This window comes from Paramormyrops kingsleyae, chromosome 16 (assembly GCF_048594095.1).
Source record: "Paramormyrops kingsleyae isolate MSU_618 chromosome 16, PKINGS_0.4, whole genome shotgun sequence".
NCBI lineage: Eukaryota > Metazoa > Chordata > Actinopteri > Osteoglossiformes > Mormyridae > Paramormyrops > Paramormyrops kingsleyae.
Window position 1 is genome coordinate 3,992,028 of NC_132812.1, and position 72,089 is coordinate 4,064,116.

Here is a 72,089-nt window from a genome sequence, read left to right on the forward strand (position 1 = left end):
GCAAGTGTGGACCTTAAGTATCGACTGTTTCTGATGCTTTTATGTCAAGTGCGTATCAACAACAGAGTCAATCAAAGCTGACACGCCTTGGAATGAACTGAAGTCCTGCGGAAATCTGATCATGCAATTTAACGAACACCTTCCCCAGTGGATCTGTGCACCCTGGGTCTCTCTCTCTTCTGCTCTATGAGCTTTATGACCTGTCGTGTCATAGCCTCTTTCCCAGCGACAGACCAACAAACACTTCCAATGTTTCCGTAAGGCTGCCCCCAGCCGGCCATAGCATGACACTTTTTAATATTTAGTGATGTCCACATATCATTGATATGTCAGCTACAACAATAATCACAATACAGTGTCGGGTGATCTTCTGCTTACAGTGACTGTCATAATCTATTCAATCTATGTAACACCTTTTGAAATACTAATGTAGGACAATTCTTATGACTTTTTTAGCTTTGAAACTAACCTGGAAGGAGGTTATGGCTCTTACTTTTGTAATCAGATGGAACAGAAATCAGATACAGCCAACAAGTACATATCAACATACCATTTCTAATTTTATATATATATATATATAATATTAATATAATTTAATGACAGTTCAAGGAAAATATATCAGATATTATTCATTTGATAGGTAAAATGTCCTCTGATAATGGTACACTGAATATTTAATTTAATTATTGAAAGTAAAGTGAAATTCATAGGAGCAAGATCACACTGGTGCCCTGGTTAAAAATCACACATGAAACATGTCATGGGCATATTAAAGATTTAAAGTTGAGTAAATGGCCATAAGACAACGACTGTATACTCACTGAGGCTGATCCTGTGAGGTGTAAAGGTGGAGAGAGAGTGAAAGATGGAGAAGGAGAGAGAGAATGTGAGAGGTGAGCGTGTGTGAGAAAGACTTAACAGACGAGGAGCGATAATTAGAGTTTGTCTGTGTTTGTGTGTCAGAGAGAAATTAAATGGATGAAAGGAGATTTGTGGGGGGGGGGTCTAGATGGAACAGGCTTAGTGACTTCTGACAGGCTGAATCATTTAAATAACACAACAAAGCCACACAGGATGCCAACAACAGCTATGCGGCCTCACAGCCGGCGCCATTCTCTGAGAGAGAGAGAGATTCACGTGGTGCAGTGATGCTGCCATCTCCACACGTTCATGCTCTGCAAACGTCTGAGCAAGGACTCCAGAGTGGCTGGACTGGTCACTAACCACAATGCATCTGTATCAATCATCTCCAGGTCCTGATAACGCAACAAGGCCTGCCCACACCTCATCAAGCTGATTCCATCCCTAGAACTGACTGAAAAAAGAAATGGGACAGGATTGGGATGGGACACACATGAGCTGTTTGGCATCAAAACGCTGCATGGTGCAGGATCGACTGCTTGTCTCCTACAAGAATATGTGGTATGGGTTCAGAGGTCACAGTTTCTCTGAGGCAGACCGGCTTTCGTTTATTTTATATGCTTTCAGCAAAGTACAAAACACTGTCCATAAAGCAGCGGATACTTCTTGTCGTGCCTCTATCTGATTCGTCCTTTTGTCATCAATTGCTCCATCGTTAATTGCTCCCTTATCAATCGCTCTTTAACCCAGAGCCTTTATCTTGCAGATAACAGCTATTTGCAGGACTTCCTGCATGGTTGCCATGGTTCTTATAGTGAGGAAATATACAAGCCCCCTCCCCAGTCTCCGGTTACACGCAGCTGACCTTCTCCTCACCAGTGCTCATCCCCCCGAGCTCAGACAAACCAAGTTTGTCCTCCCTCGAGGCCACGGGGGCGTAACCATGACGACCAGCTCCACAGTTCCCGTTCCTCAGAGGGGCGATGTCACCCAGAGGCAGCTGGCTGTGGCTGAAGGCAACTGGTGGGATGGTGTTGACCAGGATGAGCTGCAGTGGCTTCCTCTCCTCTCGGTACCGGCAGCGGGCGTAGCGCCAGAAGGCAGAGCGGTACGTCTTGTTGAACAGCGTGTAGACGAGCGGGTTGACAGCGGAAGAAAGGTAGCCCACCCACACGAAGACGTTGAGGAGGCCGTCCATGATGCCGGCGCTGCAGGCCCCACCGCATACCACGGCCAGCACGTTAGTGATGAAAAACGGGCACCACATGAACACAAAGAGAAAGAAGACGATACCCAGAACTTTAGAGGCCTTCTGCTCATTGCTGATCGACTGCATGGTCCGTCTCCCAGCCTGAGGCCCCGCCTCTCGGCTTAGCGACCGCCGGAAGAAGAGCTTCTCTGAGGACAGGGAGCCCTGTGGCAGGAAGTTGAGGGGAATGGCCCACTTGGGTTTGGGTACCAGCTGGTCCAAGCAGAGGGTGGCCTCGTTCTGCAGGGCACCGATGGTCAGGAAGTAGGTGACCACCATGATGATCAGGGGGACGAAAAAGGCCACGAAGGAGCCCACCAGAACAAAGTTGTTGTCCGTGAGCTGGCAGGTGTGGTTCTTGAAAACTTTCGAGTGATCTCGGAGGCCCAGGACAGGGATGGGCATGGAGATCCCTGCGGATATGAAGATGGGGGTATCGTGTTATTAATGTAAGGAGAGATCGCAAGTAGCTACATGTCTGTGTGTATCTAAGTGCATATCAAAAACTGATACAACCGGTTTATATACACTCACACAATCCTTAATTATATCATGTATAAATATGAAACCCAGTTTATTCAATGAGCAAAGACATTTCCACAAACATTATGCTAAACAAAATGCATTTTTATACTAAATATTTTTCCTGCATGGAGATAATTCAGACTAAATCCCTTGTGCATGGAAACAACATTAACCAGAGCCTACATTAAATTCCAAATACATTTTCCGGTAATAGCAGCCTTCACAGTGCAGATTCCTCTGCCTGTTGTACTTATCTAGACCCAAAAATCTCTCAGCAAATCTAAAACCGAATGATGAGGTTATCAAGGCAGACCATAGTCTGGCCATTGGGAAATCCAAACTGATCGCAAGTCAAACATGGCACCAGGCAAGCGAAGCTAGAAGCCTAAAATATACCTGTGTGACTGACAGGAAAGTGTGAGCAAACATAAGTGGCACCGACCAGGAACTGTAGACATAGGTGGTTAAAAACAGTAAAACAGCCCTGAGTGACAAGCGACAGGAAATGAGTCAACTTGCTTGATGGCAAACTTTGAAACATTTGTAAATGTTGCCATTTGAGGCTGTAAAGCTGTATATATGAGAATTCCCAGCAGTGTGTCAGTGTTCCTCCGACTGCGTGCAGAACAGGAAATATGCCCCTTTTCTGACTACGTACTGTAGCCTCTGTGGTTAAAGTAAAAAAGACTCATAACCTTCTTCTTTAAGTATTCAAAAATTGCACTTTTACCCATAATCAGAGCCCCCTAGCTTGTCTGTTGCTGCTCAAATAGGTTTACTGTATATTCTCATAACACAACTATACAATGATGCATGACTAATATGACCACACTAGTATTAATTCTGGGCTGGGGTTCATTTTTATCTTTCACAATACACACTTGTATTACTTATATATATATATTGCCCTTACATGGTAAACTGCTGTGAATGAATAAACATGCACGGAAAATGAATGCATGAAGCATGTACTGACCAAATTAAACTGAACCACTTTCACTTGACACATTTCTGTTGGTTCAGGCTGCAGTCACGGACAGCAATCACAATCATGACTGTGAAATAAAACCGTCCACATTTCACCATCCAATTAGGACTTTGTTATTTAAAATTATGACACCGTTGTGCCCACTGTTTTTACAGCGAATTGTCAAGCTCATAAAAATAATGGTGTCGCTGTCATTGCTGCTTTTCATTAAGTGACATAAATATTTCAGGACTGGCTTTATTGCTGAAGGATGAACTTGGGTGCTGTTTGAACTTCAGGGGTGGACGATTGCATGCAAGCAGCAGGCGAGTTTGTGTGATGCCCATTAACTGTGTCCACATCCCGGTTACAAGTGGCAAACACATTATTGTGGAGTCACTTGGTTACCCTCTGATAAATGAGCATCTCAGTCAATTTGCAAAGTGTGCATATGCAAAAAATTTTTTGGAAAGAATAAAATAAAATTGTTCCTTACATAAGAAAAATAGCAAGATACATGTGTGGGGTTATTTAACTTCAGAGGTTATGCTAATTACAAGGTTTCCAAGTCTCACGCATCTGGCGTGACAGTCGCACTTTCAAACACTCATGCTCATGCAAGAAATCCTACGCAAATCTATATTATTCCATTATAAACCTACAATTAGCTGCATCAAACACATTGGGGTAGTTTGAAACCCTACAGACTATTTGCAATGCAATAAAACTGTTACATATGTAAAAATGTGTGTGTCGACTTATCTTAAATTGAAAATCTCACTTCAGCCAGCCGACCAAAGTTGGCAAGCCTATAATTAGCTTTGACGAAGCATTAAACTGTACTAAAGTAGCAAGCCAGTCCTTCCGTCAAGCAGCATGACAATTTCAAGCACAGACTATTTAACCAGTCAACTTCCTCACTGGAAACACCAGAGGGAGCTTTTAAAGGCCCTCATATGTGCTGCGCCGCAATCATAGTAGCACAGAAGTAGCCTGTAGTGGCTCTCCCAAGGACAACAGTCATCAACAACTCAGCCCATAAACAGCGGCTGTCTGTGGGCACACATTAAGAGGGCACTTTCAAGCACTCATCATCCAACCTCCATTGGCTGCTCTGTAGCCAGTCATCGAGACAGTCTGCACACACTTAGGGCCTCTGATTGAAAAGGTCCAGTCTGGCAGCAGGCTGTGTTTGGCACTAAGACCCCAAATCAGGCAGCTGCTGAGAACTACCAATAGTTTTCCTGCATGCAGGTGTTCTTCGACACGCACTTTTGTTACTCTTATCTGTGCTCTGCCAACAGATTTCATGTGAGTTTTCATAATACCCAGACCCAGTTGGCCTGTATCTGGACATGCTGTACATGGTAGATCACTAATAAATCAGTTGCTTTTTCAGAAAATCAATGTGGACAATATCTACTGTAATTGATTTGACTAACATTATTTTAGCCATAGTTTCAGTCACCTTTTTCTCAATAGCTGATCTAAAGAGAACCAAGCAATGCCTGTCACGCTCCAGAAGCCATCAGCATAAGTTAATATGTAAAACCAACTGGACTAAGTATATCCAGGATCTGGCTGGGAGATTTTTAATTAAAGACTTTTCATATGAATATATGAACACTCTTTTTGAAAGCAGGGGTCTTCATTTCCACCAGGGAAATTAAGTATGTTTACAAGTGTTTGAGATATTTGAACATCCTTAGGTCCATTTCTGTTCCACAGTGTTTCCACAATTACAATATGAGAGCTGGTAACTGACTCACAACAGCAACAACCGCAGCACAAAGATCTCATGTGCTGCTGAAACCATATTAACGTACACCAATAGAGATGGCCCAGACCGCCATATTAACACATACTGTACCAATAGAGATGGCCCAGACCGCCATATTAGCACATACCAATAGAGATGGCCCAGACCGCCATATTAGCACATACCAAAAGAGATGGCCCAGACCGCCATATTAGCACATACCAATAGAGATGGCCCAGACCGCCATATTAGCACATAGCAATAGAGATGGCCCAGACCTCCCTGTTAGCACATACCAATAGAGATGGTCCAGACCTCCATATTAGCACATACCAATAGAGATGGTCCAGACCTCCGTATTAGCACATAGCAATAGAGATGGTCCAGACCACCATATTAGCACATACCAACAGAGATGGTCCAGACTGCCATGATCTTCATGAAGGCCTTCATCCGGGAGTTAAAGCGGCTGTGCTGGATGGGATTGCGTATGGCGATGTAACGATCCAGGGAAATGGCACACAGGTGCATGATGGATGCTGTGGAGAAGAGGACGTCCAGGTAGATCCAGATTGGGCACAGGGTTGGAGGCAGCGGCCAGCTGTACCCTGAAGAGAGACACAAAATGCTGATGGTGCAGGGGACAGACTCACAAAGGGGACAGACAGAGATCCACATACCTGTTCTCAACAGACACTGAGGGGCCTGGCAGATAATGGGGAAGCTGTTTGGCTGCTAATATCATTCACAATTACATAAATCCCCCGGCAGGGGGGACAAGATATCACAGATCCATGCACAGAGAAAAATAAACGCTGTGCTTAATGGACACTATTCACATGCTGTGCTGGACTGCACATACTGAAACAGTGAGGTGCTCAACGACGAAGCACGACACGGCAGCGAGTGGATACATACAGGCAATCATGGACACGTACTGACACACAGGCATACTCGCTCACACTCACTGAGTAACAGGACAAAACAATGGCCTCCATACATTTTGTTAGCTGTGGTATAAATAGCTGATACCAAAACTCGATGAATAATTGTAGTAACACTAGTGGACAAAGGCTAGCAAACAAAGGGTCCCTTTCAACCCCCAAAATCACGGTGACCATAATGCTTCCATTATCCCTTTCAATTTCTTGTGATTTGGGGAGGCGGTGCCAGGTAAGCAGTGTGGTTTTAAGTAAGCACTGTTTTTTTTACACTGCAAGTGCACTAGGTTGTCATGGCCACTGGATGCTGCCATAGGTGGAGCTGGGCTGGGCCTCCAGCAATCCCAGCATGCCGCTCTTCCGCGAGATACAGTGCTCCTGGGAGCCAGCAAAAGTAATGTGTTTGCATATTTACACTGAATATATACAAGTTTTCTCTTAAAAAGACAGACATTGAACTCTATGAAGACTTCCAGTTGATTTATATAAGTCCATCAGAGATCAACACTGCTGTCAGTATCTTTGTAATATCTATCTGTCTTACTCTTACACTGCTTTCCCTTGAAAAACCTAACATGGCTGGTCAATATCAAATGATATATAAAAGAATATATATCTACTGATTTTTGTTTTTAATATTTGAATGCCAATCATATTTCATAAAAGAATGTGTAAGAAGTGAAAATTCATGTATGAGGGACCCTCCACCATAGTCAGTCTTAGAGATCAGTTTCTGGAGAAACTTCCTCAGGTAGTTAATAAACATTGCCCTCATTTCCTTCCAGTAAGCCATGCTATGGGGTAAAATTAAATTAAAATATTAATTTAACATTAAAGGATGAAACTTTTATTCAATTTCACTTCAGTTATGGAAAAAGTGAGCCTGCTTTTTCTGATTTTTCATTGCCCCTTCATCCTTTCTCCCAGGAACAAAAGGCAGATCACGACATCAAGCTACACAACTCATATCTCGGGGACACACGGCTCAGTCTGAATGAGCCCGAAAGCACTGAAAAGAGCCAGATGACGTATTCCTGTAACAAATAAAGAAATGTAGCTTTGAAAGACCATCGCAGGTTTACAAACAGAGAAACCTTCCTGCTGTTCCTGCCTCTGCAGCTATAAAAATAAAGAGGAACATGTTCATAAGTTAGGAACATGATGGTGCAAACTGGTCACTCTCAAAAACACTTGAATTGTCTTGCAAATTTCTCATCTGAGGCTGTATCCCAGCCCCCTGATGAGACAGGTTCAAAGCCTAAATCCAAGTAAAGCACCGTGAATATTGCAGCCATCGGCTCAGCACCGAAAAATGACATGCAGAAGGCATGAGAGGAGTGAGATCTCAGAAGTGCCGAAATCAGCCGCGGGGCTGCTCTCCCCGCTTCTTCAGAGGGACGCTTAAATGGAGGCAGACAAAGCAGGTATATTAAAAGCGTGACTGAGAATTTTCTGGGAGTAAAATCTCACTTTGACAAAACACTTCAATCTGAAGGGGAACGGGCCGCTCCTCAGGCAGAAGCTCCTGCAGCTTCCAGCCCCGTCCTCCTCCGAGTCGGGAAAAAAGATTCCGCGGTTACTTATCGGTAGACAGAAACAAGCCCTGTAGCAAATGCTCTCTTTCATCAACGCTTCTGTGTCATGCAGAGGAAAAAAAGGCGTTCTTGAGTTTCAGCAAAGACAAACAACAATGAGCGTGTCTCCCCATTCTTTCATGTATAGTGTCGTTCCCGGTGTCCTGAACACAAGCTGTCAGGGGTTATACAAAGACCATACACCACTCGATGACTGCTAACAGACATCGGGCAGTGCGCTGTCTCATAACAGCTCCCACTTCGATGACGATAAAACAATAAGAACAATTAATCTTGCCTGCAGCAAAATGAAAAAGGGACAAATAAACTGAAGCTTATATAGAACAACAGGGTTCTTATTATTATGGCAGACCAGAGCAGTGCTTGGAAGCTGGGAAGGCGACGATGGAAAAGTCGTGGCTTCATATCCATCTCTTGACATGTTCTCACAGAAGCTGCACAGCATGGAAGGGGCTTCTAGATGATCACAAACAAGGCACATGGAACAAAACTGCCACTAACCTGTCCACTTACCACTTATCTTGGCCAGGGTCTCGGGGGGGGGGGGTATGGGGGCTAGAGGAGTGTTTCTCAAGCTGGGAGGGAACAAAAATGTGGACCGACTGGGGGTCCCCAAGTACTGGGTTGAGAAACACTGGCCTAGATCCTATCACAGGCTCAGCATAAGGGATAAGGTTACAACCTGGAGGGGTGCATCACAGGACACACACACACACACACACACACACACACACACACACACACACACAGGTTTGTAATTATATCATTCCCCAATTTCTTTGGGGGAGACTCTATTCCCAACATGATGACCTTAACCCCTACCCAGCCCTAACTTTAACCATAAGTAACCAAACTAAATACAAGACTTTTGGCTTTTTTACTTTTTTGACTGCATTCACAGATCTTTGAGGAGACCTGAAAAATGGTCCCCACAAGAAAAAAAAATGGTTTTTATCACATTGTGGGGGACATTTGGTCCCCAGAATGAAATATGAACATAATCCACACACACTGGACTATTTAGAGAAACCAAACTGCAGGAAGAAGCCACCATGACAGGGAGAGGACATGTGACGTCCACACCCAGAAAGCAGAGGTGGGAATCAAACTCACCACACGGGAGGTGTGAAGCGACAGTGCTACTCACCAAGATTTACAATTAACATTGATAATGAAAATAAATAAGACTGATCGGTGCCATTCATCATCGATAGCAGCAGTGCGGCTGAAAGGCTGTAATTAGGGTCATTATGGCCGGATCACATTGATGCACTTTGTTTACAAACACTGATTAGATGAAGGACCTGGAAAGTATCTCCACCATAAATGTCTGTTCAAACATCCTTGTGTCTGTATGTGTTTGATGGTCTGCACATCATTTTATGTGTGTTGTATGCCAATACCCTGTCCTTATGTGTGTCTGAGTGATTAATAAAAATGCTTGACACAAACCCTATAGCCTGATGCTATAATCTGCTGAAAACATGGAACTTTTTGAAAGTTGAAATGCTATTTAAACCCATTCTCCATGTGTTCAGTGTGAGAATCAGACTCTGGAGACAAGGACCATGATTCTCCACTAATCTTCACCGAGGTAGACATGGTATTTAAATGTTTGAAGTGTATTTTTCAAACTACGCTGCCCCACATTGGACTTGAACCTTTTAATCACAAGTCCGTGGCCTGTCACACCAGTGCTTACATAACCCAAATAAATCAGGACAGAAATTCACAGCCTCAAGAGCTCATGCACCAGCAAATACCAAAATCAAGTTTCAGGTGTGTCCTCATGAACAGCCACGCTGCACTGCATGTCACAACAGAGAGTGCTGCGATGTTACCAGGCTGTCTTCCTTCCTGTGGTGAGCAGTGGTCACAGTGGGAGAGCACCAGTGCTGGAATAATGTCAGAGGTCTTGGGGATCCCCTGGTGGGCAGTCTGACCATGATGTGAAAGTTTGCTTGAATATTGGACAGGGATCTCCAGCCTTATTTACAATGAGAGCTACTTCTAGAAAATAATTGGGGGAGCTACTTATAATAAGGGTGGCGACAGTAATAGTAATCAACCGAGAGGAGAGGTGGCACCAAGTCATATTTTCTCTCATATAGGGGCTCCTATGAATATTCAATTAGATCACTAATGATTGGTTAGACCTGGTCTGTTGGGTGAGCACTGCACCCCCTGCCCTCCCTTAGCCATACCCCTGTGATTGGACAACATTATTCATCTGACGTGACAGGTAAAGGTTCTCTCACTAAGCCTGTGAGAAGATAGCGATACCCATGACGGAATCTGCTGTTGTTCCCTGTACTGAGTTATTTAACTCGATGGTTCTCAAACTGTGGATCACAACCGCCCAGGGGATCACCAAATAATTGGGGGGTCATAATATGATTTTCTCAATGTGATAAAAGAGTTTTTATTCATTTTTAGGTCAATATTATTGCGAACCACTTATCTAGCTGTTGCTTATATCCAATTATTATTATTTTTACTCCTTTCACAATTACAATAAAATCCCGATATAAAGGACTTCAAGGGACCTGGCAAAACAGTCTGTTATATCCAGAGTTGCTGTATGCCCAGAACACAACTACAGGACACCATTTACTCATGCCACACTCCAGCAGACACACTTGTGGTATAGATTATTATATTGTACATGTAGTAATCCAACTTTACCTGAGCAGATGCGTGACTATTAATAATCCCGACTACGTATCTGCGCATGTCTGTTATAGCCGAACAAAACTACAGCTAAAAGTGGCCCTGGGAACCAAACTGTTTGTGAGTTATAAGCGAAATTCCGTTATATGAGAGTCCGCTGTATCCGATGCTTTTTCCGTATGTTCTCAAAGGCGCACGACCGGGACCAGTGGACCTCGTCCGTTATTGACGATATTCCGTTATAAGCGAGTCCACTATAACGGGATTTTACTGTATTCACATCAAAGCCATTTCTTCTCAGTCCTGCAGGAGGCGCACTTTTGTGAACAAGAATGTTCAAGTTACAAGTCCATGATGTCACCTGCGATTCTTCCTGAGACAAGCTGCAGGCACCATGTTTGTGATGATGGGGTAAAAGTGAGCGATAACCAATAGAAATTCAGTTTATGGGATTATGGCAATATTGCAGCTCTTTAACTGACTTATAATTGGTTTACACTGAGTAGTGTCTCACAACACATGACAGTCCCACCCAGGGGCGCCGCCAGGGGGGGAAAGGTTAGAACAATTCTAGGGGCCCAGCACTGACATGGGGCCCTGTTAGGGGCTTTACCTTTTCGCAAAAAGGGGGGGGGGGGGGGGGGGGCAAAATTGTAATCTTTCATGGGGCCCAAGATTTCTGGCGGCGCCCCTGGTCCCACCCACTGAGCGTTTCAAAGCCTGGTTTCTCTCAGGAAACAAAGTGATAACTTTGGTGTTTACAGGGCACTCTTGTTTTAACTAGAGACATGCAGCCCTATAACAAGCCCATTACGAGCCCTCACTTTATCTAATAAAACAGCCAGCTGCGAATTATCAAGACATGATGAACCAAGGCGTAATTAAAGCAATATTAATCTGCTATCAAGGTCTCCGTTGCGAAGTGCCGAGTTCTCGGAGCGGCGCGGCTAATTGCGGGCGCTGCGACGAGCAGAAAGTAACGTTTTCCGTGGTGGAGAATCGCGGTTAATTATGCATAAAACATTATTTGTATTCCCGTATGCCTGTTTGTACGTCGATCTCAGCTAGAGACCACGGTCCTGAGGATATTTACCCTAATTACGCAATACGAAAAAAGCGCATTCCCGCTATAAAACTAAGTGTAATTGTAAATTATCATATATTAACATAATCGTCTACGATCATTTACTCACTGAAATCTCAGTGATCTATATAAATAATTTCAGCAGCCGTGATCGCTAGCACATACCTACACACACTATACATATATTTAAAAGAGAGAAAAGGAGTATCATTGCAATAATATTACTTTTTATCAGTATATCAGCAGAGACATAAGACGTGTTCGTGTTAAATGTGAATTCAAGCTTCCGCTTGTGTGAGGACAGGTATTTGCATGGTTTAACTTCATGTGCATTGGCAGGTGGTATAGCCTATGTAGCCTATAGCCTACTAGTCTTCTCTGGGCTTCTTATGTCTATAGCGGATTTTTAAGCAGCAACAATATTGTTGCAAAACTTAAATATAACAGATAAACCGCCCTACGTTTGCATGTGTAAAAGCTTAACGTGGCGTAATGTACCAAACCAACAACTTAGGAAAACCAAGAATGCATTCTATTGCTAAATACACGAAATTGTACTCCAAAGGCAAAATTATTCAATTCAAAGCAGCGTTTAAATCTCTATAGGAACGCATTATATATGAAGACAGCGTAGCGTGTCTTATTGTACCATAACAACTTAAACCATATTTTCAAGTACATTACTGGCCAGAACTACATCCTTTCACCATATGCATTAAACTGTACCCAAATGGCAAAATGATAACATTCACGTTAAGCCTCTTCCTCGATCTCGATAGAAAGGCGTTAAAAAACATACAAAAAAAAAATCAATTAACCTAGCTTACCTTAAGAACTAGCGACAAAGGAAAACAGCTTCTTAAATGCTATATTGGGAAATTAACGATTACACAGTGGATCTCTATAGCTGTCTAACAATAGCAGTAATTTGTACTATTTCATATTGATCGTTGCATACATGTTTTTGACAGATGAAACATGAAAACAAAACTGTTATTTGTATCTTCTGTTATTGTGGTTTGTGTATGTGTGTATTTGCGCGCGCGTGTGTTGCAGGCAGTCTATAGACCCATTTCCCAGTTTTATAATTTTCAATGTTTATTACCAGGAAAGTGTGATATAAATTTGATTTTAAAAGTTGTTTTGGTACTTTCTCTTCGGAGAGTCCCAGGGTACCGACGGGGGGTTGTTCTGTAGTGATATATCTGATTCGTATACGAATCATTCTTTTGAACCGATTTTTTCAGTGAATCGATCGAATCGGTTTTCAAATCTAAAAGAATCGAACTTTTTGTAGATCCACACGTTGAACAGTTAACATTTGACAAATTAACTTATAAAAACACACAATATAACCATTTAAAATTTACTTGTACACTGTGCGTGGCCGTGTTGCTTTCCGTTCCCCTCGGCATAGGCCTACCCAAAACCCATAGTGACCGGTGCTGATTGTGCTGAAGTTAAGAGATCCGGATAAGTAAATAGCCTTTACGAACAGCTTTTGTTGTATTCTGTATGTTGTGACTTTGATGTTGGTTTTTATCCTTTAATTAAAGCATTTTAGATTATATGTCTTATATACTCTTATTTTATTAGGCTTTTCGAGGCTAACTGTTCGTTTATATTTACAACATTAAAGTTACATGATTGTTTTTCACTTTAATTAGACCAGTGGCCTGTACTACGAAGCGGGGTTACTGGCTTATCGGGGTAGCTTGTTGGATTTAAGGTACCACAGTTTAAATGGACTTCATATTCGCTCACTTACATTTTGCCCAGACTACCTTAAATCCAACAAGTTACCCCGATAAGCCAGTAACCCCGCTTCGTAGTACAGGCCACAGGGGGGTATTCCAGAAAGCTTGGTTAACTTACCATTTGGTAAATCTTAACCTCTGGGTTGATATACCCCAAACCCGCATACCATGAGTATGTCGGTTCCAAAACACCTGAGAAGAGTAAGTTCAATCAACCTCCTATTGGTTACCCAGAGTTAATGCGCGTGCACCGTGCATACTGTACATAAAGACGCTTTCAATTGATCGCCGATTTCATGAGTCAAAATGGAAAATCAAAGTGAAAAAAAGAGAGCGGCATACTTCACAGAGGCGGAGTTGGAAGTTTTAATGCACGCATATGAGGAATTCAAGCCAATAATAATGAAAAAAGCAATACGGCTGCATCGGCTAAAGAAAGAGTTGGCTTGGCAAAGAATAACGGACAGAGTAAATGCGTGTGTATTAAATTGCAAATTTGACATCGCCTCCCCTTTTATTATAATGCAAAATAATTAAACACATAACCCTTCCGCATCCTTTTTACTGTTAAATCACTATGAAAGCATTTACTTTTCCTGCCATTCATTTCTTTAGGTTAAAATAACAATGTGTATCGACTAGGAATATATGGTTTCTTATTTAATAAGGTGTAATCCTTCTGGAGACAGAAGAACTTTGAGCCAAGTCAAAATGAAACACAAAAACATTCTGCAAAAAGGTAATTGATTACACGATAATTGATTACCTATACTTTGTGGAAAAAGTAATGAGTTTGATGATTTTAACAAGGCAAAAAATTAAGGATACAAAATCAAGTTACCTGCACATTGATACTATGACTAGATTTCCTCCGCTATCTCGCTGTACTTGTATAGTGACAATAAAGACATCTATCTATCTATCTATCTATCTATCTATCTATCTATCTATCTATCTATCTATTAACATAGTCTCCCTCATTTATTGAAGGAGCTTTAATAGGAATGTAGGTGCCATCAATGCACCCAATTATGAATGAATGAATGAATGAATGAATGAATGCCTTTTATTGTCACTATACATGTATTACATGTATTCCAAATTACATTTGGAAACCCTGAAATAGAAAGTCATATAGGGAAGCATCAAGTGTGTGTGTGCAGGATGAATACATGTAGGCTATAGATATAAATAGTATGACTATATATTAAATATGCATCATAGATTTTACTACAAAGGACAAACCTACCACTCTGTGGAATTCCTCTTTAATAACACGCAGAGCTTTATGGACAGGGAACTGTACAAACGTGTGTAAGAAGCGTTAAGTACCAGACATACTGTGCGAACGGCTCTACACACAGTTGCCTTTCCTATATGCTCTGCGTCGCCCATATTGTACAAAAAATGCCCTGACGCAAAAAACCGAAGTGCTATGCACAGAATGTTTTCTGTGCTAAGCGCAGACCCGCGGTTTGGGTTTGTGACATTTGCAATATGCGGTTTCAAGAGATGTTAAGTAAATGAACGATTCTTTTGAAAACTGATAACGCTTTTTCAAATAATCATTAGGAAATGACAAGACATCAATACGCGGTCTTATAACTCTCTCCCGGCGAAAAAAACCTTGTATAATTTATGCCTCCACGTTCACAGGATCGTCATCAAAAGGGCACGCCATGCTCAGTAACCTTCTGCAACAAACTTACCCTGGAACATAACCTGCTCAGTAGCAGGTTATCTTCAGGGAGTAAGCTGCTATGGTTACGTACATACCCAGAAAGTTAACCTCCGTTTTTGGAACCGAAAGTTGAGGTTATCCACTAACTTACCCTTAAACTTACCCGGGTATGTCACATAACCTGCTTTCTGGAATACCCCCCAGAAGTGATATACATTCACAAGACTCTGAGATAACCAATATTTTTATATACATAAGAATTTTAATAAACATGCAGTTTCGATTAAAGTAATTTAACAAAGTGCAGCAGCATGTACGTACGTAGTGCGTCACAACGAACTCTTTGAATCAAAAGTTCGATTTATTTAAACATACAGGTTGGTAGGATCGGCTCTGTAAATTGAATCGAACTTTCCATCACTATTATTCAGGGAGTCCCTAATGAAACATACAGTAATACCTACATTTTGAGGGAGCATTAGTTACGATACTCCGACCATGTGGCCCGATTCCCTGAGGACCCATGCGGCCGGACCAGTCCAAGGGGACGCCCATATAGCACCTCACTCACGTTGGCCTGGGGGAACACCAACCGGAATCCCAAGGCGTTGCGTCATGTGTTGGGTGTGGCAACGTGCTATCACCTGCTCCTCAACCTGACCTGGCTGTTTTGGAGTATTAAACAATGCAAACTGTTTTCACGTTATTAAGGCATTCCCTATCTGTCACGTTCTGTGTAAATTTGGGTAAGGCTGAAAAAGATATTTCCCATCTGGAATGTGAACCGCTAATCTGTTTGGTATTAGGTACTTCCATGTTTGCCTCTCACATACAGGGAATAGTGCCCTTTTCTTTACCAGAGGGCATGGGCGTCGTTAGGGCCGATGACTCAGGGCTTATTTTAAGCCTAGCCTCGAGTATTTTAGCCCCGATGCCAATATTCCTTAAAAAAGTCAAGCCCCCAGTAAACTTGATTTAGCCCTTGATCTTTTCAATAGCTACAAACTGCTCTGCTAGAGGGATGCATGGGAATGGGGAAAGCGGTAATATTGCGGATATCCGCGTAATCCACGGGAATGGGGGAAAAATATACAAATATTCCCGCGGTAACAGTGCAAATGAAGGTGATCTTTATGGTATTCCTGCAGGAATCGGAATAAAATGTATGGTAACACCACAGTAACGGTAGTGAAATTGCTTGTATATGCACATACTGTATATTCTTACAGGGCTATCTGCTATATTAATTATAAGTCCTTTTGTTCTGTTAAATTATTTGTTCGCACCAGCCGGTGGCAGTGTAGCCAGGGCTGTACAGGGCTGCTGAAAAACAATTTATGGGAGAAATGTGCTATTGTACTAGGCACACCACTCTCAAATGTGGAAAAGACGTAAGCAAAGTTAATCATTTCAGATTAGTTCTAAGTACGTTTCGATAATTTGGTCTGGATAATACAAAATAAAAATAATATTGTTATGTATGGCAGACCAAGGCATTGCAGTGGGGAAGAAAGACAAGCTCACTTGAAGTAGAAAACATCGCTCTTTCATTAATCCTTTAATAGGACTAACAAAGACGCCAAACAATCACTAAACAGCACAAAGCTCCGAAACATGGAGGTATGATGCTGGTCTGTAACAGTGGCGCAGATAGGATTTTTGAATTGGGTGGGACCAAGGATATTTTTTCCTTATGCAAAGACGGCAGATGCTGTTTTTTCGTCCTGTAAGTGGGGGGGAACGGATCGAGGTCACTCTGAATCTGAAGGGGACCCATCCGTCCCTGGTGCTAACTGCGCGCCTGGTCTGTAAGGCACACACATGGTGGATAATTTATACAATTGCTGAAGACACGCGAGGATCCTACAGGATTCACGCAAGACACAGGAAAAGGCACAGACGACAACCGGGAACACAACAAACGTTAACAATCACAAAGACAAGGGGCTATTTGCCCTGCATGCTCTGGCACTGTAATTTGTTTGGGGAAATGTGCCAGGTGAGTAATTTAATAATTAAGGTGTTTAAAGACAAATATGGACTTGTGTTATTTTAATATGTACTGTTGGTGTGTTGGTAAATGCAGGGGGGGGTGGGGTGGATGTGGATGGGAGATAGATATCATCCCTGTGCAGATCTGTAATCTTTACCCTCAGTCCCAAAAGCAGAATAGTCTAATAGGCCTAACTATTTTCCATAAACCCAATAAGCATGGAGTTCATTACTCCACACCAGACTATAGTCTTTAGGTCCAGGCTTCTTTACTTTAACCATAACTGACCAAAAAAAAAATCACCATTTGACTTTGAATCAGCAAGTACCTAAGAGCCAATGACTTGATCCTTATTACAGCTCAGCAATGTTATGCAGCAATAAAATGAAGTCAGCTGAGTACCTGAATCTTCTGAATGGCCAGGTTATCCCATCAATGGGTTTTTTCTTTCCTAATGCCATGGGCATATTCCAGGACGATAATGCCAGCATTCATCAGATTCAAATTGTCAGTCTTGACCTTAACCCCATTGAAAGTCTTTGAGATGTGCTGAAGAAGACTTCACAGAGTGGTTCAACTCACCAATCATCAGTACAAGATCTCAAAGAGAAATTAATGCAAATGTGGATGGAAAAAAAATGTTGCACAAGCACATGGAAACAATGCATTGACAAACGTACACCATAATCAAAGCTAATGGCAGCCCGATGAAATATTAAAGTGCGTGACTTTATTTTTCTGGATAAGCAGTGTATTTTAACTTAGTATTTGAACCATCATTAAGTGCTAATGCCCAGTGTGTCTAAACAACATAGGTTCTTATGATGGAAATTAACATGTTGCAACAATTAATGTCGAAATCATGCATAGAAAAAAATGGGTTTGATAGTGACAGAGATATGTTGTCTGTCACTCTCCTGTGTTTCCACACCTTTCTGGTATAAAACTTTTGCTATTTTCCAGTGAATAACTGTGATGACCGATCAATAGTTTCTTCTGTAACTGATTTTTTTCTCTGTTCTTAGAAGAGAACAAAAGTGACATCGCCATCAACAATGGAAGAAGTGAGACCAGACACAACAAAGATGGCACAGTGGCCTTCGAACTGAACTTTGATTTAAACTCTGCAGGGGGGGTACCTGTTGTGTTAGCGTTAGCATTACATGGCACACAACCTGCAGCTCTCCACTTCAGGAATCTGACATTGTTGACTTTAGATTAAAGCACCAAAAATGCCGCATCTCATACCCAAATGTGTGTATCTGTGTGCCAGAAAAAGCACACGCTGCAGTCAACACTCTGAACTTGGACAATGTGTTTTAAAAGTAGCAAAGAGCCTTTTAAAGGACACGTTGTCTCCCAGAGCATTCTCGCTGTCTAAAAAAGGAGCACAAATGTCCTATGTGACTCCATGTGGGCAGGAGGGGGGCGCTTTGACAGGGCACCGAGCACCTTATCACCCGTGACCACCTGTGACCGCTGGCACTTTATTTCCTAGGTTTTCCCTGGACAAGCCCAGCCGCTCTCTGCGGATGAGCAGATCGCCATGGAGGCAAAGTTCTTTTCAGCATGACGTTCTGATGTGAGTCAGCCAGTGAAAAGGACCATTGACCTGGAGGCTGTGAGCACTGGACAAAGATGACACTGGCCTGCTGTCTCCTGGAGCAGCGCTAATTTACCTCACTGACTTACGAGGTGAAAATGGCTACATGGTGCATTGTCCCACATATAAACCCTTTTGCAGGAACGTTTTTTTTTACATCAATAACGGCTGCCACTTTTGCCACTGCTTGTCAAGTAAATCTCGAGCTGTATACGACACCTGCGAAGCAGCCTGCAAGGTAACAGCCCTCAGCACTGAAACGGGGGATTCGCATGCAGCTCTGACATGTCCTCGGGCTAAGCAGACAGCTTTGCGGTGTAAAGGTTAGTTGTTACAAGGAAGCTTTGAGAGGGAAGTCTTTTAAGACCACTCTTGACGTAGCGCCCATCGTTAGAATGAATCAACTTTCTGTCTGAGGGTACTAGCCTTACATGTGGCACGATGAGTTGTAATGACCACTGGGTGTTGTCAATCTAGCCGTTAGGTGTTTTTATTTTAGCCATCATTGTATAATTGATTTTTTCATTCTAGTCATAATGAATACTGGGTGTTTTCATTCTAGCCAGTATGAGTACTCTAGTCATAGTGTGTACTGTGTCTTTTCATTCTTGCCGTAATTAATACTGGGTATTCTATTTCTAGCTGTAAAAATACTAACTGTTTACATTCTAGTTGTAACGAGTACTGGGTGATTTCATTCTAGCCATAATGAATGCTAGGTGTTTTCATTCTAATCATGAGTACTGAGTGTTGTCTTACTAGTTGTAATGAATACAGGGTGTTTTCATTCTAGTTGTAATGAGTACTGGGTGCTTTCGTGAGGATAGTTTTACTGTATTCCTGAAATCATAATGCCAGCACATCAGTCAGTCACCAGCAGCTTTTCTAAACTTTTTTCTTGCATTTTGAGGCTCTTTCCTCATGATGTTTTGAGCGCACAGCTGTGTGTTTTACCTCCCAACAGCTGAAATGCACAACCTCCCACCAACATCTGTGCAGGAGCTTCAGGGTTATCTCACCCGAAAGTCAATAGACGGCTACAAGGTCTTTCCCGGGCTTTTCATGGCACTCGGTGTTAATTGGAGTGCATGCAGTCAGAAGAGCAAACAACAGTAACGAACTGATCGCTGAACTACAAACAAACACAATGCAATACACATTCTCATTTGGCAGGCCAGCGCTGTATGGAGATAACGTAAAAAGAAAAGGAAGGAGCCTAAGAGAACCAAGCAGGTAATTCATTAGGAAAACAAAGCTGCTCTCTGCCTGTGTCTGTGGCTCCAGGGGTCTGTCAGTGTGGAGAACAAATGAAACACTCATTCGTTCTTTGTTGTATGAATTATCGCCTCGCAGTGTTCTTAGAGTGTGCTGCCTCTCTGGAGGAGTGTGAGCAATCGCACATGATGGGAATGCGACCTGGGAGCTTGTGAGCTTTCTGCCCAGGTGCCGCATCAGGTGCTCTGTTTTGATTATGTGAGGCACTGACATGGTGGGTGATATGTGACCTTGAACCAATGAGATTGCAGCACCCACAAAGGAAGCCTTGACTGGATCTGTTACTCAGGCATCGTCTGCAAGCTTTCAAAGTGGCTGGACCTGGAGCCTGTCCTAGGCAGTCCTGGGTATAATCCCCAGCCCTGGGGGTGTGAAGCAGCAGTGCAACCTACTGAGCCACCCGTTGTTAAAGCAAAATTATTAATAATATAATAATAATTATATTCAGCATTTTTATTATTGTAGACCATGACATGTGTAATGTGACAGGTGTTTTTTGTTGCTAATTCAAATTGTTAAATTAATTATAATTACCTAACCTTGGAAAACGCATGGATAAATGAAATTAGAACACTAAAAGATATCTGAGTGCATTAATGTGAAGTAAAAGTCAAAATCAAAAGAAAACTTTAAAGGGAATGCTTTGGAGATTGGTTACCTCTAATATTCTTTATCAGAAGAATGTTTTGAACATATTAAATAAAATCTTTATGCTCTATGCAAAATTGACATGAAAATAATAAAATTCTGATCTCTTGCATTATCAGGCTTCGAAGGGGGCAAACTTGTTTATTTAAGTCAGCCGAGGATTGGTGGAGGCATTATTTAAAGATACAGAAATTGCAACAAAGAGTCATTCTCATTGGCCATTGAGGTGGCTGTTTGGCAAGTGGTGATATTGGGGTCGAATGGCAGCAGCCAATGGCATCACCTTAAGGCAGTGAGTCACCCCAAACAGCACGGAGGAGTTTCAAACTGCACAATTTACCAACACCCCTTCAAAAATGCGGGAAGCTAAGCTCCTTCATGGGGCTGTTCCGCCCAGAGCATAGCACCTGTGACATCACATTATCTATGTGTGATGCTGGGGGGGTGGGGAGATTGAGAAATCGGGATTAATGGCTTCCCCTCGCCGATGCATTTAGATAATGTCACATCAAGGCACTGGTGTCCCTGTGATAACAGACACCTACCCTTCCTAATCCTGCCTGTCTGGTTGCATATCCAGCTTTGTCACGCACACAGACAAATGAAGCAGACACTACAGACTCGAGGAGGTTGCTAGAGACTCAGAGCCACAGCGCCCCCTATTGCACACAGATCATGAAGCAGGACTCCATTTCACATGGCCCTGTACACTTACTGTTAATCTCATTTCTTGTGTGCATCTGTTACAGTGACAGGAAGTGACAGCACGCTTGGTATGTGGATGTGCTGTTAAAGACCAGCCGTGACTAGCCGTGGCGTTCATATGCCAGCAATATCGGTTTGGCAAGCCGCACGGTGATGCCGGCCATACCAGAGAAACAGAGGAGTATGGGGGGGAAGCAAGAAACGGGGGACTGAGGAGGACAGCAGAGGGACAGAGAGGAGGAGAGAGAGGGCATGGTGACAAATCCAGCCTGGCTACTGCTTCCACAGCATGACCATGAAATGTTTGCAAGAGCCGAATGCATTTGTGTGTGTGTGTGGATGTGTGTGTGTATGCAGTGTGGCTATGTATATTTGAGAGAGTCTGTATCTGTATATGTTTATATGTCTTTATGTATTAATAGATATGTATTATATGAATAAGACAGAATTAGCGACGGTGTACATAAGTGTGAAAGTTTACAATCACCCTGAAGAGACGGGGAGAGATGGGTCTGTCCTCCACATCAGGCTTACGCACGTACACACGGGCAACTCAGAATATCCACTGCAGTGGTTGTATGTTGTTTACCAGCTGTCAGTCGCATCCCTGCACCCCTGGCCAACACCCACGTCACTTGCTGTCATCCGCACACCTGCCTGTTACCTGCAGACCTGCCCATCACCCCTGACCCTCACCCAATCCCCTGGCTGTCAGCAGTGCCCCAGGCCATCAACCACGCCCCTGGCTAGGGGCACTCATGCATCACTGCACTGGCTGTACAGCTTCACTTACCATACAGGATGGTCACCATGGCCACCGGCATGACCAGGAGGCCCAGCAGCATGTCGGCCACAGCCAGTGACATCAGAAAGTAGTTGGTGGCGTTCTGCAGCCTTTTCTCCAGGGACACGGCCATGATGACCAGGATGTTGCCAGTGACTGTGAGGGCCACGGCCACCACGATAAGCAGCGCCGGCCAGTTTTTGGCATCTGCTGGCGGTGGGGCCAGGCAATGGGAACCCAGGTGTCCGGCTTCACCTGTCGCCACGATCAGTGTGGCAGTGGCCGACACGGAGTCTGTGCTGCTGTTGCACCCTAGGGAGGCATTACTGAACTCCCGACCCGGAAGCCCCAGGTACGCTGGGCCGAAACTGGACAAATTCCCCCTCAGGCTCATCGCATCGTGTGGGGATGAATCTTGCAGGATCAGAAGTCTGTTACCCGGCTGAGGCGTAGATTCGCAAGTCCATCATCATCCTCAGTGGCAGAGCCGATCCTGGTGCTGCCACCTGGCACTGTAATCCACATGAGGCAGACACACAGAGGGTCTTATGCAAGCTGGGGCAAATAGTTATTTGATGTCTCACTTTTGGGTTCAGTAAGATCGACAGCGAAAATGTGCCAAAGAGCTCTACATCTCAGCAGGTACTCTGCGGAATCCCAGCCAGCCGAGTCCAAAATCCTCGAGTCTGATTGGTGGTTTGCCTGCAAAGTCACTGTTTCCAGTAGGACAGAAAAGTTGGTCCCCGTCTGTGTCAGAAGGGATCAGTCTGGTGTTCAGGTCCCTCGTACAAGCCAGAACTCTACTGCCCGATCAGGCAGCCGTCAAACGGATATAATGAATCCACTTTTCTGCAAAACAGACAACACTGTTTCACAACAGAAGAGAAAGAGAAAGCTGGAGAGAGAGAGAGATCCCCAAATTATTCCCAGAGAAATCCTCAGGTGTTCAGAGTACCATCCACAAATAAGAGTGGAGAGCACAGGTTACGGCAGAGCTTACAGTTTACACAGAGATAAACTCACACCAGGCACATGCATATATGCAATATTGGTTTTCTCTTTTCTGACAAAGACACTTAATTCCTCCTTTGCTGGGTTAAAGCTAGAACTGCACACAGTAGAACAGGTGAAAGTATTTCTCCTACCGTTCTTTCCCAAAATCCCACGCTGGCACATGCTGCTTGTCCTCAGAGTAACAATCATAGTAATAATGTATGGGATTCTTTGTAAAGGCACACAGGAAAGTTGGCGTGGACTTTGGGTTTCTTCTCCCCTGGGTGGCCGTGGAGGGTGGGGGGCGCCGGGTGGCCGTGGAGGAGGGCGGGTGGGTGCGGGTGGGTGCTGAGTGGCCGTGGAGGGTGGGGGGGCGCTGGATGGCCAAGGAGGGCAGGTGCGTCTCTTCCACAGCGGCTCTGTGCCTCGGCACCCGCAAACAGAGCAGGACCCCTGGCTGACTGTGGGCTGCACCTCCTCTCTCTCTCTTTCTCTCTCTCTCACTCGTACTCACTCACTCTCCCGCTCACCCCTCCCCTCCTCCTCATCTCCCCTCCCTCCTTCTCTCTCCGTCTGTGAAGGCTGCCTGGTTTGTTTTCCGTGCCTCTGACACAGTCCGTGAGCCGAGAGAGATGGCACAGCTGTACCTTTGGAAGATGTGGAAGCACTTCCACAATAAACACTAGGGGGAGCATTAAGCAGGTTGCTGGGGGTTCTTTATGAGCTTTGTAGTTTATCCTTTGGGGGGGGTGTCATATGGCCCACAGTCACTGCTAGCAAGGTGAGTGAGGGGGAGTCCCTTACAGACAATTTTCTAAACCAGAGTGTAGCCCCAAGGCAAATATGCAGTGCAGAAGTGGATAGGGCAGCTCCCTGTGGGCTGAGGGGCACAGGTCATGTAGGGGGGGCGCAGTAATGGAGGGTCAGACTCTTGATCTTTGAAATACGTACCTTAATTGGAGGGAACAGGCAGGGGGGTAATTTCAGTGTATTTGCTGTGCTGACACATGGCATATGGTTTCGACAGTGTCAATGCCACCACAGTCAGGAAGCTTGTGAAAATGTGTGTTCAGTGGTGTTAAGCAGTCCTTCAGGGGGCTGAGGAGGCCAGGTCCCGGCCACCTCTCTCTCAGCCCCTCCTTCACCTCCCGATGGAGGTGCCATCCGTGTCATGTGACCATGCTCCTTTCTCTCCTTCCTGCAGCCCTTGCTGAAGTAGACGGTCTGCTGTCACACTCTGGACTGCGGTGGCAGGGGTGCAGCAAGGAGTTCTGGGCTCCCTGGCAAAATGTCACCTTCGGCCGATCCAGGAGGGAGGAAGTCCATTGGTAGATCAGTCCAGGACCTGGGAAAACATACCTGCCCCCTCCCCCGACACACAGACGACAGCCCTGCATGGTGGTCTTGGTAGCTTCCCAACACCAGTTTGGACACCAGCACCATCCCAGTGACGTCTTATACGGCACTGATAAGGGCAGCAAACGGCGGACATGACAGCGGCTGAGAAGTGTGGCCGTCGCAAGCGGGAATATGATGCTTATCTATTAATGAGGTTTGTGGCAAACGCACACAAGGAGAGCAAAGGTCGACACTTTCATGCATTGAACGAGAAGACATTAGCATTCTCAGGACACGTGTCTCAGAAGATCATCCTCGCTGGCTCCCCCGTGACAGTCCCCGGGCTTCATATCTAGGCCTTAATTTGGAATTTAAGTTTCCATCCATCACCCACTCGAATCATTTAGCAAATCCAACGCGTGGCCAAGAAATTTACAACCTGGTCAAACAAATCTGACAATAAAATCAAAAGCCCGCTATAATTCAGGATTGTAAAGTCGAAGAAATACATTGTTCTTCACAATCTACAGGGAGCCCACCTGGAGAGTAAATCTCGCTGCCTTTCAGGCAAAGCCCTTATTGGATGCTGGGTAGTCATGTGACGCGGATCATGGCTGGGCCCTTCATGGCAGAATTCCTATCAGATCGTCCTCGCAATAATCATTGCACCCATGACAGTGAGTCACCAGAGCATTAAATAGAAAGCAGATGTACACGGACAATAAGGGTTTTCAATTTGTCGTCAGCACCCTGGCGTTTCGTTTCAGGCTTTCCCCGAAGAGCGTCCAGCCCAGTGCCGCCACGAGCTGAGTGACACATTGCTGAATAACCCCCAGATGATGGGTGGAAACCAGACACTGGCTCATTACAGACATGATGCATTTCAGCAAGATGTCAAAATCCTGGGACAATCTCTCATTTGTTCTTCCTCAAAGGTGAGATCTTGTTTGTCTTTGTCTGCAAAGGCATAGGAGAGAGTCTGATATTAGGGTGGGAGGGGGGCAAATTCATAATTTAAATGGAAAAGGTCTGTTTTTTGGGTGGGAAGAATACAGCTAAAATAAATATTGGCGGGTACACCCCCACTCTGGACACCCATTGGTTCATATTCAGGTGCTCAGAAGATGCCAAAAAAATTAAGCCCAGCCTGGGAAAACAAAACAATAAAGTCCAATTTTTATTGTATATGCAGGTGAAAACTGCTGGACATTTGGCTGCAAATATGGGACGGGGATTCACTTCGGCACAAGAAGCCCCTCATACTGGCAGCCCAGCTCGTTGTCAGCACATCATCATTCTGCAGACAGCTGTCCCATTTCACACCTCCACCGTACGTACCAGCTTCTGGAAATGATCCCAGTCTCCACATATCCTGTATCTTGGAGTCTGTCACCAATGGACACCAGTCCTACCCCGTCTCCCCCCTAAAGGATAGCACACCTGGCACAGTGTGTTATGCTGCTTACTACCTAGCAGACACACATCCTTGGTCCTTCGCAGGATGGGGCTGTCGGAGTACCTGCCTGATCTTCACCTTCAGCTGGAGACACGTGTTTGTGCATGTGACCAGGGATATGTCGGTGTGAATGTGCGAAAACGCTTTTCCTTTCAGGATAGCAATAGAATTTAACGGGATTGGCTGAGAGTGAGACCGCTGGCCGTGTGCCATGTGTCACTATGGATACCGGAAGATGTTACCTGCTAATATGCAACAGGAGGAGAATGTGCTTTAAAAAGGTCTCTTTAAGGAAACTCATAATGGCTGTTCACATGGCCCAGTCTTGCACGTGATGAATCTCCTTTAACTGGATGTCAGCACACAAACATCCAGGTGCACAAATGTGTGATGAGCACTAGAAGCTGCCAAGTAACTGGTCCAAACAGAAACCAGTGAGGGCTGCAGGGCCGATCCAACCTATCCAAGAGACACCTCTCGTTTTCTCTCATCCATCATGTACCTGAAAGACAAGCTATAGTTCTGGTCAATATTATTGGCACCCCTGACTTTTTTGTATCATCTATAATATCTTCAGAAATAATCAGAAATATGCCCACTTTGTATGATCAGAATATTTTGACAGTATGTCCAAAGTTATTTAACAAAAAAGATTCCTTTTCAACATAAATGTCGTGGTTTCGAAGGGTATGACCTGGACAACATTGCAGGGCCCTTTCCCTAACATTTGGTTGCATGACCCTTGGAAACAATGACAGCCTTCAAACATTTCTTGTGGCTGTCTATAAACTTCCTGTGCCTGTTTGATAGTTTAGTAGTTTCTCTCACTCTCCCAATGGTAATTTGTTGCAGCTCTTGAGTCGTCACAGGATTCCTTTTCCCAATGGCAGATTTCAGCTCTTTCCAAAGATTTTTGATCAAATTAAGATCAGGGCTCATTACTGGCCAGTTTAAAACAATCCACAATTACATTTACATGCATTCTTTTATCCTTTTGGACATGTGCTTCGAATCATTGTTCTGCTGGAGGATCTATGATCTTTGGCCCAAACCTAGTTTTCTGACACTGGGTAGCACATTTCCCTCTAAAGTGCCTCAGTAATCCTCTGATTTCATGATCCATTTAATACCTTCAAGGCCTCCAGTACCAGAGGCATCAAAGCAGCCCCACAGCATTACGGAACCTCCACCATATATAACTGTTGGCAGGCTGTTATTTTTCTTATAATCTTCATTTCGTCGGCCTAAAACAAATCGCTGATCTGCATTGTCCATTGAAGATTCTCCCTGAAGGACTGTGGTCAGGCTTAAGCACTGTGGAAGTTTTACACGGTGTTGTTTTTACAGTTTGCACCAACCTTTGAAGACTTCTTTGATCAATTTTCCCCTTCCCATGACATCACAGGAGGTTCCTGACAGTTCCATGGGCAGCTTCTTAAGAACAATGAGATCTGTTGAAGCCAGCAATGCCAAGGTCTTTGGAGATGACCATGTACCGTTCTCAATTCTTATGCTTGGTGATAATAACATTCCTGGTTCTCTTGTCTTTACCATTATGAAAAAAGAACAGGGAACATCATTAACTGGGTAATTCAAGTCATGTGAGCACTGACAATTTATCACAGGTGAATCTAATTTAATTGAAATGACAATATAGCTCATTTTTTCAAATTTGAATTATTCAAATGGGTGCCAATAATTGTGTGGTGGCAATGTTTCCATTATTATATCCCCCCCCCCCCAATCTTTTTCAATTATCATCATGTCTTGTACTGTTCTGCAGCAAACATATGAGTGTATTTACCCCTAAGCAGTTTCCCTACTGTTCATGATGTATGTAAAATTCAGAGGTGCCAATAATGTTGATAAGAACTGTATATCATAAAAGAGGGGGAAGACCACCGCTTAGGTGAGACTGCTGCTCATGCCCGGCTGCCTGCATCTCCCAGCTCACCCAGGAGTTTATACTGTTCATGGTCAGATTGTCTTTCTGAGGGGATGTTCACCCCCGCCGCTTTCTGCTGGTTGTAGAAATGACAGACTGACGGCTTGAGGTCACAGTCATCGTGTCCATTAAGAGGAGGCATGTAAAGCAGGCCTTTAAGATGCAAGAGGTGTGGGGTTAAGGATGTGAGCTTAGATAGTTTCACCTTCCCCTGTCCCAGCTCCTCACTGTGTGACACAATCAAACCATTTTCACACATGAACTCCAGACACTGTCCAGAGAAACAGGTCCAGGCATTTTCCGGAGTTGCCCTTTCACACATGTGGCACACAAACAGAGATTGTCCATGTCAGATGTGATCACACCTACCAGACATACTCCGGTTGGTTTAGATGAGGGATGGCAAATGGATACAGCATGCAGGAGGCAGGAAATGATGCAAAAAGTATCCTACGGAAACTGCAGTGTTTTGTTTACAGCACTATTGATAAGTCCCCGGATCTTGTCATCTCTCCGGTTAGCCATGTTCATTGGGGTCTTCTTTGTTTAATTGGCCCTTCTTCGTCATCCTCAGACATTTGTATTCTTCCGTTTTCGTGCCAGACGCATGATAGATGCTTCATCAACATGCCCACATGCTCGTGGTGAATACTCGTGCTCTATTCACACATGGAGGTCAATCAGAAATTACCCAGACTTTGTATTAAGGATCTAGCAGGGTAAAGTCCGCGTAATGTCTGGTAAGACTGATCTGGACATTTGCGTTCACACATACAGCCCCTCTGGTAATGTCTAGAAAAGCCCAGGGTGGCAGTGCATGTCTGAAAGGGGCTTCAGGTGCAGAACTGAAAGTATTTCAGCTCCTTAACCCATCACTTGCCTCTTGAGCCACAATGCTCTCCATAGTGGTAAGACGCTCCACACCTATGAGACTGGGACATGGGAAGGAGTAAATCATGAGTGCCAGGCATGACTTCGAAATTCTTGAATTAGTCAAAGCACTTTCTGACCATATTGCACTCTTGCCAAAGGGTAAGTCACCCAGCTCGACATTTAATTCCAACAGGAATCATCCTAGCACTGGGTCAACAGCAGTCCGACGTCCGAAAACCCCCCAGGTGACACATTTATTCAGCTGAATTTTCCAAATTCTAAATGCTGTCCATTTTATTGTAACATCATGACTTGTGTCTTTAAAAGGCACATTACACGTGGACAATATCCCCCCCTCCCTCCACGCTGTCAAATCAAGGACGATCATAATAATGTAATGGTTCTTCCATTTTCTGTAATCCTTCCCGCACAACACAAGCATTTCCTTTCTCAAAGGCCAATCCCTGTTCTTGAAAGAGAATGAAAAAGTGATGATGCCCAAAATGGCTTCTCACATGGAAATATAAAAATCCAGGTTTGCTAAATTAAAAATCAAACCTAGCAGTGAAAGCTTACAGCCTATTCACCTAGCATACAGGCCGGGTGAGGATTAGGAGCACCATGAATAGGTTTTGATGGAAGGTCTCAGCTGAGATCTCCGTTCTGTATAATTACTGAGCAAAAATGGAGGTATGGATAGAAAAAGACTTATCTATGATTTAAATCCTGGAATCAAACAAGGACATGTGTATACATGTCTGTATGTCTCTATCTATGTGTGTCTGTGCCTGTCTGGGTGTCTCTGTGAGATTTGCTTGTCCTGTCTCACAGATTTGTTCCTTTTCTGGGATTAATGAAAAATGGCACCACATCAGTAAATATCTATGTCTGTATATGCATGCTTTTGTGTGTGTGTGTGCGCGTCTGTGTGTCTGTGTGTTCAAGTGGCAGACAGCAAGTGCTGGCATGGACGCTGCCTGTCCCTCAGCCGCACTCACTGGCTCTCCATGGTGATTAAACGAAGCAAACTGTAGCCCTCAGAGACGGTTTCATCACCGCCGATGAGTCATGGTCCTGGTCCTTCTTGAGAAGCAGTCAGACGGGGCCACCAAACCTGCAATTATCATTTGCGGTAAGCTGTTGACAGAACCTATTATCATCTGATGGCCACTGATCATGAACCCTGCACTACTAGAGTCTGTTGCACATTGTTTAAAAAAAAATGAACAAAATGTGAGCATAGAGTTGGTTGTTAAAAATGTGTTTGGCATTACAAATATTTTTGATTCCCTGGGTCATGGGGCTAAATTTCCGACAGAATTCCTCCTCACAAAATGTTAAGCATAGCTCTCTGAGAGGCTGTCATTATGAGTTAATGGAAGCTAATCAAAACCGGCAAAGACAGCATGATTTTGAGCATGTTCTTGACTGGTCTTGGTGTTTACCCCAGTTGCCTCAGTATGTATGTGAGTATCCTGGTAATCAGACATCAGTCTAAGTGTTTTCCTGCTCACTTTACTAAACCTGCATTTACCTGAACAGCTCCCAGTTCCCGTGGCCCAACTGGTTAGTTGATAGCCTATTATTGACTTTATGGGGGCTAATAAGGTAAGAAGAGCTGAGTGATGGAATTGTTCACTTGACGTAATCAGCACAGGTTTAGCACTGATTGAATGATGAAGGTAAAGCAAAATGGAGCCAGTGCTGGGTCTGCTTCCTGTGAAGTCAGCGCAGAGGTGAGAACACTGCACTCACACTTCATCTCAGGTGCAGAAGTGAATCCATATTTTACATCCCTGCTGTTTTAGTCATGAGGTCCCTGAAGCTGAGACAGAGCTCGATGAAAGATAACTGTTCTAAATTAAAGATCTTACTTAGGTCACCTACATGGGAGGTAGTATGAATCTACCTGTCACACTGGAGAATAGCTTCCCTCAGGCAGAAGCTGTTTTGGGAGAGCACAGGTAATGAATAACTACTCAGAGGTACACTGTCTGCATTTGAGCTTTAATTAGTTGTTTTCATTAGATAGATTAGCTCAAGATCGCCATTACGGAAAACGTCACTTCAGTGCATAACTGGAAATGCCCTCACTTATTCAGCAAGTCAGTTAATGTAGTTACAGTTATTCACTTATGCTGGCAGCAAAAGCCCTGAAGACATGCATTGCATGCAACACGAAAGGTTTTTTTTTTCATGCTGTCATTTAGTGGACTGATCTATCAGTCCAGCTGCCGGCCATAAAAAAATATTTTCAGTACCACAGGCTATGAAGCGTTTGTGGGATAATCAGCTTTAATTTAGTATTCAGAAGCTACTGCCAGATTAATGTCTGCCTATTGAGCTGGACATTTGCATGAGAGTGGATTTCTGGCCCCCTTGCAGCATGGAGCCCCGCCAGAGGTGTAGGCCACGCGAATGGCCCCCCTCCCCGCCAGCCCTCACTGCTGCTTAGCCAGAAGGATAACAGCATACTGGGAAGACAGGGTGTATCCTCGAGACTCTTCTCCCTCTTTGGTCTAAATAATAGCAATAATATTTCAGCAAGTGTCTTCAGGCTCCTTTAACAGCCCGCCAAACTTGCCGCCATCTAAAAACTACTATATCACCTTGACAAAAATGAGCTGCCTAGTGTAAGCGTGAGCATTGAAACATTCAGGAGAACATCTAAAGGATTTTTTTAAAAATAAAGATAAAAGCAGTGTTTGCCTGGACTTAAATCCTGTTCTTTTAGCACTTGTTGCAATCATGTTGTGTTTGCACTTTGCATGCCAAAGAAGATCACAATGTCTACCATCGCCTTCCAGTCAAGAACAACTTCGCCTTCAGTGTTTTTGTAGGTGGGAGTAAAAAGGAGCAGATTGTAGTGTTTTCCCACCTTCCCGTGCACTGTTTATAATTATATGCTGGAGAAACTCTACTGGAGGCAGCCTACACTGACTGAAATCATAGCCATCTATCTCCAGCAGGCTAAAGGTTGCTAGCAACACCTAAGGTTGCAACAATACTTCGAAGAAGGTACTTTTTCCATTGAGACTTACATAGCAGACCATTTTTCCCATTTCCTTAAGTATGTTAGACACCTGGATCCTCAACCAAATGCACAATATGTGTCCTGAGTGAATGGAAGCTGATAGCAATATGTCATGGAGTCTTTATTAGGTTTTCAATCTGTTTATTCTTGGATCAATCTAGTGGCTGTATGCATACTGTATATGTGTAAGTACGCCCTCTTTAAGTTATATGATTTTACATATCAAGGCATATATAACATTTGTTTGATCCTCAACTGCTTCTACAATTCAATAAATTCAGCCTCAGAAACAAAGGTGGAAAGTACAAATCCAGACAAAGATTTTGCTTCAAGCAACCACTTGAATATAAAGAGTCACATTTGCAGATAGCTCAGCTTGTAAGGTGATGCAAAATCTTTGTCTGGATTTATACTTGTGCTCAGAAAAGAGACAAACATATCCCCATCAAAATGGAGGTCATGTGACCCCCCCGGGTGATATCTACTGAGGGAATCCTCAAAATGGGAGTTATGAGACTCAGGCATTGCAATTTTGGGGGTCATGGGCTGAAAAGTTTGGAACCCATGGGTTAGGTGATCATTACAAGCCAAACTTTTGGCAGTTTGGTGGTCTGGAGGGTTATGCACCATGCTAAGGAGACAAGATTTTAGCAATGATCAAGCTGAACTAGAAGGAATAGAAAGAATCAAGGATTTGGAATGAGCAAACAGAAGAGCAGCCCCGAATCCCACTGAGATGCTGTGGCTCAGCCAAACGAAGGCTCTCAAACATCACTGAGATAAGGCAATGCTGCATGGAAGAGTGGGGCAGAACTCCTCCAGAACAATGTGAGAGACGGATAAACTCATACAGAAAACAACTACTTCAAGTTACTGCTCTTAAAGTTTATTGTTTCTAAAAGTGTCTAGGTCATGTGGTGTTCTACATGTTGGCTGTTTTTCTTAAATAAATAATGACAGGACTTTATGTGTCACAGGTTGATCTAATTTTTGGACCTGGGGAGAATTGCATGATTTTTTGAAATACATCCTAATCTATAAAATCAGACAATTTAAGGAGAATGTCCTTTCCTTTCCTTTCACATCACTGTTTGCTAGACTTTTACTATGTGCTAAAGGTATCTGTTAACAAAACTATAGTATCAGTAAAAAAACAACAAAGTTTGTCAAACGACTTAACTGACAAATGTGGAGCACTTCTAGAATCAATTGAGTGTCACATGGTTGAAGGAAATTAAATGTATTTCTTAATCATTCAGATTAGGTCAAATCTGGAGCATTCTTGTCTTGGTAACCTCTGTTAACCTTGTCTTGGTAACTACCTGCCCCTCCTATCTTCTCCCTCACATGGCCTTGATGGGCCACACCTGGTTCTTGTTGATCCTTATTAGTCTATGTATTAGACAAAGTACCCGTTTGTCCTGTCGTTGTTAACCCGGTCATTGACGTTGTACTGTCTTGTTGTCTGTGCCCAGTCCTCTGTGGCCCTGTTTATTTCCAGTCTTGATTTATCCAGTTCAATATACCTCTTTTTGTTTCTCCACCTTGCCTGCCCCCCGAGTCCTTCACGACATTCACGACAGTATGGTCATGACTACCAGGAACAAGCCTGCTGTAGATGAATTATACAATCAGTAAAGCAGCAGGTGATTATAAATTCCTAATTCAAAAAACAGTTGTAATTTGATTTAATATTCCTTCCCTTACCTGACTTCTGCTTTCAGTCTGAAGTCTGTAGTTGACACACCCAGAAAATATTCAAGGGACACCACTCCCCCCCCCCCCCCCCAGCCCAGCTCCTTTTTATCGTTTTCCACTTCGCACATGGTTGTCATCTGGGTGCGTGGCCACTAAGCAGATGACATTTGATGCGTTTTCACATTAATGTCCGTCTTACTGCACACAGTGAATCACTTTGGCACTACAAATGACAACTGACTGGAAGAGCTGGTCACAGCGTTGGCAGTGGACGTGCTCTTGAGATACGTGTTGAAGGCGCCCCAAATTAACCCCAAGCAAATCCATCTTGGCTAAATTAAACTCAACCATCTTCAAAGGAATATTATAAATTGTGCAGCTGCAGAATGCCTTGACACATCTGGAACACAGGAGGACTGAAATTCAAACTAATCTGCAATGCATGTAAACACACAAATACTGCTGGGCAACCTCATCCTAGGAGATGACGATGAAGAAATATCTCATTATGAAAGATTAATTTTGAAGGATTATGTAATCTGCCTCATTCTAATGGATATATGTACACATAATGCCTCATTAAATATGAATGTGCCGCATACTTCAGTCCATGGTACTACTTGGAATGGGTGGATGCAAATGGACTGATTGAGTGTTTTCATGGTACTTGGGTTTCAGTCTAAAACAATAAGTCAGGTGGTGGTCTTGGTTTCTTTGGTATGAACTTCAGCCAGAGTGCTGAGACTGCGGTTGGTGGCTGAAGGAAGGCAATAAACCGAAAAAGATATGAGAGGAAGGAAGCACTTCAGAGGTAATACACACGATAATAAATTCAGCACTTTTTGGTAAAAATATGTCCATAAATGACAAAAAATACAGCTTAATTTACACGTTGCCTAGACCACGTAATAAAAGCTCAGTGTTTCATGTGGAAGAGACTCGTAACAACAGGTTCTAATTGTTATTTTTAACTTTTAAATTATTCTAATAGTTAGACACCCTATCAGAAGCTGGAGCTCATCAACAGTCATGTGACATGACCTGTATACATTCCATCTTTTTCCTCCTGTCCCATCACTCTGACTTTGGTAACATGAGTAGCAGAATGGGTGGTTGTACAGAATAAGTGAATGACTTCCTACTCGGCACCATAAAAGGATGCCATATTTCTAACTAAAGTTCACTAAAGTTCACTAAATTTCTACCCTACTAGAGCTGACCTGGTCAACCACAAGTGAAGCGATTGTGAAATGAAAATGTCAGGGGGAAGGTTCAGCCACAAGGTGGGAGACCACACAAGCTGACAGAAAGACTGTGAACATAAGAAACAAGATGTCAGGTAAATAAAACCATTAAATCCTAAAATAGATGTTGATTCACAAAACCACCAAGCCGGAGATGAGGAGCTGGCAACCCTGAGAAAAACCTGGAAATAAAACACTGATGGACTAAACCTGGGGAGGAGACTCCAAAGCAACCCAAGCGCAGAGCATTACATTAAGAGAGCAATACTCACCGAGTCCAGAGCAATACCCACGGAGTCCAGAGCAATACTCACCGAGTCCAGAGCAATACTCACAGAGTCCAGAGCAATACTCACCGAGTCCAGAGCAATACTCACCGATTCCAGAGCAATACTCACTGGTCAGTGTGAAAAAGGTTCTGTTGGCTACATCTTGGTCAGAGCGAGGTTGCCGAAACTCATTTGGTCACGCAACTGAATGCAGCACTGGTGCAGAAAGAGTGAAAATTGAGCCACTTACAAACTGAAAGATTATTTACAATTGCCAGCAAATACTCAAGATTCTGCTTAAAAATAATTAACACTCCAGTGTTTACACTCTGATCACTTTCATATCAGATAAAACTTCTTCAAAAGTAATTAATCGGGAGTTGGGTCATCTCCCAGACAGGAGAATGCCAAGAATGTCACATCTACTGAAAGATCAACAGACTGGTCCAGTCATGCTTCCACTTGGCCAGGAGCCCCATGCTACATAAACACCTTTCACACAAAGCCAGCCGCACCAACATTCTCTCCTTCACAATGTTATAAGGTATTGCGAGTATTGTAAGTAGCATAGCATTCATTCAGATCCACATTACAAGAAAAAATACACTTAAGGGGCTGTTTATATTGCATGAGAGGGCACAAGAACAGCAATTTAAGGAAGACTGGAATTCCAGTAGAATGAATTCATTCATACCATTCATAAAACGCCAGCATATGAGCATGGCGTAGCATATTAAAAACGCATTATTAGTAGATTATTAAGAGCATGGTTGGTGTGAGACCATGATGGACCCTCTTATTCTGCTAGGAAACGTGCTGACACTGAGTCAGCCACAGCAGTCACGCTTCAGAGAAATACTGTGTTTCTGTGGCGCTGAGCAGGAATTTTACCTCTTAAGGATACATTTTTTTCATGATCCATTTCGTGCTCTCATAGTCTCTCATGGTTATAAATAGTGTGCATAGGAAGGTGTGAAAGATTGTGTAAACCGAGAAAAAATCACTTAAATAATCTCCACTAACTAAGCAGCTAACAGGTCAGTGTGTGGATCCGATAGTAAACATCGGTGACTGACAGTGCTCCGGAAAGTGTACCAGAGGAACATAGCTGGGGTTGCTTTGCAGTGGGGCATGTTCCGTTCTACCAGTGAGCACTGGCTCTCCGCTCCTGCTCCCAAACCATAAAAGGGCAAAACCAGCAGCTGCTTCAGCTTCATTCCAGATGTAGACGAGTGGAAGCCGAAGCGAAAAGTACAATAAATTATTAATACAAGTGAAATAAAATATTTACTTTGCACATATTCCACCACTTAAAGATTTGGGGGTCTGTCTGCTTAGGTTTGGAACCCAACTTTGATAATCACAAAATCAGTCCTGGAATATTAACCAGTAACTTGCCAATTCAGCAGCAATCTCCTTCAACAATATAGCCCCAATGCCAAATTTAAAAATTCTTTTTAAAGAAAAATGAACTAATTATACCCCTTTGCACAAACCAGACAGCCGACTCAAGTCCTAAAAAAATGTGGGTTCAAACTCTTCTCTCCAAGTAGGTTGCTTTTAGTATGGGCTTGTATGTCATGTTTCCTCATTGTCAGTGTTAATAAAATGTATATAATTGTCTATAGTATCAGGTGGTTGCCTTATGAACGGCAAGTCCCGAAATCGTTCCTCCTGTGCAATCACTGAGCAAAGTTCATACCAGAGTTGGCAAAAAATATATAATTCACTTTGGATAAAAGCCAACAAAATATTAATTAAAATAAGAAACACAACAACCTTTTCAAATATGTCCTGATGTTCATACAGCCTACGCTCATGTGTCTGCACTTTCACCATCACAGTCGCTTTTACAAAGAGAGGTGCGGGGCTGCGGCCTTGACCTGACTCAGCTGATTGACATGCCTCACAGGTGATGCATTGATGGGTCATTGGTCCACTGTCAAACAGGTCAGCTGACCGGGACGCCTGCCAACGGGGGGGTGGGGGGGGGGGTCGGTCTGAGCATCCGGCTGGGCTGCGAGATAAGAGCCGCAGGTGCCTCAGATGGGCCGCTCTCCGGATCCCTGTCGCCGTCAGCTGCCTCTCTGCGCGGACGGCAGGGCGGCGTGAGATATGGCCGTTCCCATCAGCCGCTCCGAATGCCACACATACGGGGAAGGAGGCTAGAGACACCACGGCGGCACCCTGGCATGTGCAGAATCGAACCAGGATGAAGTTTGCTGGTTCAAACGCTAGTGTGGAGGAATTGATGAGCGTTCCCCAGCAAAGGCAAAGTGTCCATCAGACCAGCATCAGCAGCAGGCGTTTACACAGGAAGCACCAGATAGTGCCCGGTGACGGCTGCAATGCCTGCAGGGTGAGGCTGTATCCCTGCTCCCAGAAATTACTGATTCATGTAGAAAATAACATCAGGTGTTCCTTTCGGTAAAAATTAGCTGCGGACTGAAAAGTGGCCCTTTCAATAAATTATTCACTCCTCCAGATGTTGTTCTCCATCCAAATACAGACTGCACTTAATTACCCGAGTACTGGGACACAAAGACTCCCACAGATCATTGGGGGATTCCTGCTGGCACAAATGCAATATGTATAAAAAGCTTGCCATGTTTACAGTGATGAATGCTTGACCGCGAGTAGCCTCCGGAGACAGATGTCCATGTGGACGGCAGGAGACGTCATGTGAGAGCAGCTTGGAAAGGAGTGGCCGGCTCGGACACGCAGGGCCGCTGGGGTGTGACGCCGCGGAAGCCGGGCCGGAGAGCTCTAATCAAATACACAGGCGGCGTAACAAGATTTATGGCGCCTCCAACCAGCCAGCTGAGCTGCCGGACGCCGGGCCAACGGCTCTGCTTCCAGGGCCTCCGTCCCCATGCTGCGTGTGCTGCTGCTCTGCAGCTCCCTCAAGTCCCCCCCCCCCCGCAAGAGGTATGCTTCATATATGACAAGTAGCTAATGTCCATGCGCACGGAGGCCCCGCTACCCTGCCCACAGCGCGGCGATGAGCCAGTCGCTCAGAGTGGTGTGATCCGGTCTCCTAAATGCCACACCGCCAAACAGCACAAGAGCTGATCTATGTGACATTTTCTCCCTCACACTGAAGAAGCTAAGCTTAGAAACAAGGTGAACAATAGGAACAATGGAGAACTTCTTGACCCCAAGAACCCTGTATAGAAAATGTAGCTCATAAATGGTGCTGGGGGACCTGAAATAACCAACATCCTTGATTATCCAGAGTTAGCAGCTCGCTAAGACACTTACTGTAAGAAACTGTCAGACAGGAAACAGTGGTTCTTAATTCTTGTCGTGGAGGACCCCCCGCTGGAATGTTTTCACTCCAACCCACACTACTTCCAACCTGCCACATTCATTATTAGCCCATTAAGGACCATCTGAGCCTGATTAAGGTGGGGTTGGAATGAAAACATTCTGGCAGGAGGTTCACCAGAAACAGCTGAGAAACACTGCAACCAGCACTGGTAGAACCCGGACACTTTGATACATCTCAGGAAGACACTCCAACTGTGGAGAACTGAGCATGGGGTCCTGGAGTTAAGCTTGCAAACTGCTCTGACTTGAATAATATTGCCTAACAATTTGAGGGAAGTGGTGGAGTGATTGGCACTGTTACTTCATACTTATGGGACCAGGGTTCGAGTCTCCACAATGGCTCCATGTGTGTGGAGTCTGCATGTTCCCCCGTGTCACCGTGGGGTTTCCTCCAGTTTCCCCCCACAGTCCAAAAACATGCGGAGGTTAATTGTAGTTACCAAATTACCCACAAGTGTCCCTGTGTGAGTGACTGGTCTGTGTGTGAGTGACTGGTCTGTGTGTGAGTGACTGGTGTGTGTGTGAGTGACTGGTCTGTGTGTGAGTGACTGGTCTGTGTGTGAGTGACTGGTGTGTGTGTGAGTGACTGGTCTGTGTGTGAGTGACTGGTGTGTGTGTGAGTGACTGGTCTGTGTGTTAGTGACTGGTATCTATGTGAGTGACTGGTGTGTGTGTGAGTGACTGGTATGTGTGTGAGTGACTGGTGTGTGTGTGAGTGACTGGTGTGTGTGTGTGAGTGACTGGTATCTATGTGAGTGACTGGTGTGTGTGTGAGTGACTGGTCTGTGTGTGAGTGACTGGTCTGTGTGTGAGTGTCTGGTCTGTGTGTGAGTGACTGGTATCTATGTGAGTGACTGGTCTGTGTGTGAGTGACTGGTCTGTGTGTGAGTGACTGGTGTGTGTGTGAGTGACTGGTGTGTGTGTGAGTGACTGGTGTGTGTGTGAGTGACTGGTCTGTGTGTGAGTGTCTGGTCTGTGTGTGAGTGACTGGTATCTATGTGAGTGACTGGTGTGTGTGTGAGTGACGGGTCTGTGTGTTAGTGACTGGTATCTATGTGAGTGACTGGTGTGTGTGTGAGTGACTGGTATGTGTGTGAATGACTGGTGTGTGTGTGAGTGACTGGTCTGTGTGTGAGTGACTGGTGTGTGTGTGAGTGACTGGTCTGTGTGTGAGTGTCTGGTCTGTGTGTGAGTGACTGGTATCTATGTGAGTGACTGGTGTGTGTGTGAGTGACTGGTCTGTGTGTGAGTGACTGGTGTGTGTGTGTGAGTGACTGGTATCTATGTGAGTGACTGGTGTGTGTGTGAGTGACTGGTATCTATGTGAGTGACTGGTGTGTGTGTGAGTGACTGGTCTGTGTGTGAGTGACGGGTATGTGTGTGAGTGACTGGTCTGTGTGTGAGTGACTGGTATCTATGTGAGTGTGCCCTGCCATGGGCTGGCACCCCATCCTGGGTTGGTCCCTGCTGTGCGCCTGTAGCCTCCAGAATAGGCTCTGTACCCCACGCAACCCTGAATAGGACAGGCAGTTACAGAAAATGGATGGAATTTGAGGGAGTCAAGAATGTGCTTCTCAGGCTTGTAGATAAACACGTATATACATGGACTCTGACAGACAGAGATGTAAGCTCACACAAAGCAGCCCACAGCTGACCAGCCAGTCGCCATCTGAACCTCAGTCAAGTCAAAATGGTCTAAACACCACAGCTGGAAAAGTACAAAGCCGAATCTGGGGAAGCCCCATCTTGTGAAGTCCTGCCACTCCAACTTTCACAAGCTTCCCATCAATATGCTGACAAGTGAAACAGAATCAGAACAGTTGGAATGTTCTGCAGGGTCTCTCTGACTGCTTCCAAAGGCTGAACCCCTGTGATACCTCTGGCTTTCTGAGACCCTCCAGCATCAGTTCATACTAAACCAAGACCACTGGACCAAGGACAGAGCCCCAAAACCAACATGGAGTATGTATCCTTACATCTATCACAGCTCCAAAGCAGACGCCTGCTTACTTTAGCAAGTCCTCTGCTCTGACAATGCCACTATAACTTCATTACTTGAGGTTTAGCAGCCTCTGTTATCTGAGGGCAGATATTTACTGAAGCATTTTAAGGGTAAACAATAAGCCCTGGGTGTGTGAGCTGGAAACTGCCTGCCAGTTCACTAACAAATGAATTAAGCAATATATCAATAACAACAATATAACAATAATATAACAGCTGAACAGATAAATGTGGTTATCTAGTATGTAGGGTGTAATACAGTACCAGTATGAGCCTGAATTCTGTCTGACCTGCAGTATATAATGGAGAGCCATTTATATTCACCATTTTTCTGTATCTACTGGCAGCCCGTGCAGGGGGTCCCCTGGCCTTGTGCCCAGTGCTGCCTGTGACAGGCTTCAAGCCCCCTGTGACCCTAAGCAGGACAAGATGATGGATGGATGGATGGATGGATGTACGGATGGATGAATGGATGGACCTCCAAAAACATGAAAGTGCTTTTCAGTACAAATAGCCAATGCTTACAGACACCAGCCAATGCAGTCACCCTGTCTTCATGATCGTCTCTGTTCTCAGGGCCTCAGATTCCCATCCACTGGCTGCTCCTGAGCATCCTTGCCCGGGTGTGTCCTCCTGGAAGGTGGCTGATCCCCCCTGCTGCTCATTTCAGGCCCACTCAGATGAGGGCGCACATTTAGACACATTATTCTGAAAGTATTCCCAGCCAGCCCCGGTCCGGGGGGCTTTACAGCATTATATTCAGGGCTTGACTGGCATGTGAAACAGCAGGTGAGCGATTTACTGGAAATGAGCTGTCGGAATAGCAAAGTAATGAGTCACTGATAAGCTGAGATCTTAATAAAAAAGTTCACCCTACACCACTCATAGTCTGCCTCAGCTGGGGATGTGAATCCACAACCTTCTGGTATTGATGCCTGAAAGACTGAAGACATCTCACTTGTGGGCTTTTTTGGCTCTGTGCATTGTACCTGTGGTCCTCTACCCCCCCCCCCCCCCCCCATATACATTCAGGAGGGCAGAGCGTAGCAGCCTTGTCTTGTTTTTGTGAATTCCTGGAGTTCAATGAGGGATACAATATTCAGGCCGCTCTGCCTCACAGTCGGGGGTTGCTTACACTGACAGCATCAGAAAGTGTTCAAATTTCCATCTGGAAACAAAACCCTAATAGTTCCCCCCACAGGGCCGCCGAGCAGAGAGACCCACGTGGGGAAAGGGGCTCGCGGTTTGGCCTGTTCCAGGGCACAGATGCATGGCTCTAATGTTTCACAGAGGGGAGGGGGGAGCAGGGAACATGGCACGTGTGCCCATCCTTTGGGCTGTAGACTGTTGCAGTCAGCCAAGCGTGAGTCAAAACTGGTCACTATGAACCTGAGCTCTGGAACAGGAAGACTGACCATGAGGAAGAGGATGAGTGCTGACTGGGGATGCAGGCTTTGCGAAACCTTTGGAGCATAACAGCCAAGTGCTCCATGCCAGACAGCCTCCCCAAACCTGTCTGCAGTCCGCACAGCAAGGATGCGCGGATGGGGGGGGGGGGCAGCGATGCACTGATGCCTGTTTATGATTCAACCTCAGATGACATGGCGGATAGGAGAAGGTGCCACACATTGGGAACATTTCTGCAGGAGAAGACAGCGCTGGGAGTTAATGATCCCTCGCTGAACTCTGACCTTTGTGTGGTACCTGTCACAGGAGCCAGCACCTCACCACGAACTCTACGTAATCCGTTTTATATTAGCCGCCCCCGCATTGAGAAGGTAAACACAAGAGGGCAGCGGGGAGCGCCGTGATCAGACCATGGTGCCGCTGATATACTGTACACTCCTATGCACTTTGCTTCCATGTGGGCTGTGGGCTTTTCAGCTAAAACCAGAGACGCGTAAGTGGAGTCACATTTTTGGCTGAATTTATATTTATACCCGTTTCAGAAATGCAGCACAATTCAGGCACCGGTGCTGTTACCCCGTGAGACTCTCAGACAAGGGATGCTATCAAAAACCCAGAGCCATTTTTTTCTGTCCACGGAACATACTTGCAGTTCAGATACGTAGGTGAATCTGATGGATGTGTTTTTAGTATACACACATAAGTGCAAATGCACCTGTGCCTCTCCGATCGACCAAAACACAGTCATCAAAGCATGAAAAGTGCAGAGCAAAGCCTGGGTCTGATGCATGTATGGGAGAAAGGGTGTATTTTAAAAGCAGTCAATGTGTGTGATGTAATGTGCACTCCTGCAATTTCCTGCAATACATACATGCTGTAGTATACTGTATGTACATTGTGCAATTATGTGCAAATAATTTATTTCTCATTATTTGAGCTATTTAAATTTTTCAAACCCACAGCTAGTCTTCCCCAAGGGGGAAAAAAGAAGAATTTATTCAGACTTAGCTGATTTTAGGCTACTGTTCTGTCTTGTTTAATATCGGTTTCCCGTTTGCAAAAAGACATTAGAAGTTCACAAAACCTATCACTTCAGTTCTCTGTTCACAGCACATCATTAAAAATGTGAAAATGGCATTCTGTGATGTCAGTGGAGTCTGCAATGCCGACGCAGGGGAACACATGGATTTCTCTGCTTGATGCTTTTCTACATAAATAAAAGAAACTCAATTTTAGTTTTCACACATCAAGAGCAACCGATACATGTCCAAAACGTTTGTGGATTACTGTCGGAAGTTCATTTGCTGCTCCCTATTGCCTAATTTTAAATGTAATAAAAAGATTCATATTACTTTTAATAAATACATTTTGACCGTGTCACACTTGACCCTCCTGTATAGTGAGCTGTGGTTTGAAATGTCCATAATTGGCTTCTGAGTACTTAGGCAGTGGTGGGGCTTGGCTGGGGACTGTGCTGGGAGAGGTGCCTGCGAGTTGCTAATGCTAAATATGCTAATCAGCGGCAGCTGCCCAAATGGCACATTTGACACCGACTCCTTCAGATCCTTCACATATCCAAGCCAACGTCTCTGAGCTTCTGGGTCTGACATGTGTTAGTACCCATTTCCTTTTGTTTGGTTCACCTCCGCGATGTGAATATAAAGGGCATCTTTTGGCGGGCTGCCCCGTCCCATCCAGCGTGCTTCCTGCTTTACACCAGAACCTTCATGGCTGTACCTTTTAAGTGGTGTATAGATTGTGGATTTAGGAAAAAATTGTGCCAATGCAAAATCTGTACCCCAACAGAATAAATAAGAACAAAGCAGAAATTATATCTGATAAGATTAAATCAGAAATAATATCATTTAATTTCTTAATTTGTCCTTAAGGTATTCTCTCACATGGCCAGGGTTCTGGCCTCTGCATGTGTGCAGTTTGCAGGTTCCCCCAGGAGTCATGCAGGTTCCCCTGGGTTCTCTTGTTTGCTCTCACAGTCCAAAGGCATGCAGGTGAAGTGCTACATCCATATTGCTCGTAGGTGAGTGAGTGTGAACCCTGCAATGACCCAGCATCCCAGCCAGCGTGCGTCTGGCTGTACCCTCGGATTCCTGGGACAAACCCCAGGCTCACTGCGACCATGTATTGGATAAGCAGTCATGGAAGCATTACTGTGAGAAGGTCAGATGTTACATTTTTGTTAAAGATTAGCAAATATGACTGTCTGCTTGGTCTAAGCTAAGAGGCTAACTTACATTCATTCAGCTTTATAAACACAGTCAGCTTATTGTAACCACATTTAACAGGAGGAGCGAGTCCACCCAGCTGCTTGGTCCTGGATCTCGCTCATTCGGAGAGATGTAGCATTACGGATGACAAAAGCTGCTACAGTGATAGCTGCCCACATAAAGTGCAATTATCAATAATCACAATGGACAGCAGAGAGACATGAGACGTGATAAACCTGAGGTTCAGGAAGAGGGGGAAACGTGTGAGAGACAAGGAAACATCACGCTTAAGCCTGGGAGGTCATTCACAAACACATAACTTCCCAAAACTGCACCCCCACCATGGCATGGGGGAAATGTCCAGCTGAGAAGGTATGACCTAAATAAATAAATTGTGTTATGTTTCTTTGCAAAGGTAGCAGGTGTAGCAAACACCTCAAAGACAGAGGCTGGTAGAGCTTCCTGGCTGCAGTTGCATGAGGTCCAGGTGCTGCATATTGGAGCTGAGAATTGTAAGTCACTTTGGATAAAAGCATCGGCCAAGTAACACAATGATTAAGAAGTGGATGATGCAGAGGGATTCTGGGATGGATTACAATGGAATATCAGCAGTACTTACAGAGTAATGCATAACTAAAGAGATGATTTTTATCAACTGTCAAATTATGACTAAAGGAGGATGAGGCGGAGCAGACAGAGAGAAAGTGAACAAACAGAGAAAAGCCGTTAAGCTGTGAAGACACTCAGCTTATTTTTATATGTTTTTTTTTCCTAGCTGCTAATTCAATAGTGCAGAATTTTTCTGTACAGTTTGCAGGGTGTTGGCTTGTCGGTCTTTCTCCAGTACCAGAGTTTCTGAATGAGCCAAGGAGGCAGAATAGAACACTGCAAAAGAGAGGATAAGGGCAAGCTGCATTCAATCAGCCATGCCTGCGCTTTGCAGTTCTGCCACATTATCCAAAATGAGGTGTTTTGGCCTCCAACAAGCACGATATCATTACTGCTGCCACTGGAGCAATATTTTGATTTATGCTCCTGCATTTTAATAGCAGCCATTAGTGTTGAGTGGAGGGGACATTAGATGAAGGCCACTCACAGGCTGTTAAGGTGGGGCATCACGAAGGAGGGGCAATCCACGTAGTGGCTTTCAACGCAAGGGGTTTATTAACAAGACAGAACACAAATGGAGAGCCAGAAAATAAAGGGTCATTTACGGAACAGCACAAAACTGGGAGCAAGAGTGGGAAGCAAACCACAATGACTGACTAAGTAACAGACCAAAGGCAGGCACTTAAATACACTGATATAAGGTTAACCAGGTACAGCTGTGTGTTATTATGAACTAGGGGCAAAGAGGAGCAGATTCACAAAAGGTCCAAACACTAAGGAAACTAAAATAAGGAAAACTGAACAAATAGGGAACTGGGACCAAAAAGGACCTGGGGCGTTATGCATAAACCTTCTCAGAAATGCTCTTAAGAATGGTTCTGCACTTTGACTTAAGGGTAAAAAAACTCGGATCTAACAGCTTTGTGTAAGATGCTAAAAGTAACTTTCTGCAAAGTCTAAGCCCAATTATTTAGTGCTGGCAGAGCTAACACTTAAGTGTCATGAAAAAAGGACAAATAAATACCCACCTCAACTAGAGTCAGCCAATAGAGGGCCTGCATGGGTGACATATTACAGTGACATCACACCTTTCATGAAAAAATAACTACAGATAAATGACTGCCTCTACTACTGATCCTGTGTTTGATTATCTCTCGGAAGTCAGAAATTCCGAGGTGCGTGACGTTACGTCTGACCAATCTCCCGTTCGAGCTCAATTATTTCTCTCCGAGTCGGAACTTGGATGGAAACGTCAGGAAACGTCACGAAAAGAAAAACGTCACTTCCCCTTGGAAACACACCTCTTTTATGACGAGATTTCCCCTGTGACGTCATTTCAACATGGCGGCTTACGCAGGCAACAGTAATTCTATTTTATAAATATTTTTAAAAATTTTAGTTTGTTAAATGTATTCATAGCTATAAATGTAATTGCACGTGTTCGATTTAGAGAATACCATATCATAACCATAAACAGTATCCTAACTTGAAATGTCAGATTTTTACCAGACTTGTTAGTCTCTTTGGTTTGTTTGTAGTTTGTTTTTCCTCTCGAAAAAAGAATATCGCTATCAATGTACTAAAATATTTTGTAAAGCTTTTAATGTGGTTTGACTAGTTCGTGTTTCTTGTTTGTTTGTCTCTTGGGAAAAATAATCTTACTCCAAATCTGCAAAAATATAAAGCAACAACACACAGCAGGATGTTCATGGAGGCAGCCATGTTTGTTCCGAGATGTGGTAGCTCGACGGGAGATTGTCGGACATGATATCACTCACCTCAGAATTTCCGAATTCCGATAGATAATTGAAAGCAGGAATATTACAGTGACATCACACCTTTAATGAAAAAAGGACTACAAATAAATGACCGCCTCAACTACTGAATCAGCCAATAGAGGGCATGCACGGGTAATCTATTACAATGACAGCACACCTTTCATAAAAAAAGGACTATAAATAAATGCCCACCTCAACTACTGAGACAGCCAATAGAGGACCTGCTTGGGTGATTTATTATAGTGACATCACACCTTTCATCTATGACTTTAAACAACACACCTTGTTGTGATTTTTGGGTTGTGGAACGAATAATCTGAGTTTCTATTATTTCTAATGGGAAAATTCACTTTGGATTACGAGCACGTTTCTGGAACGAATTATGTTTGCAATCCGAGGTTTTACTGTATATACTGTATATTATGGTTGGGGCAGTGTGTGGCTCAGTGGGCTAAGCCCCTGTACCTGTGAGTGGAAGGTTGTGACGGGAAACACATCAGGGGAGCTCCAGACAGGATGACCAGTGGGAACTGCTGCCCAAATGGGGGGAAGATGAATGGCATAGGCACCAACCCTGATACAGGCAGACACAATGGCTTGGTTTCAAATTAAAATGTTTTTGTTTTGGGCGGTGGTGGAGGGGTAATGGTCAGATTTCCATCCCTTTATACAGTCATGAACCCATTGCTTGTCCAATCAGGTTCCTAGTGATCCAGGATTTATCCTGGAAAAGCGCTGTGCATAATGTAGAGTGCATCCTGAAAAGGAGGCCTGTCTTGGGTAATGATTTTCTATGTGGAAAAATGATGCATAACTGACATTATTTATCAGCACAGCAGCATACATTAATGTCTTACAAAATCGCTATCAACCGTGTAAAAATATACTAGGCAATCCATGAGGTCAACACTTCCTGGCAGAACATTCCATGCATTTTAGGGCTGAGAGCGCTGACTGCTGTAAAGCACTTTAAGCCTTTTTGATATGCCCACACCCACGTTCCCTTAACACACGTATCATACTTGTTGTAAATGGAAATTCAGTTTCCCGTTTCCACTGCCAGGCTTTTCTGCACGACCTGGGGCTGGATTTTACATGCAATTAGCTGAAGTCCTTATCATGAACAACATTCAACAGCATGTCAACACATAACAAGAAGAACACCATAGGTGGCCTGAATCACCCCGCTGCGGCAGCGTATATTTAGGCAGGCTGCAGAAGTGAGGTGTATGGCAATGCTGGGAAAAAAGGTACGATATCAGGCTTTACGTTCATCAGATACAGGGTCCAGTCAGAAACAGCTTTCGAAAAAATGCCCTCCTATTGCAAATCGTGCCTTTGCTAGCCTGGAAACGTCATAAAGAAGATTACAGTAGTGCTGGAGAAACCAGTACATAAATTTCATCACAGAGCCAGCTGGAATTTTGCTGTGGTGTATAGTTCTTGAACAGGAAGAACAACCATAAAATATCCCAAGCACTGCCGCTAAGACGAATTAGCAATGTGCTAATAACTTAGAAAATATACATTATATGTTAGGTACTCAGTGAAAGTATGCTGCACGTTAATAATAAAAATTTCGCATCATTTACCTGGATCAGAGTATGCCAACACATGTAATGGTGATGCACTTGGGTGAAAAGAAGGTGCAAACAAAGAGAGGATGTGAGGAAAATCCCTGCTGTGATGTGGCGACGAGGTCTAGAGAGCACACACTGCCTCACACCCTGTCAGCTTGGATAGAAGGCTGGGTTTCAATCTGTGCCTGATATCTATCTGTCTACTATCCCCTAAACACACGGTACTCTGACATTATTGGTAGGGACTTGCCTCGATCAGCCAGACCCTAATCTACGCCGTTGCGTTAAATGAGTGCAATTAAGTTAATGGTAAGGTTCAGCAGGAACCGACAGCCCTCTTAGGAAATAACTGCCATTCGGGGAAAAGAATTGCAGAACTGACAGCTGACACACCACAGAAGGTGGGTGTTATTCCTCATGGGAGTGTACCAGTATCAGGACACTGGCTACCAGACTCAAGTGTAGCTCCTTTCCTCGAGACCTCCACATTTCCAACATCTACGTTTCCTGTGACAGTTTTATTCATGCCACCTGCATTTAACAGATCTGTTACTACCACTGACTACATATCACCCAGTTTTGTTTTATATTGTTTTTGCACTGCCTGCAAAGTTTTGCGCTACCTATTTTTTTTTTGTTGCACTGTCTTATTCAATGTTTCGTAACTGAATATGACCAAACAACTAAACATTCTAATGCACCTGTTGCACGTGACCAATAAAGACTTCAAATCTTGAATCTTGCGCATTGTGGGACAGATAAATTGAACAATTGACCAAAATGCGATTTGTTGGTCCACGCAGATGAAAAATGGTGGGGGAATTTTTTACAAAAAACTGAGAAATCACTTTGGATAAAACATCCCCGACCCAAAATACTTTAAACATCACTTAATGCAGGGGATTGCTCTTCAGAAGGTCAAACAGAGAACATTCAAGGTGTGCTGGTGTCAATCAAACAGAATAACTGACAACCAGAGCTTTGTCCAGATGTGTCTGAGGAAAAAATATATTAATATGTATTATGCATTAAAATGTATCATCTTTTAGATGAATATGTATTTTACTGGATAAAGCTGCCTGGAACATTCCCATGCAGGCAAACAGGAGGTCCTGAGCTTTCACCGCCCCTAAGGGTTCTATGTAGATAGATCCACCCAGAGCCTTTGTACTCTGTTCCAGTCAGTTTGGGTGTTTAAGTGAACATTAGCTAAACACCACAGGCAGTTTAACCCCTACTGACATGGTCATGTGCTACAGTGCAGGTTCGTAGTGAAGAGACCATTTTTATGAAGGAGAAAGTGTTTAAGCTGTTACCTGTCACATAACAAAGCAAATCATTTTCCAAAAAAGATTTATGCATCATGTCATTTCCATATGAGGGGCAGTGAGTCACTCAGCGGTCTAAGTCTCTGTGCTTGTGATCAGAAGATCACTGGTTTGCGGCTTGGCCAAAGCAGAATAGTGACATGACGCTGGGCTCTGCAACAAGGCCCTTAACCCCCAGCTCTGGAGGTGCTGCATGTTAGCTGACCCTATGCTGTGACCCCCAAGCTATGGAGAGCAAGATGGGGTAGGTGACGAGAAGCCTCCAAATGTACCTGTACTTGTGTAAATGGCAAATAAAGGATTCATCTTTATCACTTGTGACATTCGTTGGATTTCGAAAGCAAATGTCATTGTTAATGAATGAACAAAAATTTCTATTTACATCAAAGGTAGGTTTGAAAAGGTAGGAGGGTGTGAAATCTAGACTTCAAAGGACACAGGAGATGTGGATGGGGGTGGGCAGTTCATTACTTTTTTTGGGGGGGGGAGTGCATATTGGCCATGCAACTTTTTGGTAAGCTTACCACCCCCCTTCCTCCCCACACCTCGCCCGCCAGGAATGACACCTCCGAAAGCACGGGAGGGCAGCAGCGTGGGTTCGCATTTGGATTTGGGTGACCTCAGACCAGGAGGAGCACACCTGCCTGGGGTTTGCATATGTCATCTGATTAAAACACTGAGGGGATGTCATTACAGTGTATCTCCAATTACAGATGTAGAGGCTCAATCCAGTTACGGCCCATTTAAATCGGATTATGTTTAAATGCAGCATTAGCAAGCTGTTATCTTTTTGGCATCTTTGTAAGATCCCTCATATCCATCACGGTACTGCTTAGAAAAAGACTCCCAGACAGACAGCCAGCTTCTGAGGAAACCTTTTTGTCTCTTGCACACCATTGATACCCCATTAGACCTCATTGGATCATCGCCAGCCTTGCAGTGTCTCGCCAGCATAGATGATGCTCTGGATATGACTGTCACAGCTAACACCGAGCCCTGTAATGTGCACCACTTGTGTACCGTACTGCTAACTGACTCCCCTCCAGCGTCACGGACCGCCATCGAGGCCTGGGCTCAGCACTCCTTCAGCACTGATTCTGAATCAGTGCTACGGCAATTTAAACAGGCCAAATATACCACAGCTGTTAAATAGCAATTTGTCAGCCATCTAGACACCGGTGCCCATTCTTAAATATTTCAGAAAGATGGGCGACAGAGGGCCCATATTCAGAGACTAATGATGATCTCCTGACTTCTTAATGGCTGCCGTTACAGGAGGGAAATGTTTCATTACCGAAATGTTCCATCCATGATAAACATAAAAGCACAGGAATCGCCTATTTGATGTACTATATACAACTGATTCATGCTGTTTCATCGTCATGAAATATTCAGTTTATCTCTATGACATTACTGGTTATGCATTTCGGAACAACTAAATGTACCTCAAAGGTTAATGATCACAAAGACTGATAAATTTGGTTACTGGAATGGGAAAAAGTACCACAGAATGACTTTCAAATACAACATAATCAGTCAAAGAAACATTAAATGGATAAATTCTGTATAATAAGCTACACCTGTCTACGCTTTCATTCAAAATACAGTAGCCTATCAAATCCATCTATCATATAACTACTCCACATAATTACTGTAATGAAATCAGTTTATTTATTTATTTGTAATTTATAAACATTGAATACAAGTCTAAAATATACTGATTAAAATATTTAAATCGAATAAAACGTCGTTTGGTATGTGACACGAAAACGGGATATTTAACCTGCTGAAAAGTGGGACTTGTATGTTTATTTTCCCCAGCAGCAGTTAAAGGGCTTTTGGTACCACTTTACAATAAGGCTCCCTTTTGCCACTTGTAAATAGTAGTACCTCATTAATATAGTAACTCATTTTATTATATTTTCATCTATAATCTCATTCACGAGCAGAAACAAGAGAACCAACCCCTTCTCTATGTCGAGGGAGTCGGTATTTGCAAGCCGTGCATATCTTCTAAAGCTCTCTATAGTGTTGCTGAATCAAACAGAAAATAAAGTAGAAATCAGAGAGGTGTTTTTACTTATTGTTATTGTTACGCAGATTTTGATGTTCTATTTTAAGATACAAGGAAAATGTACCAATAGATATCCTTGAAAGGTCTCGGGGATAAACCGCGGATCCATTCGGTCTAGTGAATCATTAAGCGAGAATTTCTTTTGGCTAATCATTTCTGTCTGTCCCTGACATCGCGAAACCAGCCATCCATCTCGGGTTTGGCTTACAGCGGCTTGGAAGGTCAAATGAAACAAGTTGGCATTCTCCGTTAATAACAATTCGCCCACAATCGGTGTGCTAAGGGAGGCCGAGCAAAAACAATTAGCGCTTCTCATAGACGTGCGGTGTCTCCGTGGTGTTTCTATGGACCAGGGTTGTCAACTTTGGTCAGCTGGCTGGCGTGAGATTTTCAATTCGTGACAAGTCTGCACACACATTTACATGTATGTAACAGTTTTATTACCATGTAAATAGTCTGTAGGATTTGCAAATTACCACAACGATTTTTATGTAGCCTACCTATTTTTAGGTTTATGATATAGATTTGCCGTAAGATCTCTTGTGTGAGCGTGAAAGCTAGAAAGCGTGAGTGTCACACAAGATGCGTGAGAACTGGCAACCCTGATAGCGAGTTTATATGTCCGTGATCCGGCTGACCGTCTGGAAGTCTGCTCTTTCAGTCGATCATATGTGCGGTGCATATTAACGAATGTTAAAAAAACTAAATCGTATGAGGACATATTAACCATTTTCAAAAGTGAGAAGAGTTTGTCAGAGGTCGCCGCAGTGTGAAAGAAAAATAAGACCGCTGGTAATTCAGTCCAGCCCAAATTCCTCGGGTAATTTCAAATTGCAAATCCGGACAAAACTCATATTTTCCATGTGCTTTGGGCTCCAATGCACATTAACAGTTATGAGAGATGTGAATTTGACTTTTTTATGCGTTCTTTCACCATGTATTTCAAGTCACTGAGTAGGCCTATATAATCGAAATCATTTTTATTCAAAATTATTCGGCTGTCGGTTTTATGTGTTCAAAATACAGCTGCCTAATGTGTGCTCGCACTTGAACGTAAACGGGTAAAACCTTAACACAACTTAAAATGCGACACTTCACACAGAACACTTTTTTAAATAACTAAATGCAAATATTGTTTATGTTGCCTTGACAACCTTTAATACGATTGCCTTATCCTTTCTAATGTCGGAATTAAGTAGGTAATGATACAGAATAACGCCAAATAGGCCTATGACTTAATCGGGATCGAGTCCAAGTAGCCTACAATCTCCTTTATTCCCGTGATTGTTACTGCTTTAAATATTGATTTAATGTTATTGTGGAGTGACCTGGCAAAAACAAAAACGTTGCTCATTTAAACTACACCTTAACTTGCAAGGCAATTTGGACAAAAGCGACTATTAAATGCATAAATGTAAATTTACCTCTTTAAATTATTAACGATGTGCTTTGTTTTAAATACCCAGGTATTAATGTGCTCTTTGTCCCTAACTTGGTCATTCTTGTGTTGTGAAGCGAGAGCTAAAGAAAAGCGTTTTTATTTGTACTGGATGAGTCACTCATATGAGTCACCGTTTAGCTTCGCGGACTGACAGCGCTCGAGGGCTTAGACTGGAGGCTGCATTCAGTCCAAGCTCCACGGCGAGATTAGGGAAGAAGTGATGCCGAGCTCGTGAACACGACAAAGGACACCGGTGCTGGAAATCAAGTTTCTTTTTAGTGCAGATATGTTCAATGACCTTTCTTACACGTCCCCTTTAAATACATTTCGCTCCTTCCCCTTGGCGTGATCTATGTCCCTGATCCAGTTCATAAACAAAGTGAACGATGGATCACTCGTTGACAAAAACTGTGTGTAACCGTGATCGTATTCCTTTCACTTAAAAGATTAGGCTACATATAACAAACTTATAACGGAGAGTAGACCGCGGTAGAATCCCCATGCCACACCATCGGATAACGCATCATTCATCGGATAACATACTTCTGACATAACGACAGTTAATAAACATCTACAAACGACTGCAGCGCAAGAGTGTAATATGTACACAAATCCATAAACAAAACTGGAAATATTGATCATATAATTGTAGCAGTTGCAATTGGCGTTTATTGTTAATTACACTGTGTTCAGTAATATTAGTTATGCGTGTATGTTGCTTGTATCTTCTACTCTAATCAATAGTTTTAGTCCAGAAAAATCTCCAGTTAAGAATGGACTGTCTAAAAACAGCATGCTCAGAATTCTGTCTGGATACTTTCTGTTTGGCGTAAAACAGTAAACTGTAGATATGTCCCTGTGCAAAATTATGAAACAAATTACTATTACTATCAAAACAGGATCTTACAGAGTGGAGGAAAAAACCAAACCGCTAAGTGCCAGTCAGAGGGATGCAAAACAATCGAAATTGCCGAAATTTGAAAATATAATCATCATACAATCTAGTGTTTTGTGACCAACAGTCAAAGAAGATGGAAAAAGCATATAGAGAGAAGAAAACATAAATTAACTGCCAAATATATGGGTCAAATTAACGGGGAGACTTCCAGAAACTCTGTAGAATCAAATGCCACCATTTTTTAAAACTGCAGTCTGAACGGAATTTCCAGAAGTATTAGGTGCAATGTGTTACGTGACTTTGCTAAGGTCACAAAGGCTGAAACATGACCAGTTCAATACTGCACAATCTAAAATGTCAAGAATGGCCATTGTTACATCTCAAGACTGATGTTACAAAGGTTTTGTGGACAAATGAGATTAGAGTGACTCTTGATGGACCAGGTGGGTGGGTCCGTGGATGGACACCTTCCTCAGGCACCTACAGGGTGGTGGAGGAGTGATGATTTGGGCTGCAGTTATCAGTGATGAACTTGTCGGAACTTTCTGACTTGCAAATGGTGTAAAAACTAACCACAAGCTATACTGCAAATTTCTACTAGATACATTCTTCAATCACTGGCACAAGAAGAAGTCATCAGCTTTCAAAAAGGTTATGATATCCATGCATATCAATGCCCCTCTCTATGCATCAAAGTATTTCATAGATTGCCTGGCCAAGAAAGGCTTTGAAAGTTCATAGAATTATGACCTGGCCTCATTCATCGCCTGACTTAACCCCATGCTGAGAACTAGGCCTTACTAAACTGTGAGATTTACCAAGGTGGCAAGTACACTTCTCAGAGCAGCGTCTGGGAGGTGGTCCCAGCTGCCTCAGCTAGTATAGGGTGGGATCAAATCAAAACCTTAACTAGTTCAATGACAAACAGACTCATGATGGCCATTGAGAAGAAAGGTGGTCATACAGGATGGATAGTTTGTTATCTCTAATATACATTTGATAGCTAAAACTGTTTTTATTATTTCTATTGATGGTGAAGAGAAAAAAATCCACTCAGTTTCGGATTGTCTAAAAATTGTGCACAATGATAATCAAGCATTTAATTTTATTTTTGTCTATGACAGACTGAAGTAACATTTTCTTTCTAAATAAATCTACTTCACTAAGTCTGCCCAACTTTTGCTAAAAAATTATCTCAAGCAGTAATACTTGCCTAATAATTCTGTACACAGTGTATATCCAAATTGTCAAACAATCCATGTAAGGAACCTGAATTTAGTGCATTTCAGAAAGCCCTTGAATATGACAGTCTGGCTTTGGGAGGAAATGGCAGAGTGGGTGTTTTGTCAGTGATTCCCATCTAGATAAAGGCTTTTAAGGGGCTCTTACCACCCATACAGATTCTCTGACACTGTATTCCAATTGGTCCCTAAGCTGTTTGCCCACTCGCACTTTGATGCACAGATATTTTTCAGCAATGCTTTATTCAGCTTTTTGGCTCATTTTAGTACAGTCTCAGCACACTTTCAGCGCTGCCAACGTCTCCTCTCAGGCTTTGTTGCAGTCTATTAGGGTGCCATCTGTAGTCACACTGTTTTTGGTATGTTTGCCTGCTTATTTATTTTCTCGACAGACTGTCTAGTCCAAAGCAACCGACAAATGTTGGACATCATACATCTCTGGTGTGTTCCCAGGAATAGTTATTGCAGAACGTCGAACTTCAAAAGCTGAACAACAACATGCCATCTAATCTGCCTTCTTGCGGACGTGATCAAACAGTGGTGGGTTGTAAGTGTGTTTCTGGCTCAGTGAGCATGCTGCCATGTGGCATGACATACTGTATGGGGCGTCTCAGAGGCCTTGGTCACCTCTGCACAACTTACCACAGCTGTGTCCCATCCGCCCAAACCTGCATTATCACCATAAGTAGGACTGGGCCGGATGAAGGTACCTGAGACAGGTTACAATTATTTCCAAAACAATGACAAAATAATTTTGAAGGTTTCAAAAACATTGTCATGTTTATGGTTAATGTTTACCAGTCAGTAGTTGGGCATTACAGTTTGCACTCAATGATTCTATCCATACATATTTATTTAATTTACTGGTAAGGCTTTACATCAATTCTACATTCATTATGCATTCATAGAATATAAAGTGCACCCATACACAAGGTAATGCATTTATAATGCATTCATAGAACATGCATAAGTTACTTAACGTGTCTTAAAGTATTGCATTCATAATAATTTCAATGTACATACAAGCTGTAATATACAACAATAACATCAATAGCATTATAATCATATAATTTTGTTGTTTAATTATATGAAAGCTGAGGTATGTTAGAACATAAGAACATAAGAACTATACAAACGAGAGGAGGCCATTCGGCCCATCGAGCTCGCTTGGGGAGAACTTAACTAATAGCTCAGAGTTGTTAAAATCTTATCTAGCTCTGATTTTAGGATGTTAAGGTATACTCACATGCTGCTTATAAATGTTCTATGAATGCATTACGAAGGTGCAGTTAATGTGAATGTTACCAGTTTACTATATAATGAAGAATATAACCCTCTGTCTTCCATAAGCCCTTATGGGGCCGCATTGAGCCTTGATCCTGGGAACCACAGGGCACGCTGGATGGGGTGTCAGTCCATCGCAGGGCACACACACACACAAACACACACACACACACAAACAAATACACACACACACAAACACACACACACACACGCAAGCATAGCCCATGCACATGGGGGCGCCATCTCTCTGGGGGTGTAAACCTATGGTGTTAGTCATCATCCCACCCTGTTTTCTCCATGGAATTAAAATGGAAAACGCTGCTGATCGTCATTTTATCTAATCTAAAATCGAAACAGAGTAAACCTTTCAGCTGTTTTTTTTTTCAGTTAGAATCACATTTTCACTCTTGTTAAATTGAACTTTGAATAGTAATTGGGAAATAAAGTAATTGACAGTAATTGAAAAGTGATTTATGGGAGCTCATTAAAGAGTATGTGATATGGGATAACAACAACAACAACAAATAATAATAATAATAATAATAATGTTTCATTTATATTGTGCCTTTCCAGAGCTCAATATCACTTTGCACAATTTAACAAAACAAAGTAAATGTATTGAAAACAGTTTAAACAAAACAAAGCAAACAATACAGACATTATGAAGTGGCAGCCTGAAAATGGGAGTAAGACTGGTGGAAAAGGTGTCTTTTGGTATCAGCTTTGAAGGTGGAGAGAGAAGAGATATAGCAAAGAGGCTCTGGGCAAGAGTTATAAAGTTTGGGTGCCATGACACTGAATGACCTACTGCCTATGGATGAAAGAGGGAATCTGGGCACTGGGAGCAAACCAGCGCCAGAAGACCTAAGAGTACAGAGAGGAATGTAGGAAAGGAGCAGTTCAGTAAAGTACTGTGGGGCGAGGCCATAAAATGCCTTGAAAGCTAGGAGTAGCATCTTGTATTGAATGTGAAAAGTGACTTGGAGCCAGTGAAGGTTAATTACAGTAATGTGGACGTGAGGTTATTAAGGCATGGATCAAAGTTTCTGCATTCCACCATGACGACAATGGCATGTTGCACAGTAAGTGTGTTTGTACTTGCCCAATCAATAACAACGTCCAAACAAATGTACATGATGGGCAGGATAGCAGTTTCATTTTTTTCATCCAAGGAGAAGCTGGTCTGTTCTACGTGGTGGAACATGGGGCATCATGTGTCGTCAATCCACTTAGCAGTGAGTGAGGCAACTAGAACAGAAGTGTGATTAACTTCCAATAAGATTTTAGTTTTGGTAGTAAATAAATTTAATATAACTGTTGAGTCTCGGAGTTTTAGTTAAAGTGGATGAGATTATAGTCTCTTTCTCAAACTACATTTCTACCGTTTGTGTTTGACAAAAAAGATGTTTTCCTACTGCAATTAACGGCCCCCAGACTGTACATAAACAGCTATAAAACACTTACGGGGTAGAGATCATCTGCAAATTACGACCATGGAAGGAAAGAGCTCAGAGAAAACCAGAGATAAAGGATCTTGCTCATTTTCCCCGAGTCATTGTCACACTCAGCACCCCTAATTGCATGACATACTGAAAAAACATTATGTATCTCAAACCAGAAAGATGAGCAGCTCAGTACACAAACTAAACAAGATCACTTAACAACAAGGAATAACAGATACGACAAGAACTGCCATTTGCTGAGACTGCAGGGCCCCTCTTCTGCGCTGGAGCTATTTTTCCATCAGCGATGACTATCCCTGCCCAGATTCTCTGTCTCTGGGTCCAATGCCTGTCGTATCTGAAGCTCGGCAATCGAAAACAGTAATTATTTCCAGGTGCTGGAGGTTCATGGCGATATGTGCTGCCCCAAATTGTGTGAGTCACCATGACAACAATTCCTCAACAGATGCCCGTCATGTGTATCTTTTTAAAATTCATTATTTCTGAAGCTTCCAGTGTGATCAGGAATTTCACGGGAACCCCACTGCATGGACACCACCACAGTACACCTTTTAGCAGACATTTGAGAATGAAGATCAAATAGGAAAGGACTGCTCACAGTCAACTATGGCACACTTAATCGCTTTTTTGTATTGTGTGGTATTTGTCTCTGGCAGAATGTTATAATGGGAGAATAATTGCTATTTTTGCTCCACTTTTCAGACTTCAGATCAGCTGGCATTGGGTGTACTTAGCACTCTTTGACACATTTGCACGAATTGGGATTGATAGACGAGTCACAGATTCTCAGGTTACAGCAGGCAATCTTTCTGTCACACATTCGGGTTCTGCACCAGTGTGCGATCCCCTGTGAACACCTTCCGACTTTGTGCTGAGCTCTGTGTTAGCATTGAGCTGCCCGCTGTCGCTGCACAGGTAACCCATGTAATCGGTAAGGAGCATCTGTAAACCGAAAAAACCTACACCATCATGCCGCTGCTTATGGATGCCTTAACGAGGTTATGCTAAGGAAGAATAGTTTCTACAATGCGAATTTTAGTTAGAAAGCATTAGGTAGTGACTTGAACTGGAAAAAAATGACCAAACATTGAATGGAGGTGTTGGTTTGTCTCTCCTCTGTAAACTAAATATAAACTAGGGCTGTCAAAGTTAATGGGTTAACGCGGATTAATCCATCATCATGATTAATCTGATAAAAAAATTTAATGCAATTAACCCATCTGCGGCGCAGAATGACTCAAAATCGCTGAAATGTCTCTGTCAACCCATTTCGGGCAGTTTTGGTGCATTACATTTGCCCTCGGAACTCATATTCCGAGTCAGATTCCGGAGTTTTGAAGCCGGAAGTGGCGACATGCGCACTCCCGTTTCTCGGAGATCCGAGAAATATTTCGGAGCAGCACAGAGGATCCCGAGTTCAGAATCCAAGATGGCTGCACCCTTTATCAACAGAAGGGAAAGTTGTAGTTTTATACTGTTTAAGCACTGCTTCTCATTTGTGGCTCATTAAATCAGTCGCACACACTATACCATCCACCTTATCTGTGGACGTGTTGCTACGGAGTTTTATACGTAAAGCACCCCGTGTAATGTGTTATCAACTGATATTGCTAACAATGGCAATTAACCGGGCTAGAATTGGATTTCATGATTAGTCGGATTATTTGTCGGATTTACAGTAGTTCGGGCTAATTGTAAGTGAACGAAGATAAAGACCATTTAAACTGAGGTACCTTAAATCCGACAAGTTGTCCGGCTAAGCAAAAAATCTTGCTTTTTGATATGGGTCCTTGGTATTGCACTTCTGTGGCAGATGCAATGCATCCGACTCGTGTTCAAGATATTCAATAAACATGTTAAGTGTGTCACGTTCGGCTTGGAGGCGAGCAGGGAAGCAGGAGAGCAAGCCAGGACTTCAGGTAAACGGGGTTTAATTGTCAAGAGACAGACAGGTAGAGACATCCACGGACAATACAATGACGGATCTGGGGAAGACGGACTGAGACTCGGACTAAATACAAAAGACTAGGCAAACGGAACAGGCAACAGGCAAACGGAACAGGCAACAGGTGAGAATAATCAGGGAATCACACGAGGTAACGAGCGGATCGTGACAGAACCCCCCCCCCAAAGGCGCGCACACCGGGCGTGCTCGAGGGGAGGCGACGGACGAGACGAAACAGGACCTGGAAAACAAGAACAAAACCATTAACGAGACCAGGGAAACAGGACCGAGACACAAAACAGAAACAGGGACGAGAAGAAGGACAAGACATGACAAAGAACAGGAAACGCGGACAGGCAGACAGAGAAAGGAGACACAGAGGGGACAGAAAACGGAGGAACAACAAGGCGAGGAGTGAACACAGGAGACACCGAGGGACGAGGAGCAAAGACAGGAGGGACAAAGGGACCAGAAGGGAATGGAGGAGACACAGAGGGACGAGGAGCAGAAACAGGCGGGACGAAGGGAAAGGGAGGAGGAACCAGGGGAGCCCGAAGGAACCCAGGCAGGCGACGGGCAGCGGCCTGAGGGGCCGCAGGCGAGAGGGAGGAGGGAGCAGGACTGGACCACCCAGGGGCCAAGGGAACGGGACGAGGGAGTGACGGAGGGGACACGGAGGGAGCAGGAGGGAACACCGGTGCAGGCAGGCAGGAGGGGGAAGCCGCAGCAGGCGGAGGCGCAGCCGGAGCTGGGGAAGGCGCCGTCCGACGCCAAGCCGGAGCAGGGGGGCCCGGAGGCGGCCGACACGGAGCCGGAGGCGGGACCGAGGACCGGCACCGAGGAACCAGGGGGGGACCCGGAGGGGACCGCCGACCCCGAGCCGGAGGACTCGCAGGCAGCCACCGAGCCACAGCCAGGGGCCGAACGGGCGAGCCAGGGGGCAGGGCGGGCGGGACCCAGGCCCGACGCCTGTGTCCCCTTCCCTTACGGGACACCGAAAGGCGGGGTCCTGTGGGGCGTCGGCATTGTTGGAGCAAGGGCAAAGGAGTCAGGGCCTCTGATGAGGCAACAGGCGTGGCCGCAGGCGGGGCAGCCAGAGCTGCGGGCGCGGCCGCAGGTGGGGCCGCGGGCAGGACGGGAGAGACGGCCTCAGGCAGGGCCGCGGGCAGGACGGGAGAGACGGCCTCAGGCAGGGCCGCCATTACTTGGCCAGTAGGGGGCGCCGCAGCGGGCGCCGCCATCACACGGCCAGCAGGGGGCGCAACCTCGGGCAGTTCAGGCGCCGGCAGGACAGGCGAGACAGGCAGTTCAGGCGCCGGCAGGACAGGCGAGACAGGCAGCTCAGGAGGGAGCGCCTCGGCGGGTGCCTCTGGCGTACGGCCAGCAGGGGGTGCCTCGGCGTGCACCTCAGGCGTGTGGCCAGCAGGAGGCGCCACGGCGTGCACCTCAGGCGTGCGGCCAGCAGGGGGCGCCTCAGAGGGCGCTTCAGGCGTGCAGTCAGCAGGGGGTACCACGGGCAGAGCGGCTTCCTCTGCTGCGGGCGGAGGCGAAGTCAGGCCCTCGGGCGGTGCTGTAGCGGGCACTCTCAATTCCTGGCCAGCAGGGGGCGCCCCGGCCGCAGGCATTGCCGCTGGCAGAGCGGCAGCAGCAGCAGCAGGCGGTGCTGCGGGCAGGGCGGCGGCAGCAGCAGCAGGCGGTGCCGCGGGCAGTGCGGCGGCAGCAGCAGCAGGCGGTGCCGCGGGCAGTGCGGCGGCAGCAGCAGGTGGTGCCGCAGGCAGGTCCGGAGCTTGCAGGTCCGGCACCAGTGGTAGGAGAGGCGCCGAGCGATGAGGCGCTGCTCCTTTAAGGGCTCTCGGCACCCGAGGGATAGCGTCCCTAATTGCGCGTATCCTGCCTTGACCCAGGCGCGCCGGCCGGTAGTTGTAGAGACATCCACGGACAATACAATGACAGATCTGGGGAAGACGGACTGAGACTCGGACTAAATACAAAAGACTAGGCAAACGGAACAGGCAACAGGTGAGAATAATCAGGGAATCACACGAGGTAACGAGGTGGGCATGGCACACATCGGGATCGAATGGAGCGGATCGTGACAAAGTGCATATATATTCCCTTTTTTCTTGAGTCTGTTTGCTCATGCAAAATGAAATGCGATTAATATAGATTAAAAATGAAAGATATTTAATCGTGATTAATCGAAATTAATCCACAGGAACCCTGTGATTAATCTGATTAAAACTTTTAATCGTTTGACAGCACTAATATAAACACATTCTTTTGCATAGTTTAGGTCCTATTAGAAATAAATTCAGATTATTTCTTTAATCATAATTAATATATAGTACAACAGTCCCTCGCTTCATGGTATTTCGCTTCAGATTTTTTCGCCATAAGGGGTGTTAGGTTTTTATGCTAGAATTTTGATTAATGTATGTTCTCCTTGATATTCTTGGCCTTTTCTCTGAGTAATAAAATGACGAACAGCAGTACAAGCAAAGATATAGTGCTGAAAAACATATGTGATGTACTTATGTGTAGCGTGTAGGATGGTTGATTACATTCATTCTTTGTGCCTTCTTATTGATGTATTTAACGTTGTCATTGACTCTGAATGATCATTGAATGATTGGCACAAGATTCCTAAAGGCACAAATGTCATGTAATTATAATTGTAGCGGTTCCCAATATTATATCAATATATATACCAATATAACAGAAAAAGTATATATGAAATATCTGAAAGAATAACATTAAAACATGAAAATTATCTTGTTATAGCGAGGTACATTTTTGTTATAATAATGATGTATTAAATCATCCGATTAAAACAACAAATGTCTTGCATTATAATAGGCCTACTAATTTGATCTCATTAAAAGAGAATCAAGATGATTTCTTTAAAACGACGAATGTTTCTCATCAAAACATAATGGGTATGTTATGTTGCTAGATGGAGAGCCAAAGAGGAGATCGAGCCAAACTGATACTGACTTGTTTATATGATCTGAAGTTTCACTTTATACTGAGGATGAGACATGGAGAAATTCTTCTCTGAATTGTGAAGGATGACCCACAAAACATTTTTTTTTTCTTGTTATACAGAGATAATTTTCAGTTTTTAACATTATAAGCCTACTTACACGTTAAAATGTGAAAAGAATCTGTCAGCCTGGCAGTAATGACTTATGCAGTAAGTAATTACTGCATAAAATAGTCCTGGACCTCACTATTTTTCAAACCTTGCCTACAGCCCTGTATGCAAGACATGTTTTTATGAATCCTAGGACTTGCCTTTAGAGGATGATTCATTAAAATAATCTCAAATATTAAAATAGGCATTACATGATTGTAGTGAGAAACCAATTTATTAACTTCCAGAGCACCAGTCTGCATGGTGGGGTGTGACTATATGGGTTAGGCCTCTGCGTTGGTAATTGGAAGCTTGTGGCTGGTGGAGTGATTTCACTGTTAGCCCTTAAGCCCAGTTGCTCCAGGGACTGAACAATCCTGTGCTCTAATCCTCATTTGTATGATACTTTGGACAAAAGCTTCTGCTTGATAAATCAATGTATTTCTTCCATACCCACGAAAAGAGGGAAACACAGTAACCGGATCATAAATTAATGTATAGAAATGAATATATTTTTCCCTGATGAACTGAATTTTTAAGTCCCAGGGAACATATTTTACCATCACCAAAAAAATCCTGAATTCATGCATAAATGTTTCTTTGGAAAAGCCCCCCATAAATATTCCATGCTGACTTGTCTTATGCAGGGTCATGGGGTCTAGAGCCTGTCCCAGAAGCTACAGGCACAAGGCAGGGAACAACCCAGGATGGAGCGCCAACCCATCACAGGGCACAAGGCAGGGAACAACCCAGGATGGAGCGCCAACCAATCACAGGGCACAAGGCAGGGAATAACCCAGGATGGAGCGCCAACCAATCACAGGGCACAAGGCAGGGAACAACCCAGGATGGAGCGCCAACCCATCACAGGGCACAAGGCAGGGAACAACCCAGGATGGAGCGCCAACCCATCACAGGGCACAAGGCAGGGAACAACCCAGGATGGAGCGCCAACCCATCACAGGGCACAAGGCAGGGAACAACCCAGGATGGAGCGCCAACCAATCACAGGGCACAAGGCAGGGAACAACCCAGGATGGAGCGCCAACCAATCACAGGGCACAAGGCAGGGAACAACCCAGGATGGAGCGCCAACCCATCACAGGGCACAAGGCAGGGAACAACCCAGGATGGAGCGCCAACCAATCACAGGGCACAAGGCAGGGAACAACCCAGGATGGAGCGCCAACCAATCACAGGGCACAAGGCAGGGAACAACCCAGGATGGAGCGCCAACCCATCACAGGGCACAAGGCAGGGAACAACCCAGGATGGAGCGCCAACCCATCACAGGGCACAAGGCATGGAACAACCCAGGATGGAGCGCCAACCCATCACAGGGCACAAGGCAGGGAACAACCCAGGATGGAGCGCCAACCAATCACAGGGCACAAGGCAGGGAACAACCCAGGATGGAGCGCCAACCAATCACAGGGCACAAGGCAGGGAACAACCCAGGATGGAGCGCCAACCAATCACAGGGCACAAGGCAGGGAACAACCCAGGATGGAGCGCCAACCAATCACAGGGCACAAGGCAGGGAACAACCCAGGATGGAGCGCCAACCAATCACAGGGCACAAGGCAGGGAACAACCCAGGATGGAGCGCCAACCCATCACAGGGCACAAGGCAGGGAACAACCCAGGATGGAGCGCCAACCAATCACAGGGCACAAGGCAGGGAACAACCCAGGATGGAGCGCCAACCAATCACAGGGCACAAGGCAGGGAACAACCCAGGATGGAGCGCCAACCCATCACAGGGCACAAGGCAGGGAACAACCCAGGATGGAGCGCCAACCAATCACAGGGCACAAGGCAGGGAACAACCCAGGATGGAGCGCCAACCAATCACAGGGCACAAGGCAGGGAACAACCCAGGATGGAGCGCCAACCCATCACAGGGCACAAGGCAGGGAACAACCCAGGATGGAGCGCCAACCCATCACAGGGCATAAGGCATGGAACAACCCAGGATGGAGCGCCAACCCATCACAGGGCACAAGGCAGGGAACAACCCAGGATGGAGCGCCAACCAATCACAGGGCACAAGGCAGGGAACAACCCAGGATGGAGCGCCAACCAATCACAGGGCACAAGGCAGGGAACAACCCAGGATGGAGCGCCAACCAATCACAGGGCACAAGGCAGGGAACAACCCAGGATGGAGCGCCAACCAATCACAGGGCACAAGGCAGGGAACAACCCAGGATGGAGCGCCAACCCATCACAGGGCACAAGGCAGGGAACAAACCAGGATGTAGCGCCAACCCATCACAGGGCACAAGGCAGGGAACAACCCAGGATGGAGCGCCAACCCATCACAGGGCACAAGGCAGGGAACAACCCAGGATGGAGCGCCAACCCATCACAGGGCACAAGGCAGGGAACAACCCAGGATGGAGCGCCAACCCATCACAGGGCACAAGGCAGGGAACAACCCAGGATGGAGCGCCAACCCATCACAGGGCACAAGGCAGGGAACAACCCAGGATGGAGCGCCAACCAATCACAGGGCACACTCACACACCACTCATGCAAACATGCATACCTATGGGCAATTTGGTAACTTAAGTCAGCCTCAGTGTGTTTTTGCACTGTGGGGGGAAACTGGAGAAAACCCCACAACAGTGGTGTTGTGCCCGTCAATTTAGCTAGGCATGTGGCTACCCAGTATTTTGTAAAAATGTAACTTATAAATTAAATATTCAGTCAATAGAGGTTATAGAGAGTTTTATTGTCATATGCACAAAAAACAAGCAGTTTCGCTGTATAATGAAATTCTGACTTTGGACATCCTCTTTTCAGCACAGAAAATAGAATAAGAATATAAATGAACATAAATGCGTAACAAATAAACTGGTAAGGTGTCTCTGTGCATTTTCAAATGTAGAAGTGGTTGGTGTTGTTTATAGTGCAAGGTTGTTCTTGCACTAATGAATAACTTGGCTACATTGACTGAATAATACATTGTTAAATGTGCAGTAAACTTGCAGTCAGGGTAATCTGGCCAATGAGCGAGCTTCCTCCTTCAGATCACATCTCTTAATCCCCTCCTCCACTACTCATCATTCCCAGGGTAATCTAGCCCAATGTTTCCCAACCCAGTCCTTGGGGAACCCTGGACAGTCCACATTTTTGCTCCCTCCCAGCTCCCAGCCAATCAGGAACACCGAATACCTGGTACAGGTGCGTTGGGAGCTGAATAAGTCACATTTAGATACCATTGACATAAAGTACAGAATTCAGTAATGTTAACTAGTCCTGCTCAGCTATTCATGATAGGACAGTTGGAGGGAAGGTACTCTTGAATCTTGGTTCCTTTTGAATCTGGTTGTCATGCTAGTGTGATGGTGTTGAAGGCTGAGCTGAAATCAGTCAATAAAGCCCTTGTTTCTAGGCTGGTGTGGAGGGCCAGGGGGAGTGTTGATTGGTAGCTTCGTCTTCTGGTACCCAACCCGTAGAAAGGTAATGCTATCGCTGTGTCCTGTGACTACGCACTTACATAAGAACATAAGAACTATACAAACGAGAGGAGGCCATTCGGCCCATCGAGCTCGCTCGGGGAGAACTTAACTAATAGCTCAGAGTTGTTAAAATCTTATCTAGGTCCTTTTATATCAACTGAAGGTATGGAATAAACAGGAACATCACCCAATTGCAGAGACAGCTTGGACATTGGTTATTGAAAGCTACGCGTTGAGAACACTTGGCCATCCATTCATGAACACTGAGGTTAGGGCCACTGACCAGTTATCACAAGACCAGCTGAGCTCCACGTGTGTTTAAAATACAGCAGTGATTCCAAATCCAGTCCACAGGGACCCACAGACAGTCCACACTTTTGCTGGGAGCTGAGAGGGAGCAAAAATGTGGACCGTCTGTGGGTCCCCAAGGACCGAATTGGGAAACGCTGGTTTAAAATACAGGAAGGGATGCCATCAAGGTCAGGGGACATTAATCAGAAGCCTTTCAGCTACTGCTCACTGTATTTTTGGTGTGGTGAGACAGAACCTTGGTCTGAGCTGCCGAAATCCAGGTGCAGCACAGTGTGGTAGATCCCTGTAATGGTGGTGATCCAGCGCATTAATGGCTGTGCTACATGTGGTAGATCCCTGTAATGGTGGTGATCCAGCACATTAATGGCTGTGCTACATGTGGTAGATCCCTGTAATGGTGGTGATCCAGCGCATTAATGGCTGTGCTACATGTGGTAGATCCCTGTAATGGTGGTGATCTAGCGCATTAATGGCTGTGCTACATGTGGTAGATCCCTGTAATGGTGGTGATCCAGTGCATTAATGGCTGTGCTACATGTGGTAGATCCCTGTAATGGTGGTGATCCAGTGCATTAATGGCTGTGCTACATGTGGTAGATCCCTGTAATGGTGGTGTGGGAGCCATTTATAGCTTTGGGGTGTATTACGGGTTTTGGCCACTGGGGACTGTATTGCATGGAGTGGTCTGATCTGCATGAAGTGGTCTGATCATGTGAGGACATATGGGTATGTGAACACGTGAGGACAGGTGGATATGAATAGGTGTTTTCCAACTGGACGGTGTGGATGGTGGAGGGAACACAGTTCCTACCGTAGCACCTGTAAGGGAGCATGGCACAGACAGCACGCCGCCAGCACATTAAACAGCACAAGTGTTGTATGTAAAAGCAAAGGGTCCTTTTATATCAACTGAAGGTATGGAATAAACAGGAACATCACCCAATTGCAGAGACAGCTTGGACATTGGTTATTGAAAGCTACGCGTTGAGAACACTTCATCATCCATTTTGAGGCTTACAGGAAAGCCTCTACAGCAGGTGATCCAGCTCATTAATGGCTGTGCTACATGGCTGTAACATGCTGGGGAAAGTTTAGCAGAACAAATATTCAAATTAAGAAAAAGTCCCAGTTGATGATCAAAGCAGGTTCAGCATTTAGACTTTCCTGCCAGTTTATCAGGCTGCACAGCGCACTGAGCGCCACTCCACATTCCCAGGAGACTGGATTTAAACAGCAGTAGGAGTAACAGAGCTGAATTCCTGTGACGGGAAGATCCGCTGGCGTTTAACCATGAGGTGCTGCATGTTAGCTGAACAAGACTCAGTATCTGAGTGTCCATACAGCAGGAGTTGCTGATAATTAGAAAGCAAGCGCTGCCTCCTTTTCAGCAGTGCTGGGAATCCAGGGAGCTGCATGGGATCCATGAAGGTGAAAAAGCAACAGTCTGTCGTCTCCAGCAGAACATGACTCTCATAGTGCTGCTCCTCTGCCTTATTATCTAGCAGAACATGACTCTCGTAGTGCTGCTCCTCTGCCTTATTATCTAGCAGAACATGACTCTCGTAGTGCTGCTCCTCTGCCTTATTATCCAGCAGAACATGACTCTCGTAGTGCTGCTCCTCTGCGTTATTATCCAGCAGAACATGACTCTCGTAGTGCTGCTCCTCTACCTTATTATCCAGCAGAACATGACTCTCGTAGTGCTGCTCCTCTGCCTTATTATCCAGCAGAACATGACTCTCGTAGTGCTGCTCCTCTGCCTTATTATCCAGCAGAACATGACTCTCGTAGTGCTGCTCCTCTGCCTTATTATCCAGCAGAACATGACTCTCGTAGTGCTGCTCCTCTGCCTTATTATCCAGCAGAACATGACTCTCGTAGTGCTGCTCCTCTGCCTTATTATCCAGCAGAACATGACTCTCGTAGTACTGCTCCTCTGCCTTATTATCCAGCAGAACATGACTCTCGTAGTGCTGCTCCTCTGCCTTATTATCCAGCAGCTGTTGGTTCAGCAGTAACGCAGACGGGAGCGCAGGCTTCAGTGGGCACCCGCACTGCCTCACCAGGTGTCCACCCTCCCAGCTGCTCAGCTGCAGGGCCATTTTTAATTTTAATTCCTGTAATCTCAAAGTTTTGAATGTATGTTGTAATTACATGTAATAATGTATGTGACTGGCTTAATGTTTAATATAGAAGAAATCACTAAAGAATTATTAATATGTTTCTCTAAATAATGTCTGAAATCGTCAAAATGTTATGTATCACATGATTTGGGGGTGGTGTGGTGGTTAGCGCTGTTGCCTCACACCTTTCGCGACCAGGCTTTGAGTCTCCACCATGGTTCTGTGTCTGTGGGGTTTGCATGATCTCCCACGTTGTTGTGGTATTTCCTCCAGGTCCCACAGATTCCCCCCACAGACCAAAATCATGCTGAGGCTAATTGGAATTACCAAATCTCCTGTAGGTCTGTAGGTGTGCATGTGTGAGTGAATGGGGTGTGAATGTGCCCTGTGATGGGTTGGCGCTCCATCCTGGGTTGTTCCCTGCCTTGTGCCCTGTGATTGGTTGGCGCTCTATCCTGGGTTGTTCCCTGTCTTGTGCCCTGTGATTGGTTGGCGCTCCATCCTGGGTTGTTCCCTGCCTTGTGCCCTGTGATGGGTTGGTGCCCCATCCTGGGTTGTTCCCTGCCTTGTGCCCTGTGATGGGTTGGTACCCCATCCTGGGTTGTTCCCTGCTTTGTGCCCATAGCCTCTAGGGTAGGCTCTGGACCCTGAATAGGTTACAGAAAATGGATGGATGGAATACATAAATTGATTTTCATGAAAACCTTCAATAGATCATTAAAAGTGCAGTACTGTATTAATCTATTACCCAGAGATATTTACAGTGCCTGTGCGGTTTAACTGGATTATGTCACAAACTGATAAACAGGCCTTAAGCACAGATTCAACATTAATGAAAGTGGAAAAACTGCAATGGAGAGAGGGAACAGTCGTAGGAAATAGCATTTGTTTTCAGCAAGGAGGCCCATACATTAATATGAATAAATAGCAAATGAATTATTGATAATAAGTTTCACTGGTCATTGTATTAGTGCCAGAGCACAGGAACGTGAAGCCACACATTACAAGTAGTTAGCAGCATCATTATGATTCTGTGGAAGAAAATGGCATTTTAAATGAGGCTGTTTCATGCAGGACAATCCCTCTAGCAGACGGTAGCAATACTCCTTCCATGAACCCACTGCTCAACTTGTTTTCAGTTTAACCAATTAACTGTAATGTACAAGGAATAATCATCTATATTTCAATATGTCATTGGAATAATTGTAATATGTTGAGTCCAGTGTAAACTCAAGTATATATATTAAGCATTTAGAAGTTTATTTAGTGTATGTATGAGTGAAAGGTGTCTTGGTGGGTGCCCAGTGATGGGTCGCGCCCCATTCTGGGTGATTCCCTGTCTAGTACCTGTAGCCTCCGGGATAGGCTCCAGACCCCTCGCAACCTTGCACAGGGCAAAAAAGTACAAAAAATGGATGGATGGAATTTTATTTAAGTAGATCTGATTAATTAGTATATTCCTAGGAGTGAATACCAGCACCCACATATTGGACCTCCAGGAAACATCTGGGTAGCCTGGAGTAAACGGTAACAGCAATGTGAAAAAAGAGAAACATTTAGCTTTAGTGCAGCAAGCCTGTTTAGGATAAGAGTTTAGAAGATGGATGGATGGATTTGGCTTTAGTGAAATGATTCGTGATCAACAGAATCCAAAGATTCCACAGGTCAGTGCCCATGACAGAGCTTCTGCTGTGCCTGTGAATGCTTAACCTAAACAGCATAAAAATATATACATTAAAATAAGATTAAACTGCATAAATGTGTTGTAGATTAAAGGGTCTATGGGGAATCACTGCAGTGAACCCTGCTTCATCAAAGGCAGGCTTCTGAGTTATCACTTGATTGGCCGAGACCCTAGGTGAGGGTGTGTAAATAATGGCTTTAATTAAACAATAAAGACGTCAGGCTGAATGACGCCAGTGCTCCCTGCGGCCTTCAATGGAGAGCTCACCCTCTTGTAACCTTGTGTTTCCTCTTCAAGCCAATTAAAGGTGCCACGGGGCCTCAGCCACAGGCAGACTGGGAAAGGACAGCATTTCCATATTTTCCTTCCTTTAAGTTGCATTTGATAATTAAATGCGAGAGCAGGTGGTCTCTGCAAGGTGCCTGCGCCATGGATCTTTTATAAACTCCTCTTAGAATTCTGCCCACTGGATCCAACCCAATGCAAAGACTCAGCAAGTCCCAGGCGAGCAGCTGTTACCAGCCAGTGCCATTCCTGTCACTCAGCTGCCAGCTGCACCCATTTCATAACAATAGCTCATGTACACGTCATTGGCACGTGGCAAAGTTTGCTGGTTCGAGTCTGAAAAGGACCCCTTAACTTGAATTGTACAGTCATTTTTCTATGGATATAATTATAAAGAATCATTCTTAATAAATGTTATTTAACCATTTTTTGAACAGAGCAGCATATTTATTATTCATTTTTAAGTCCTGTGATATAATTATTTGATACTGGATCAACAAAATTCCACAATTCCCAAGGCCTTATGAGCTAGACATCCAGAGAGCAGCACACAACCATCACACGGAACCCTTGGAAAACACAGCCAAATCTATTACTTCTTCAGTCTCATACCATCTTTTTTCACCCTGTCATATTTACTTATGAATCTTTCATGGTATTTTCATAATGAACACAGGTGTGAATGTGGACACTGCAGTGAGACACAAGCATGAGCTTATGACTGAAACAGCATAAAGATTATGTTAGACACCAGCTGTTTGGTCATGTGGCAATGAGAAAGGTGCAGAGCAAATAGTGTTGTGTGCTTCCTTGTTCCACAGAAGTACGTCGTCTGAAGCTTGAGATCCTGGTAGGGATGAGGCCAGACAAGATCCAACAATGAAAGGTATCAAGAAAAACCTGAGCACCGAACCCAGAATGGGGTACCAGGACCCAGCCCTTGAGCCAAGCCTGAAGGTGATGAAATGGATCTAATCCTGAGTGGTGAATTGTTATTCAACTTTCATCCATAAGTTATTCAACATTTCATCAACAACAAACACCACATTGGACAACAAGGATGTTGATAAGTGAGCCTACCATCGTACATTGAGCTATAGGTTAATGAACTTTGTACTTGTGTCTTCTGATTAGAATTGAGAAGCAGAGCTATCAAGTGATCATCACTTGACTTGACCTGGATTTAGGAATAGGAAGAGCTAGAGGAGCTTTTGTTGGGAATGGCTGGCTATAGCTTCCTTGCAGGTGTGTGCTACATGAGGCTGGCAGTCTGAATGGACCATGTTCACGATGTCAGTCACTGCACTGGCCCCAAAGAGCTGGGCTAGAAGGTATCTGGTATGATGGAAGTCTGAGGGTGGACATGAGTGGGGAGGGAAGCTGTCAAGGGGATACTTTCAGCAGAGTCCTTCCGTGAGGGTCTCCCCAGACAACTGAAAGTACCATCAGGCTAAAAGAGGAGTTGCAACAAGTACATAGGGGAAATGTGGTGTCTCCACTCCTGTTTGTATTTTTTGTGGATGTGCTGTCACAG

The 72,089-nt window shown here is 44.4% G+C and overlaps 1 protein-coding gene across 2 annotated transcripts; it reads right to left on the reverse strand.

Annotated features, from left to right (window-relative positions):
• Window positions 1–274: 274 nt before the first annotated feature.
• Window positions 275–23,367, reverse strand: htr2aa (5-hydroxytryptamine (serotonin) receptor 2A, genome duplicate a). Of its 2 annotated transcripts, XM_023831723.2 has the most exons (4): window positions 23,243–23,367; window positions 22,107–22,946; window positions 5,769–5,969; window positions 275–2,523 (listed from the first exon to the last, which is right to left on the reverse strand). In XM_023831723.2, the coding sequence occupies exons 2-4, from the start codon at window positions 22,489–22,491 to the stop codon at window positions 1,712–1,714; spliced, it is 1,398 nt and encodes a 465-aa protein (XP_023687491.2). In that variant the 5' UTR covers window positions 22,492–22,946; window positions 23,243–23,367; the 3' UTR covers window positions 275–1,711. The 2 variants fall into 2 exon arrangements, with proteins under 2 accessions (XP_023687491.2, XP_072556789.1); XM_072700688.1 differs by lacking the exons at window positions 22,107–22,946; window positions 23,243–23,367 and adding an exon at window positions 15,683–15,721.
• Window positions 23,368–72,089: the final 48,722 nt, after the last annotated feature.

Coding starts and splice junctions, on each gene's coding strand:
- htr2aa (XM_023831723.2), bottom strand. CDS start 22,491: ATGAGCCTGAGGGGGAATTTGTCCAGTTTCGGCCCAGCGTACCTGGGG. Junction 5,970..22,106: donor CATGGTGACCATCCTGTATG/GTAAGTGAAGCT, acceptor GTCTCTCTTCAG/GGTACAGCTGGCCGCTGCCT. Junction 2,524..5,768: donor AGTCTGGACCATCTCTGTTG/GTATGTGCTAAT, acceptor TCATATCCGCAG/GGATCTCCATGCCCATCCCT.